The sequence below is a fragment of the Heptranchias perlo genome, chromosome 35, assembly GCF_035084215.1.
Source record: "Heptranchias perlo isolate sHepPer1 chromosome 35, sHepPer1.hap1, whole genome shotgun sequence".
Classification (NCBI taxonomy): Eukaryota; Metazoa; Chordata; class Chondrichthyes; order Hexanchiformes; family Hexanchidae; genus Heptranchias; species Heptranchias perlo.
The window spans coordinates 14,773,346-14,844,286 of record NC_090359.1 but is presented as its reverse complement, the minus strand read 5'-3'; the positions used below and the strand labels follow the sequence as shown (position 1 = coordinate 14,844,286).

Genomic DNA, 70,941 nt, shown 5'->3' with positions numbered 1-70,941 from the left:
GATGTCCTGGGGCTGAGATGATTGGCCTCCAACAGCCACCGGGAGAGAAACTAGAGAAAGATGTGAGTTCAGGGCTAGGACAGGGGGGAACCGTGGGGGAAGGGAGGGAGCGGCAGGTGGACGGATGGTCTCAATCTTAGTGATAAAATAGTCCATGAGCTCCGCACAATTTTTGTGGTGAGGGTGGAGGAGGCAGGGGGCTCAAGGAGTTTCTTGTAGGAATAATAATTTGTAGTGAAGAAGAGATACTGGGGGTATCATTACAGTCCAGGATGATCCTGGAATAGTGAGCAGTTTTCTGTCTCTCTCTGTTTCGGGCTGGTGAATTAGCCCGGGTCTGTTCACAGAGCGATTCTGCGTTTTATTTCTTCCTCATTATTGTGTTCTGACATCGAGGTGAAGAGTGAGGCAGAGAACAGATTTTAAAATTGCTGGAATATCAGTGAAATTAAATCATGGAAAGTGGAAAAGTCCGAGTCAGTTTTTCATTGTATTTTCCTCATCCGATGTTGCAGATAAATGAAAGTGAAGCTTCGAAAGGCAGACCTTCCCGTCGGGGAATTGACCCCAGTCTCCAAGGTGAGAGACACTGATACTCACCACGATACTAACGAGGAACTAGAGCCGGAAGGGGATGTACGTTCACCACAGATGCTTCAGGTTTCAGTGAATCCGTTTGAATTATTCATTTGATGACAGTATGTTTAACTTTCCACGGACCACTGTTGAAAGAAAGATTACCGACCACTTTTCCATCTCATGTTGGATCATGATGTGGGGAGTGCGGGAGAGAGTGAGACAGAGAAAGAGACAGAGATCTTCTCAGGAAAATATAGAAAATATGAGGCACATACACAGACAGACAGACACAGACACACAGAAACAGACACACATCCACATGGAGTGACTCAGAAATACTGAGAGTCAGAATATGGATAAATTGGCTGATTTTTGTTTTATTTCTGTCGTAGATTTCGTGAAATCTTACAGATCAATTAAAATGAGCATAAAACTCGAGGTACTCAATGCTGTGGAATTTTAATTCACTTAAGAATTATTAATTCTACAAGAAACTTGTTGAATTTTGAAACGCAGAGATGAAACAGGTTGATAAATGATGGGATCTGAAGTCTGTCAGATTTGAATCTGCGCGGGGGAAATGAATGAATTTCTAATCTGTCACCTAAACCACTAGTTCGTAAAAATTGCAATTGTTCTGCATCCAGTCCACAAATAGTCTCCGTACAATAATATTCTGAAAGTGACAATCACCTGTTTATTTTTCTATGTAGTTTTTTTTCAGGAAGAAGCTCGGCGAAGACATAGAATTAAAGTTGGCGTCTTATAAATGCTTCCTCCCCGTCGGGGAATTAAATCCCGGACAAAGGTGGGGCAACTCACCACGATAAGAGAGAAAGAAAGAACGAAAGAAAGACAGAGTCAGTTGTCGTTGTCTAACAAAGAGATGGAAATGTAAAAGGTTCTTTCAACAGTGGCACGTGGAAAATGAAACAAACTGTCATCAAATAAATAGTTAAAAGAAATGCACTGATACATGAAGCATGTCTAACACCATCTGGGCTGAGTGCACACTCACTGCAGCAGTTCCTCGTTAGTATAGTGGTGAGTATCCCCGCCTGTCACGTGGGAGACTGGGGTTCAATTCCCCGACGGGAAGGTTGAACTTTTGCAGCTTTCAAAACCTTTTCTCTCATTTATCGACAATATTGGATGCGGAATGTACAGTGTAAAACTGACTCGGAGTTTCCCACTTTCCTCAATTTAATTTCACTGATATTCCAGCGATTTTAAAATCTGCTCCCAGCTTCACTCTTCACCTCGATGTTCGACTGGCTTCTGTGATGGTGGGGATTTCGGGAGGAGGCCGAGATGGATCATCCACTCGGCACTTCTGGCTGAAGACGGTTGCTAACACTTTGCACTCACGTGCTGGGCTTTACCATCTTTGAGGATGGGGATGTTCACAGAGCCTCTTCCCATTAGTTGTTCAATTATCCACCATCATTCACAAATGGGTGTGGCAGGACTGCAGAGCTTTGATCTGATCCGTTGTTTGTGGGATCGCTTAGTTCTGTCTACAGCATGCTGCTTCCACCGTTTGTCAAGTCGTCCTGTGTTCCTTTCAGGTTATTGGTGTGTGTATGTTTGTGTGTATATGTCTGTGTGTGAGTGTTTTTGTCGCTAGGAATGTGTGTGTTTGTGTATGTGTGAATATGACTATGTCTGTCTCACTTGTTATGTGCGTTTCTGAGTGTCCCTCTCTTTCTTTCTATCTGTCACTTTTTCCCTGCTCCCCAAATAATTTTTCTCTGGACCTTGACTAACAAAGAGATAGAAAGTAAGTCTTCTTTCAACAGTGGCATGTGGAAAGTTAAAAAAATTGTCATCAAAGAAGTAGTTAAAATAGATTCACTGAAACATGCATCATTTTCATTGCTGTATGTGAGATCTTTCATGTCTGCGCCTGTTCCGAGACCTGTCTCTCTCCCTGTATCGCCATCTTTTTCTTTCCGTATGTCTCTCTCTATTTAGCGCTAGTGACAGCGCGATTCTGCGTTTTGTTTCTTGCCGATCATTGTGGTTCTGACATCGAGCCGAAGAGTGAGGCAGAGAGCAGATTTTTAAAATCACTGTGAAATCAAATTGTGGAAGTGGGAAAGGCCGAGTCAGTTTTTCATTGTATTTTCAACATCCAATGTTGCAGATAAATGAAAGTGAAGCTTTTAAAACAGTAACAACCTCCTAAATTGGGGATTGGAACCCCAGTCTACCACAGGACAGACAAGGATAGTCCCCAGTACACTAACAAGGAATTGATGCAGGCTAGAAGGTACATTCACCACAGATGCTTCATGTTTTAGTGACTCTTTTTGAACTATTATTTGATGGCAGTTTGTTTAATTTTCCACGGGCCACTGTTGAAAAAAGACTTCCCGACCACTTTTTCATCTCTTTGTTCGATTATGTCCAGAGTAAAATTATGCGGGGAGCGCGGGAGAGAGTGAGAGAGAGAAAGAAGGAGAAACAAATCCATTCAGGAAAACATCGAAAATGTGAGACACACACAGACACACGCATGCATCGACAGACACAAAAATACACAGAAAGACACACCTACACAAAGAAACAGACACACACGCATACATATAAACATAGAGTGACTCAAACATAGGGAGAGACAGACCAGAGGGAATTTGGACGATTTTTTTTCATTCTTTCATGGGATGTGGGCATCGTTGGCAAGGCCAGCAGGTATTGCTCATCCCTAATTGCCCTTGAGAAGGTGGTGGTGAGCCTCCTTCTTGAACCACTGCATTCTGTGTGGTGAAGGTTCTCCCACAGTGCTGGTAGATGGGGAGTTCCAGGATTTTGACCCAGCAACGATGAAGGAACAGCGATGTACTTCCAAGTCAGGATGGTGGGTGAATTGAAGGGGAATGTGCAGGTGGTGTTGTTCCCATGCTCCTGCTATCCTTTTCCTTCTGGTGGTAGAGGTCGTGGTTTTGGGCGGTCCTTTCAAAGAAGCTTTGGCGAGTTGCTGCAGTGCATCCTGTAGATGGTACACACTGCAGCCACGGTACGCCGGTGGTGGAGAGAGTTAATGTTTAAGGTGGATGAGGTGCCAATCAAGCGGGCTGTTTTGTCCTGGATGGTGTCGAGCTTCTTGAGTGTTGTTAGAGCTGCACTCATCCAGGCAAGTGGAGAGTATTCCATTACACTCCTGACATGTGCGTTGTAGATGGTGGAAAGGCTTTGGGGAGTCAGGAGGTGAGTCACTCGCCGCAGAATACCCTACTTCTGACCTGCTCCTATAGCCACAATATTAAAGTGGCTTGACCATTTAAGTGTCTGGTGAATGGTGACGCCCAGGATGTTGATGGTGGGCGATTCGGCAACCGTAATGCCATTAAATGTCAAGGGGAGGTGGTTGGACTCTCTCTTCTTGGAGATGATCATTGCCTGGCACTTGTCTGGCGCGAATGTTAGTTGGATGTTGTCCAGGTCTTGCTGCATGCGGGTACGGACTACTTCATTATTTGAGGGGTTGTGAATGAAACTGAACACTGTGCAATCAATGGTGAAAATCCCCACTTCTGACCTTATGATGGAGTGAAGGTCATTGATGAAGCAGCTGAAGATGGTTGGGCCTCGGACACTGCCCTGAGGAACTCCTGCAGCGATGTCCTGGGGCTGACATGATTGGCCTCCAACAATCACTATCATCTTCCTCTGTGCTAGCTATGACGCCAGCCACTGGAGAGTTTTGTCTCTGATTCATATTAACTTCAATTTTATAAGGGCTCCTTGATGCCACACTGGGTCAAATGCTGCCTTGATGTCAAGGGCAATCACTCTCACCTCAACTCTGGCATTCAGCTCTTTTGTCCATGTTTGGACCAAGTCCATAATGAAGTCTGGAACCGAGTGGTCCTGGAGGAACCAAAAGTGAGCATCGGTGAGAAGGTTATTGGTGAGTAAATGCCGCTTGATAACACTGTCGACGACACCTTCCATCACTCTGCTGATGATTGAGAGTGGACTGATGTGGCGGTTATTGGATGAATTGGATTTGTCCTGCTTTTTGTGAACAGGACATACCTGGGCAATTTTCCACTTTGTTGGGTAGATCTCACTGTTGTAGCTTGGCTAGAGGCGCGGCTAGTTCTGGAACACAAGTCTTCAGCACTACAGCCAGGATTTTGTCGGGGCCCTTTGCCTTTGCTGTATCCAATGCACTCAGCCTTTCCTTGATATCAAGTGGAGTGAATCGAATTGGCTGAAGACTGGCTTCTGTGATGGTAGGGATCTCAGGCGGAGGCCGAGAAGGAGCATCCACTTGGCACTTCCAGCTGAAGATGGTTGCAAACACTTCATCCTTGTCTTTTGTACTTACGTGCTGGGCTCTGCCATCATTGAGGATGGTTGTCCATCACCAATCAGGACTGGATGTGGCAGGACTGCAGAGCTTTGATTTGATCCGTTGTTTGTGGGATTGCTTAGCTCTGCTCTATAGCATGCCACTTCCGCTGTTTGGCTTGTATGTGGTCCTGTGTTGTATCTTCATCAGGTTGGCACCTCATTTTAGGTACGCCTGGTGCTGCTCCTGACACGCTATTCTACACCCCTCATTGAACCAGGGTTGATCCATTGGCTTGTTGGTAATGGTAGAGTGAGGGATATTTCGGGCCATGAGGTTACAGATTGTGGAGGAATACAATTCAACTGCTGCTGATGGCCCACAGCACCATATGGATGCCCAGTTTAGAGCTGCATAGATCTGTTCTGAATCTATCCCATTGAGCACGGCCACCACACAATATGCTGGACAGTGTGAAGACGGGACTTTGTCTCCACAAGGACTATGCGATGATCACTCCGACCAATGCTGTCATGGGCAGATGCATCAGCAACAGGTAGATTGGTGTGGAAGAAGTCAAATAGGTTTTTCCCTCGTGTTTGTTCTCTCACCACCTGCCACAAGCCCAGTATGGCAGTTATGTCCTTCAGGACTCGGCCAGCAGTGGTGTTACTGAGAATCCCTACGTGGTCAGTTTTCGGTAAAATATTAAGATGCCTACGTGGCAAAGAAGCAGAATGCAAAATGGTTAGAAAGGGTTAATTAGTTAGTAACTGAGATTGATACAAGTGGCCTGGCCCTCCTGCTGGGCCATATGTTTGCTTCGTCAGCAGGGTTGCATGGTCTTAGCAATGTAGAGTCTTTGATGTGAGTCAAGGAATGGTCTGAATGTCTCCATGTTTATGGCAGATCAATATAGGTAACGAGCTTAGCCAAAGTTGAAGGACATTCCAGGTTGGGAGATAAGGAACAGAAGGAACAGGGAAGAACATTCTAAGTTGGAAAGTGAGGAAGTTATCCCCTTTGATGTCTAACAGCAGCATGATCAGCACATGGACGATTTATGATTGGTCGGAAATAATGTAACCTCGCATGGCAACCTATGCCCGGCTTATGATTGGTGTTGACCCTCGTTAAGTATGTTCCAACCCTATTCATCTGTATAAAAACGTGTGGATTTCTGTATGTTTTTGTTCTTGCTCTGCCAGCATAGAGGGACTCCATCAGGAGTCCAAATCAATGCTGCAGACTAAGAACCCTGCTATTAAAGATGTGTTGAACTTTAAAATGTATTCGACTTCAGTTATTACTGAACCAGACTGAGGGGAAAGAATCCGGATCGTCATTACCAAACCACTCTTGACGATGGACAGGGAAGTACCCCACCCAGAGTACATCCGGTGCACTTGCTACCCTCACTGCTTCCTCCAAGTGGTGATCAACAGGGAGGAGTAATGATTCATCAGCTGAGGGAGGGCGGTCAGTGGGAATCAGCAGGAGGTTTCCTTCCCTTTTTTGACCTGATACCATGAGATTTCATAGGGTCCGGAGTCAATGTTGAGGACTCTCACAGCCACTCCCTCCTGACTGTATACCACAGTGCCGCCACCTCTGGTGGGTCTGCCCTGCAGGTGGGACAGGACCTACCCAGGAACAATGATGGAGAAGTCTCGGGCTTTGGCTGAAAGATATGATTCTGTGAGTGTGGCGATGTCAGGCTGTTGCTTGATCAGTCTGGGACAGCTCTCCCAATTTTGGCACAAGTCCCCAGATGTTCGTGAGGTGAACTTCGTCGGGTCGACTGTGCTGGGATTGCCTGACCCTTGTCCAGTGTCGTGTGGCCCACACTGTTTTATTCTTATTACGACTTTTATGTAGCGGGATTGTGCAACTGAGTCGCTTGTTAGGCCATTTCAGAGAACCGTTAAGAATCAACCACATTGCTAGTGGTCTGAGGACGGCATGTTTCCTTCCCTCAGGCGGGCATCAGTGAACCAGAGGGATTTTTATGACAATCCAGTACATTCACAGTTACCATTTCTGATAGTAGCTTTTCAGTCCCGATTTTATTTAATTAACTGAGTTTAAATTCCCCAGCTCCTGTGGTGGAGATTTGAACTCATGACTCCTGATTATTAGTCCGGGCCTACTGGATTACTAGTCCAGTAACATCATCACTATGCGACCGTACCCTTTCCCTTGGGCTTAAGGGAGAGGAGATGAGAGCTGTATCAGGGTGGCCGAACAGTGTGAGAGAGAGTAATGGTTTTAATGGGGACAACTGCATCAAAAGTGGAGGTGAGAGTGTGATTGAGCAGATCGGTAGCTGCAGAAATGTCGTGGTGAATGGAGGGCCAAAGGCTGGACAGTTGGGACTTTGAAATTGTGATTGTAAGTGACTTGGGGGGAGGGTTTTTTTGATGGGCGAACACAGAAGGAAGTAGGTTTTGGAGGGGGAAGGGGGATGTGGGTACAGAGGGATACAAGGAAGTGATCAGGGATGGCCTTCTCCGTGAGTATAGTGATGAGTGTCTTCGCCTGTCACGTGGAAAGACAGGGGTTCAATTCCTCCGACGGGGCGATTAAACTTTCTGCCTTCAAAAGCTTCACTTTCATTTATCTGCAATATTGGATGCAGGAAATACAGAGCAAAACTGACTCGCAGTTTCTCACTTGCCACAATTTAATTTCACTGATATTCCAACGGTTTTAAAATCTGCTCTCTGTCACTCTTCACCTCGATGTCAGAACCACAATAATGAGGAAGAAATTAAAAGAACAATCTCACCGTGAATAACATCAACTACAACTTGTATTTATATCGAGCCTTTAAGGTAGTGAAACATTCCAAGGCGCTTCAAAGGAGCGATTTTCAAACAAAGTTTGACACCGAGCCGTGTCAGGAGATATTAGGACAGGTGACCGAAAGCTCGGTCAAACAGGCAGGTTTTACGGAGTGTCTTAAAGGAGGATGTGAAAGGTGCTATATGAATGCAAGTTCTTTGTTTCTCACAGGGGGCCGTGTCTTGTTCCTCGTCTCATTGAGATCTCAGTTAATTGGTCTGTTCTCTCCACAGATGGGGCCCGACTCGCTGAGTGTTTCTAGAATGTTGTGTGTGACTCGGGTTTTAGAGTAAATGATAAAAGGACTGTCGTCAAACACTAGGCCATGAGCTGCTGCCCAGCTGCTGAGTGACCTGTCGGGACATTGTTGCTTGCTTCCGTTCAGCTTGTGGTTCTGGATTTTTGGTGCACTGTCCCTTTAAGAGCTGTGGTCTGCCTGCAGCGGTCAGACAAGTCGCAAAGGCTCCCAGAACTATGCTTGGCTCTGTCTTTCACTGAGGTACAGAGATCAGCCAGACTTTAACGTAAATTCCACCAGCTGGCAGAAAAGAATGAGTAACAACTCGTTTGAACCCAGAGTGTGAGCTGCGGCCAATAATAAAGAAGTGAAAAATTATCTTATAAGAACAGAAGTGGGTCATTCAGTCCCTCAATCCTGTGCCGCCATTCAGTCAGATCATGGCTGATCTGTACCTCAACTCAAATTACCCGCCTTTGATCCATATCCCTTGATATCTTCATCAAACAAAAATCTATCAATCTCAGTCTCAAAAATCATTTTGAGTTAACTAACGTTAGCCAGAAAGAGAGGAAATCAGGAAGAAAATGGAGTTCCAGAGAAAGAGGGAATAAAAGAGGTAGATTAACAGAGAGAGACATTTGGGAGTCAAGTGAAAGGAGTGTGTGTGAGGGAGAGAGGCCTGGGCATTGGGAGAGACAGAAAGAGGGGGAATGAGTGAAACAAGGTGACAAGGACTGTGCTAAATTACATAGTAGGGTGACAGGGAATAGCAGGACCGGCCTGGGAATGGGAGTACAGAAGATTCAAGGAAAAATGTCACATTGGTGAACTGGGTTTCGATTTTTCTTACACTGTGTGCTGTTGGTTTCAATCTTCATGTAATTTATTAAACTTAGAAATTGTGACTCTGTCATTGTACAATTCATTGTTCCAAAAGGTTACTCAGCTGGTCGATGTGTAATGTTCTGTCACCTTAATGAGTGTGATAGTCAAAGGTCAGATGGGACCAAAACTTATTTGTTCAGGAGTCTGTAAGTAATATGTGATGTCAGTCGGGATGCGATCTAATTGTCCCATTCGGGGTTTATTTACACTATAAGTATCTCGCTGTTTTAACTTCGTTACCTGAATATCGCAGTTCACATACCTCTTTATAGCACCGAAAGACATCGTCTCCACACAGAAATGCGTTTGTCGCGATTTACGGAGATAGAATTCATTTATTATCCTGTTCTGGCAGCAATTGGAGTACCTGGTAAGTCATTATCAACACGTACGGTGTAAGTAACAGAATGTTTAACTATATTGCTGTTTGTGCTCTGAGCCTGGTAAATGTGGAATGTTATTCTTCACCGTTTTGTGATACAGTTAAAACTTCCATCCTTGTCCCATTGGTCAATGCACCGAGTAACTCACCCTCGCACTGTGCTGAACTGTCGAGTCTGGGGTCTAAATGTGTCCTTGGTGCTCCCTGGCCAGGCAGGGGTAAAACAGGCAGGGCGCACAGTCCTGAGTGTAATCCACTGCCTCCTGGTGGAAAGCGCGCCTGTTGTGGAGATCGGGTGAGGAAGGACCGGGTGAGATTGTCGTGTTTCCCGAGGACCGATCGCCTGGGGTTCCGGAGAGCAGATTGTGGCTGTGTATCCCGGCATGAGTCAGTGTCTTCAGGATAGAAGGACAGGGAACAAACGGAATACGCATCAGATAAATAAAACATGTGACAGAAACCGTCCTCCTCACTCGAAGGTACAATCTTGTGTTCCTGTCAAATGTTCCTCTGAGATCATAATTATATTTCAGCAAAATGGCTTCACAGGACTTTTGATATATTTGATATTTAAAGTATTGTTTGGACTAGTTGAATGACGATGACTGTATACTTCAGTCCATGTGTGTTATTGTGGAGAGTGGGGAAACCAGTCTTGACACTGGTTCGGGAGGGGGATGAGCTGGAGACCATGAGTGAGAGTTGGCGGTGATTTGTTCTTATACCGCGCGGCTCCTGGGATCGATCTCTTATTCCGAGGATCCGACTGTCCTTTGTTTTTCTCACGCCTTGTGCTGAGATATAAAGACTGGACCTGGTTATAACTGGAGCACGTTACAGAATTAAATTCCTTGACATATTGTGTCATGATGCATTCACAATACTCCACTGGAAACCTCATCTAATTAATTACTGAAAGATGACGGGCAGCAACTCAATACCAGGCTCGTGTTTTCAATGTATTTTCTAAAATCAAAGTCTCTGGTATTGTGTGGGTCAAGTCATTAGGTTTTTCCCCCGTATTACGATTTAAGCCAAATCCAGAGTCACCTTGTCTGTATTTCCTGATTTAACTCGTCTTGTCGCCTTTCACTTTCATAGTTGGTGACGTCCTGCCCCGTGGACCTCCCAGTGTCGGAATCGACTGAATAAACTTAATCTCAAGGATCACAAGTGAGGACTCAGCTGTCGGGTGAGGGATCCCGGGGCCACCGTCACCCGAAAGGAACCTCCCAGAATGAGCTGCTCCTTCGGAACAGGAGGCAGAAGCCAAGGGGCAAAACCAATAAATAAACACAATCATAGCCCATGTACATCGGTTAAACTGAGAGCTCATTGATCAGCCCGGTTGGTGATTTCACTGTTTCTGTCTCTCTCTTTCTCTCAGTGAACTTGCTGGCGATTGTGATCCTGTCCCGTGGAAAGTGCGGTCTCTCCAAATGTATCACTCGCTACCTGGTGGCCATGGCGACGGCGGATCTCCTGGTGATTGCCTGTAATGTGATCTTATATCGGATTGCTCATCTTTATTGGGGGGACACTTTCCTGCTCTACACTTGTGTTTGCAGATTCATTCTCTTCCTGGCTCCTACTGCCACAGACAGTTCTGTTTGGTTAACGGTCGCTTTTACCTTTGATCGTTTTGTAGCCATTAGTTGTCAGAAGCTGAAAACAAAATATTGCACCGAGAAAACTTCACTTGTGATTATCGTGACTTTGAGCGCGCTGTTCGGTTTAAAGAATATTCCCCGGCCCTTCGTGTATAATCCTTACCATACTGTTAACAATATACCGTGGGGTTGTCGTGTATCATCACAGTTTTACATTCTACCCGCATGGATCGCATTTTCTTGGATTGAACAGCTGTTAACCCCGTTGCTTCCATTCTGTTTGATTTTATTGTTTAATGCTCTCACCGTCAGACGCATTTTAGTGGCCAGTCGGGCCTGAAGGTGCCTCCGGGACCTCAGCAATGGTGAGAATGACAAGGACCCTGAGATGAAGAACCGCAGAAGGTCCATCGTTTTACTTTTTGCCATATCCGGCAGTTTTATCCTGCTCTGGATGACAACGGTCGTATATTTTTTATATTATCGAATTTCAGGTGTCTTTAACCACCGATCTTTGTTTCACCCTTTTGCAACCTTCGAACAAGCGGGAATTCTGCTTCAGCTTCTGAGTTCCTGCACGAACACGGCCATTTACACAGTGACCCAGAGTAAGTTCAGAGAGGAGCTGCTCAATGTGATTAAATATCCGTTTACTCTAATTGGTAAATTGGTCAAATGAGGAAAACGGCTGAAGTGAAGCTGGAACTGACTTCCCAACATCACAACTCAATTCCAGATCACAATTATCACCTCAATTTACCAAAGGGACTCAGCATCAGGGCCATCGATATCTCCTTTAAACACATTTCTTCTCAAAAGTTAGATCAAAATTTAATTTTACAGCAGCCGACAAAAAATGAGCAAAAGCAACAGACAGTAACATTATCAAAACATGTTCCTGTATTCAGATCATTTTTTAAACACGTCCTCAGGGAGTCTGACCTGAAATGTAATTGTCCGGAGGAAGGGCTGTGAATTAGCGACTGGATATTAGTTTCCACCGGACCGGACTGATAATCGAGCCCCGCCGACAGCATCTGTGGGGTTAATTCTCTTTTTTAATTATTTCTGGGCCCCCTTAAAACATTCCTGTAACTCTGTCTGTGATATTTTAACAGCCGTTGGTCCTCAATAGTCTGGGAATCACTGATGGTTTTATTTTCCGCCTTCTCCCGGATTCAGGAGGCAGGCAAGGGCTGTCGTTTTGCTCTGCTCAGACCTCCACTCAGCTCGGTTCTGAAGTGTCGACTGGAAGTGCAGTCAGAATGACGCTTGATTTTTTTTGAGTTTATTTGTGTTTTTAGGCCCCCCTTTTACAAGAAGCGGGGTTTAGGGTGTGTTCATGTGCAGAAAAACCAAAAAACCCAAAATAAGCGTCAAATTAAAATTTTATTATATCGGTCCAGGATGCACTCCAGTCCCTGCGGTGCCCCCCGGTCGCGGAAAGCCCCAAGCGTACCGGCAGACACCGCGTGCTCCATCTCCAGGGCCACCCAGGCACGGAGAATTCCGCGGAAGAGAGGCCGACAGTTGGAGCGACCGCCCCCACGGGCCCCGTCCAACCTGGACCTGTGGATGGCCACCTTGGACAGGCCCACGAGGAGATCCTCTGACTGACCTGCCCTCCTCCTCAGTCGGTGGCCAAAGATGAGGAGCGTGGGACTGAAACGCAGCCAGAAGTTGTGGAGCAGCCCCTTTAAATAGTGGAACAGGGGCTGCAACCTCTCACACTCCTTGTTGACATGAAACACGGAATCATTCAGGCGCAGAAGGTCTGTTGATGTTTCAAAACAGGCGTTAAGTCTTTTTTAAAAATCAGGCGAATGACTCAGTTACAATAGTCGATGGAGGAATTTCACAGGAGTAGATGAAGTTTCCGTCACTCAGAAGGGATTAACAGAGAGTAAAGCCGGGTTAGCTGGAGGCACTGCCGCAGAAGGGGAACCGAGGAATGAGTGAATGCACAGAAGGCCAGTGTTGGAGGATCAAAGAGTGTGGGACATGGAGATGGAGGCATTTGCAGAGGTCGGACAGGCAAACCTTGGAGGGACTTATAGGGAACGTGTTGAGGGTCAGGAAACCAATGGAAGTCAATGAGATCTGATCAGTGGAGCAATGGGAGGGCGGGGTATGGGGATCGGCAGGGAGGTGATCGAAGAGGAGGAGTCCAGAGATAATGCTCAAAGGAAGAGATGTTGACAAAGCAGGAAGGGGTGAGGCCAATGTGTGTTTGGAAGAGATCCACGGCAACACCACAGAGGTTAGGGGGAGAAGGTGAATTGTACAGACAGGCAGTGAGGATTCAGAAAGTACCTTGTATGACAGTGTTACCACTCATCAGACAAGTTTCAGTCAGAGAAAGAGAAGGAGACAGGGAAAGGGAGAAAACGCCAAATACAGGGTCGGGGAGACAGGGTCGGGGACACACGGGGAGACAGGGTCGGGGACACACGGGGAGACGGGGTCAGGGACATAGATTTTTAAAAAAAATAAACATGGCACAAGTTCGCTCAGTTCCTGCAGACAGCAAGTTGTACAAAGGGCGTTATCACTGATATATGAATAACCCTCTTTGTAACTAAGTGACAAATTTCAGGAGTTTGTTGGATCCCTTTTGTACAATGTGTGACTTTGCCAGTAAGGGGTTGGACTGTGTAAGAAATCTCCATGTGCTGTGTTAATAAAACTCTGGTCCTGGTGTCACTGGGGATCTGCTCTCTCGTTACTGTAAGAAATTTCCATTAAATGAATAATCTGTGAATCGAAATAGCTGAGATCATCTTAAAGAATGGCTGACCTGCAGCATGAACACAGCTGTCCGTGGGCCTGTCTCTCTGTCTCCCACCTTCCCGTTCGAGTCTCTATCTCTCTCTGACACGGTCTGTATCTGTCTTCATCCCTCTCTATCTCCCATTGCCTATCTCACTATTCCTGCTGCCCTGCTTATTTGCCTCCAACTCCTTGCACACTAGTGTATCTCCCTCCCTCCCTGTCCCTTTCACTCGATCCGCATCCCTCTCTACCTTGCTCCCCATCTCCCATTCTCTCCCAACCGAGTTCTCACCTCTGAGTCCACCTCACTGTTTCCCTACCCCTCACTCTCTCACTTCCTTTTCGTCCCTCTCGATCATCCCCATCAATCGCTCTTTACCCTCTCTCTTCCCTCCCACTCTGTCCCGATCCACTTTCTCTCTGTGCCTGGCCCTGTTGTCTGCAATTTTGCTGACCCGTTTTCTACACAATCCCCGCATTTTGCCCCGTTCCTGGATCTCTCTGTCTGCCGTCCACCCCTCTCTGTTTAAGTTGCTCCCTTTCTTTATCCACCCTCCCTCTCTCTGTATATTCCATTGCTCTGTCTCTCCACATCCCTCCCTCTCCCTACCCATCTCTCTCTATATATTCCATTTCTCTGCCTTTAACTGCAGCTGCCACCTATTTGTTCACTCCACTCCATGGTTGATGTTCAGAGATTATGAGGGTGATTTTAAAACGGAGCCGGGAAAGGGGCGGGTCAATTTGAGGTCAGGAAACCCATGAGTACGGGTTTCCGGGACGTCCTTAAGATTTTGACGAAAGGACATCTTTTATTTTTTTTGTTTCCCGTCTGACTGACCGGTTGATTGACAGGCTGGTCTCAGTGGGACGGGAAACCAGCCAGGGAGAGGACGTCTTCAGGTAAGTCTTTGTTTGCATGGATGGGGGGTACGGGTGAGCACGGGGCATGGATGGGCATAGGTGGGCACGGGGGTCGCAAGTCATGTGGGATGGGATCGGGGGTCATTGCAGGGGTCAGCAATCATTGAGGGGAATGTCGGGGGTCGGAGGGGGACGATCGGGGTCGGGGGTCCGGGATCGGGGGAGGGGTGTCGGTGCAGGTCGGCTTGTTGGGCCTGGGGGAAGCACTCCTGCTCCTCAGGGCCCACAAGCTGTGCCTTTCTAGGCACCTACCTGTTACTCTCGGGCCTTCTCACCTCCTTTCACGAGGAGTAAAACAGAAGGCCCAGGAATCCGGCCCCCCCGGGGTTGAAATCGGGAATTAGTAAAAAATGGATGCGTGAAGCCTCCTTGAAAGGTTATGAGGCCCGACCCGCCCCCTGGGAGTGGGTTGGTCGCCCACCCCCGTGAAAACGGGAAATGGGCGGGTTGGAGACAGGTCTGAAATGGTGGCAATTTTCAATGCACCCCCGCCCCCAACCCACCCGTTCTTTACTTTTAAAATCGAGCCCTATATTTTCAGGCTGGTGATACATCAACACAAGTTGCTCAGTTTCCGTTAAACTTTGTGGACAGTCAGTTGCAATTTTACTCACAGGGCCTCGGTTCATTATTCACGAACTAAGCAAAGATATGCTCTGCATATTAGAAGATTAAATGAGTGAAGTTTTGTTACTATTATTATTAATCCTAAGGAAGGTGATGTGGCCCCAACACCCCAATAGCACCGACATTTTCACCAGTTTGACACTGATTCACTTTTAACACCAGCCATGCTGCAGCCTATCTTACATAGAATGTCCGGCACAGAAATAGGCCATTCCCCACAACAGGTCTATGCCGGTGTTTATGCTCCACACAAGCCCCCTCCCTCCCTGCTTCATCTAACCCTATCAGCATATTCTTCTATTCTTCTCTCCCTCATCTGCTGATCGAGCTTCTCCTTAAATGCATCTCTGCTATTCGCCTCAACTACTCCTTGTGGCAGCAAGTTCCACATTCGAATCACTCTCTGGGTAAATAGGTTTCTCCTGAATTCCCTATTGGATTTATTAGTGACTATCTTATATTTATGGCCCCTAGTTCTGGTCTCCCCCGCAAGTGGAAATATCTTCTCTACGACTCCTCTATCAAACCCTCTCATAATCTTAAAGATCTCCATCAGGTCACCTCTCAGTCTTCTCTTTTCGAGAGAAAAGAGCCCCAGCCTGTTCAATCTTTCCTGTTAAGCATAACCTCTCGGTTTTGGTATCATCCTCGTAAATCTTTTTTTCACCTACTCTATAAAGTGCCTCTATATTATTTTTATAATATGGAGACCAGAACTGTTCACAGTACACCAAGTGTGGTCTAACCAAGGTTCTATATAAGTTTAACATAACTTCTCTGCTTTTCAATTCTATCCCTCTGGAAATGAACCCCAGTGTTGGTTTGCTTTTTTTAATGGCCTTATTAACCTGTGTCATTACTTTTAGTGATTTGTGTATCTGTACCCCGAGACGCCTCTGCTCCTTTACCCCATTATTGAAGCAGTGGCCCACTTATTCTTCCCATCATAATTTAAAACCTCACACTTATCTATATTGAGATTCATTTGCCAGTTACACGCCCATTGTGCAAATTTATTGATATCTTCCTGTATTATGTCACACTCCTCCTCAGTATTAACTATACCCCCCAGTTTGGTGTTGTCCGCAAATTTTGAAATTATACTTCCAATTCCCAAGTCCAAATCGTTTATATAAATGGTGAAGACAGTGGTCCCAGCACCAATCCCTGTGATTCACCACTCAGAACTTTTGCCAGTCTGAGTAACTACCTTTAACACTTACTCTCTGTTTTCTGTTTTGTACCCAGCTTGCTAATAATTCTGCTCTTCGTCCTGACTCCACATGCTCTGATCTTATCTGAGTGAGATCATTAATTAAATACAATATTTGCAGTGGGCCCATTCCCAGTAAGTAATGGATTGATGCTGCCCAGACTGATTTAATGTGGGATCCTTACAAGCAGCAGGTGAAACAGATTTACCTCCTGTCAGTGTGGGCTGTATTCAAACACAGGCATTGGAGGCTGAAATTACAAACATCAAGCCCACAGGAACCCACAGACACCTCCATAAGTACAGAAACGTGCACGGTAATCGTATAAAATACAAGAGAAATGGATTGTGTGGGATTGTGTGTCACAACAAACTATTGGGGCACAGAAGTACGTGATGTGGACACAACATTAACAATCCTTCGTGTTCGATTGGAAGGATTCCCCCATTGTGCAGCGATGAGGCTTTCTGCCAAAGTCATTTGACAGAACACCTCATCGCCAGAGCTTTCAAACAAGCACCAAGACGTAGATTGGCTGGTGGTGAGAAGGGCCCTTCCCGCCAGATCCTTCATGCACTCCCGACCTCTCAGTGCCACCGTGCGCTGTCCCCAAGGAAGTTGCGATGGGGACGAGACCGTCACCCATCTCCTCCTGGAATGTCCCTTTGCAAAGAAGATCTGGAGAGAGATGCAGTGGTATCTGTCCAGGTTCATACATACAAATTAAGAGCAGGAGTAGGCCATTCAGCCCCTCGAGCCTGCTCTGCCATTTGATAAGATGATGGCTGATCTGATTGTGACCACAACCCTACTTTCCCGTGTACCTACGATAACCTTTGACTCCCTTGTTAATCAGGAATCTATATAACTTAGCCATAAAAATATTCAATGACCCTGCCTCCGCTGCTCTCTGGAGAAGGGAGTTCCACAGACTCACGACCCTCAGAGAGAAAAATTTCTCCTCATCTCCATCTTAAATGGGAGACCCCTTATTTTTAAACTGGTTCCAGTTTCTCCCACAAGGGAGCAGTTCTGTGACACATGATTCTGTGCTTTATGGGCTGTTACCAGGGCAGCACTCCGAGACAGATATCAACTGCTACTGGAAGACCATCAACTCGGTGAAATACGCCTTTTGGTCTGCCCGAAATTTGCTGGTCTTCCAGCGCAAGGAGCTGTCCTCGACCGAGTGTTGCAGACTGGCACATTCCAAGGTCCAGGTCCACGTGCTCAGGGATGCACTGAAGCTGGGTGCGGCCGCCGCAAAGGCTCTGTGGGGAAAGGCTATCGTTTCGAGCTCTCCCGCAATTGTAAACCGAGGGGCTGCAATCAGGGAAAACCCACCTCGGGCAGAATGTAAAATACAAATTTATGTAATAAAATGTAATGTACCTGTAATGAATCTGTAATCAATAAGCTTATTGATTGTAATGCAATAAGGCACCCTCGAGTGTCATGAACTGTAATTATGAACAATGTGTAACTGTATTGTTGGAATCATAATTGAACTGTACTTTATGTATCTTGCAAAAAGTATATTCTGTATTGTGTATGTTTGAAATGTGATGACAACTGTATTGTTTGTATTGTTACAAATTTTATGAATAAGTATATTTTTTGAAAAAAAAATCTGTTATCAGTTTAATATCTGATACGTCCCCTATCTGGGGACCGTATATTAATTTGATTTTTGGAACAGGGAGATGGAATAGGGGCTTGCTCCGTCCACAAGCTGATCTGAACCCTAAACTGATCCATTATCCTAAACGGACTCAGAATATTAAAATACGGCAAATCCTAAACAGACCCGAAACACCAAGCAGACCTGGAAACCCGACCTGGCCCAGAACCCGAGCTGACTCCACTGGTTCACTTGTTCGTTCTGTAGTTTATTTAAGGCTCTTCTGCTGTTTTTAGGTATGATGTAATGTTAGGGGTCATTGAGATCAGTCTGTGAGGATCAGTCTTTGCCGGGGTCCTGTGGAATATTTTGCAGTGCTGGGTGTTTTTGGATGTGTGGAGAATGTTAGTCTTGAGGGTTCTGAGTTAATTGGAGCTCTTGTGGTCAGTTTGAGTGCAGTATGTTACAACCAGATACTGAGCCAGAAACTCAAAACAACACAGAATCTCAAATTGACCAAACTAACCCAGAATATAAAACTGAACTGGGACCCTGAACCAATCCCAATTCTAAAGTGACCAACTCATGTAAAATGAATTATAAACATAAAGAAAAGCCAAGAACCCAAATTTGTGTTGAAACTGAAAACAAGCCCAGAATCCAAGATTGAACCAAAGTCTTACACTGATTCATCAGCCTAAAAATATTCAATGCACGAAACATATCTCGAACCCAGAATGAACCCACATGACGAGGCTGACACCGAAGGCTGAGCGTCAGGGATTTCTACAATCCCTCAGTGTTGGCATCAGTCTGGGCGTGTTGAATCATCAGAGATCGTTGTCTATGTTTGTTGTTCTGTGTCAGTTTGTGGGTGTTGTGGTTTGGGGTTTCTCTGCTCAGTATTGGGGTAATGTGCACTGTTTAAGGTCCATTTACAGATGCTGTGGTTTGCTGTGACAGTGCAGTTATCATTTTACAGGAGGCAGAAGCCCAACGTGTGATGCCATCGTTAGCTTTGGGTGTTTGATCAATGTGTGGATGGTGAGGTAAGTGTGTGGGGACTGGGTCAGTTTCTGGGTATTGTGTTTTTTTGCGGATGATGTGATCGGTTTGGGGCGTATTGTGGACAGCTTTAGGATGCTGACTCATTTGGGGAGATGGGATAGTCAGTCATTGAACACTGCCTCAGTTATGGTCCCTGAACACAGTTTGCAGTACCAGAGTCAGTTTCAGGGTGCTGTGGTCAGTTTCAGAGATACATGGTATTAGCTTGAGGTGCTGTATTAGCTTGAGGTGCTGGGCCAGTTAGAGGTACTGTACTACTTGAAGAGCTAGGTTAGGTTAAGGTGCTGGACTAACTTGAGGTGCTAGGTTAGCTTGAGGTGTTGGATTAGTTTGGAGGCTGTATTATTTTGAAGTATTAGGTTATTTTGAGGTTCTGGGCTGGTCTGAGGTGCTGTTTTTGCTTGAGGTATTAGATTATGTTGAGGTGCTGGATTACTTAGGGCGGCAGCTTTAGTTTGAGGTAATCAATTTACTGCAAGTGCAGTTTTGGCTTAAGTTACTGGGTTAGTTGGAGGTGCTGTATTAGATTGAGCTGCTGGGATAGTTTAAGCTTTTGTAAATGTCTGAGGTTCTTGATCAGTATGTTTCCAGCCCAACGAGGAAGGAAGCAGTGCTGGATCTAGTTCTGGGGAATGAAGTGGGGCAAGTTTCAATGGGAGAGTGTTTTGGAAACAGTGAACACAATATGATTAGGTTTAGAGTAATTATGGAAAAGTACAAAGACAATGAAAGTTGAAGATACTTAACCGGAAGAGGGTTAATTTCAGTGAGCTGAAAAGGGATTTGGCCCTTGTGGAATGGGAACAAAGATTATCAGGTAAAACAGTTAAAGAGCAAAGGGAGGCCTTCAAGGAGGAGATAGTTCAGGTACTTCATCTAACCCTATCAGCATATCCTTCTATTCTTTTCTCCCTTATGTATTTATCTAGCTTCCTTTTAAATGCATCTATGTTATTCGCCTCAACTACTGCATATGATAGTAAGTTCTATATTCTAACCACTCTCTGGGTAAAGAAGTTTCTCCTGATTTCTTTTTTGATTTTATTAGTGACTAACTTATATTTATGTCACCTAGTTTTGGACTCTTCAAAAGTGGTCACATCTTCTCTACGTCTACCCTATCAAACCCCTTCATAACTTCAAAGATCTCTATTAGATCACCCTCTGCCTTCTCTTTTCTGGACAAAATACAGCGATCCTGTTCAGTCTTTCCCCATAGTTAAAATCTCAGTTCTCATATTATTCTTGGAAATCTTGTTTGCACCTTCCCCAGTGCCTCTATATCCTTCTGGTAATATGTCGACCAGAAATGTGCACGGTACTCTAAGTGTGCTCTATCCAAGGTTCTGTACAAGTTTAATATAACTGCTCGGCTTTTCAATTCTATTCCTCAAGAAATGAACCCACTGCTTTGTTTACATTTGTCCGATCTTGTTAACCTGCGTTATTAGTTTGAATGATTTGTGAATCTGTATGCCGAGATCCCTTTGCTCCTCCACCCATTTCGACTCTTATTTCCCGAGGATTATGTGGCCTCCTTATTCCTCCTACCAAAATGCACCACCTCACACTTTTATTTTATTCGTTGATAGAACGTGGGCATCACTGGCAAGCGTTTATTGCCCATTCTAATTGCCCTTGAGAAGGTGGTGGTGAGCTGCCTTCTTGAACAACTGAGTGGCTTGCGAGGCCATTTCAGAGGGCGATTAAGAATCAACCACGTTGCTGTGGGTCTGGAGTCACATATAGACCAGGCCAGGTAAGGACGGCAGGTTTCCTTCCCTAAAGGACATTAATGAACCAGATGGGTTTTTACGACATTCCAGTAGTTTCATGGTAACCATTACTGATGCTAGTTTTTTTAATTCCAGATTTTATTTAATTAATTGAATTTAAATTCCCCAGCTGCCGTGGCAGGATTTGAACTCATGACTGGAATATTAGTCCAGGCCTTCAGGATTACTAGTCCAATGACAACCACTATGCTACTGGACCCAACATTGAAATTCATTAACCATTTACACGCCTATTCTGCATGTTTATTTACGTCTTCTTGAATGTTATCAGTTTTCTTCAGTATTAATGAAGCCCCCAAATTTAGTGTCAATCACAAATTTTGAAATTGTACTTCTGATTCCCGAGTCCAAATCGTTTATGTAAATGATAAACAACAGTGGTCCCAGCACCGATCCGTGTGGAACACCGTTTCCCACCTTCTGTCAGTCTGAGTAAACACCTTTAACCACTACTCTCTGTTTTCTGTTTTTTGCCAGCTTGCTATCCATTCTGCAACTTGTTCCCTGACTCCACCTGCTCTGACCATAATCACAAGTCTACTATGTGGTACCTTATCAAAGGCCTTTTGAAAATCCCTTATCTACTCTTTCTGTTCCTTCTTCAAAGAATTCAATAAGGTTGGTCAAGCATGACCTTCCCTTTTGAAATCTGTGCTGACTATTCTTGATTATATTTTCGGTTGCCAGATGTATTTCTATTACATCTGTGAGGAAAGATTCCATTATCTTTCCCACCACCGAATTTAAGCTCACTGGTCTATAGTTCTTTATCGCCGTTCTATCGTCTATTTTAAACATAGGAATAACATCAGCTGTTCGCCAATCCTCTGGCAGCATTCCCTTCTCTAATGAATTGATATACATGTATGTAATAGTGCCTCTGCTATTTCTCCCCTAACTTCTATTAATATGCATGGACGCAATCTACCTGGACAGAGGTTTTATCTTTTCTACGTTTGACTCGTTTATCAATTATCTCCCCTTTTCTATCATAAATGTCTTTATAACTTTTTTGATTTCTGCTTCTAATGTCTTATCCATCTTGTTAGTGTCAATATTGAGGCAAAGTAATGATTCAACATTTCTGCCGTTACCTGTGAGTTCACCTTATGCATCCCTTAGTGGCCCGACCCCTATCATGATTTTCCTTTTGTTATTTATGTGTCTGTAGAATACTTCACTTTTTAAAAAGTATTTTTTGATAATTTAATTTTGTAATTCCTCTTTGCCTTCCGAATAGGTTTTTTTTACTTATTTCCTAACCTCTTCGTATTCCCTTTTGTCATCCTCTTTATTGTCCAGGTGCTGAGTGTATGCCTTTTTCTTTAGTTTCAATTCTGATCTTATCTCTTTATTCATCCATGGTATTTCATTATTAGTGTCAGCGTCCGTGGAACAGTATCCCAGTGAGAGACCGTGTCCGTGGAACAGTATCCCAGTGAGTGACAGCGTCCGTGGAACAGTATCCCAGTGAGTGACAGTGCCCGTGGAACTGTATCCCAGTGAGTGACAGCGTCCGTGGAACTGTATCCCAGTGAGTGTCAGTGTCCGTGGAACTGTATCCCAGTGAGTGTCAGCGTCCGTGGAACAGTATCCCAGTGAGTGACAGCGTCCGTGGAACTGTATCCCAGTGAGTGTCAGTGTCCGTGGAACTGTATCCCAGTGAGTGTCAGCGTCCGTGGAACAGTATCCCAGTGAGTGACAGCGTCCGTGGAACTGTATCCCAGTGAGTGTCAGCGTCCGTGGAACTGTATCCCAGTGAGTGTCAGCGTCCGTGGAACTGTATCCCAGTGAGTGTCAGCGTCCGTGGAACTGTATCCCAGTGAGTGTCAGTGTCCGTGGAACTGTATCCCAGTGAGTGTCAGTGTCCGTGGAACTGTATCCCAGTGAGTGTCAGTGTCCGTGGAACTGTATCCCAGTGAGTGTCAGTGTCCGTGGAACTGTATCCCAGTGAGTGTCAGTGTCCGTGGAACTGTATCCCAGTGAGTGTCAGTGTCCGTGGAACTGTATCCCAGTGAGTGTCAGTGTCCGTGGAACTGTATCCCAGTGAGTGTCAGCGCCCGTGGAACTGTATCCCAGTGAGTGTCAGCGTCCGTGGAACTGTATCCCAGTGAGTGTCAGCGTCCGTGGAACTGTATCCCAGTGAGTGACAGCGTCCGTGGAACTGTATCCCAGTGAGTGACAGTGTCCGTGGAACTGTATCCCAGTGAGTGACAGTGTCCGTGGAACTGTACCCCAGTGAGTGACAGTGTCCGTGGAACTGTACCCCAGTGAGTGACAGTGTCCGTGGAACTGTACCCCAGTGAGTGACAGTGTCCGTGGAACTGTACCCCAGTGAGTGACAGTGTCCGTGGAACTGTACCCCAGTGAGTGACAGTGTCCGTGGAACTGTACCCCAGTGAGTGACAGTGTCCGTGGAACTGTACCCCAGTGAGTGACAGTGTCCGTGGAACTGTACCCCAGTGAGTGACAGTGTCCGTGGAACTGTACCCCAGTGAGTGACAGTGTCCGTGGAACTGTACCCCAGTGAGTGACAGTGTCCGTGGAACTGTACCCCAGTGAGTGACAGTGTCCGTGGAACTGTAGCCCAGTGTCAGTGTCCACGGAACTGTTCGCAGAGTGTGTCAGGATCAACGGAATAGTATTCGAGTGACAGACAATGTCCATGGAACTGTGAGAGTAGGTCCTCGTGGAACTGTTCCCCAGTGAGAGTCAGGGTATACAGAACTGTAGCCCAGTGAGAGTCAGGGTGCATAGAACTGTAGCCCAGTGAGAGTCAGGGTCCATGGAACTATACCCCAGTAACTGTCAGGGTCCATGGAACTGTACCCCTGTGAATGTAGGCGCCCATAGAACTGAATCAAGTGAGAGTAAAGGCCCATTGAACTGCACTCTCACACCCTCAGGAGTAGATCATTCATTCCCTCGATTCTGTTCTGCCGTTCATTTAGATCATGGCTAATCTGTATCTTAACTCTTTTTACCCATCTTGTATATAATGTATTTGGATTAGATGGCAATTATCTTCAATCTATTTTTTTCTGGTTATCAACCCTCCTGTCAGTGGAAACAGTTTCTCCTTATTTACTCAAAGGTCAGTTTATTTTTTAAACTTACCTCAGTGTGCCTTGCAGGCTTCTCGACAGGTTCCCCCTGTGGGGTGGCCTCCCTGCTCAGAAGTGGGTTAAATTTCAGGGGTTATGATGTGATCGAGGAGTCCAGCGGGAGACTCGTTAAAAGCCAAGATGAGTGGCGTTAAAACGGCCGATCGACGGGAATGGAGCAGGAAATGGAGCTGCTCCATTTTAACTGCTCCTGCGATCAGGGAGAGTTAAAATCACCCTGTTTCATATTGCATGATAGTCCACATGTGTCACTGGAGGGAAAGCTATAACTGCAAGTTATTCTTGCAGGTGTTATGAATGAGTTCGGGGTCTATTAGTAACTATTCACCACATTACTAGTCAATGAAACAATGCATTACTTTGCTTTTAAGTCATACTCCATCTAAAACAAGGGTACGTTTTAATATCTGCGTCTGTCTCTCCCATGTCTGTCTGTCTGTCTCTCTCTCCCCGTCTGTCTCTCCCGTGTCGCCGTCTGTGTCTCCTGTCACTCACACATATATTGTGGGGAAAGGCCTGTCGCAATTAAGCCTCAGGCCCTCTCCATCCAAAATAATGCCACGGTATTTGCCACCTTTTCTGAGGGTGCCTCTGTGTATAAATGTGCCAAGGATCACATGCCAGGCACTGTACTTATGTGGCACATTATCCGTTCTCATTATAATGGACACATTTCAGCTGGCAGAAAGGTACAGAGAGAAATATGTGTTGCTTAATCACCCCTCTGCACCAACAATGTTTCAGTGAGTGATGGGGAGATGGGCTGAGATTTATAAATAGACTTGCAGTACATTCTCTCTCTCTCTCTCTGGTGTATAATAGAAATGAGTCACAGTGACAGGAGCAGAAAACTGCTTGGATAGAGGATCTGACACAACACATTAAAGCTGGCGATGACTGGTGTGGCAGGATTGTAAATTTAAAGGGACTTTACCATTTGGCTGGAGAGTTTTTAAGGGAAACGCGACTCCTCGAAGAGTTCACTTCTACCCGCCTGATACGTTGGCTGCGGTGGACAATTTTCTCCGTGTGGACAATATATTTGCTGAATTGTAAACTATTCCACAGTGATTAACACTGAGCCTCGGTCATTTCTATATCTGAGGCCGTTTCTCCCCTTCTCTGGGTCTTAGACCTCCACCATTTCTGGTCTGAATCCAGCCACTAGAAGAGGGTGTAAGAGCAACCTGGGCAATTCTCCCTTGATCTCCCCCCACCACCTGTGGAGAGTCCCTGCCTCCCTGGCCCAGCCTTTGCTTGGTATCTTCCCCAGTGGTAAGGTCGGGTTTAGAAACATGGCAGGTGGGTGAAAACCCGTATCTTACTGCTGGACCGGTCTTTTAAATTCAATTATAATTTTTATCCCTCAACCAACATCACTAAAACAGATGATCTGGTCATTATCACATTGCTGTTTGTGGGACCTTATTGTGTGCAATGTACTGCCGTGTTTCCTACAGTAAAGCAGCAACTACACTTCAAAAGTACTTAATTGGTAGAGGAACCACCGAGGGAACAGGTTATTTTAGATCTCGTATTGTGTAATGAGACAGGGTTAATTCGTAAACTTATAGTAAAGGATCCTCTGGAGGAGAGTGAACATAATATGATAGAATTTCATATTCAGTTTGAGAGTGATGTGGTTAAGTCCGAAACTAGGGTCTTAAATATAAATAAAGCTAATTATGTAGGTATGAGGGGCGAGTTGGCTGAGGTAGATTGGGAAATTAGATTAAAAGATATAACGGTAGACAAACAATGGCAAATATTTAAAGAAATAATTCATAATTCTCAACTAATATACATTCCCTTGAGGAATAAAACTCCACGGGAAAAGTGGTACAATTGTGGCTAATTAGAGAATTTAAGGATTAAATTAGATTAAAAGAAGAGGCTTACAATGTAGTCAAAAAGCGTAGTTCGCCTGAGGATTGGGAGGGTTTTAGAAATCAGCAAAGGATGATCAAAAATTCAGAAAGAGGGAGAAAGTTGAATCTGACAGTAAACCAACAGGAAATATAAAAACAGATTGTAAGAGCTTCCACAAGTTTGTTGAAAAGGAAGAGATGAGTGAAAGTAATCATGGGTCCCTTAGAGGCAGAGACAGAAGAAATTATAATGGGGAGTAAGGAAATGGCAGAGATATTAAACAAATATTTGATATCTGTCTTCACAGCAGATGACACAAAAAACATACCGGAAACAGTGGGGAACCAAGGGCCTAATGAGAGTGAGGAACTTAAAGTAATTAATATTAGTAAAGAAAAAGTGCTGGAGAAATTAATGGGACGAAAAGCCGAGAAACCCCCTGGACCTGATGGCCGACATCCTCGGGTTTTAAAAGAGGTGACTGCAGAGATAGTGGATGCATTGGTTGTGATCTTACAGAATTCCCCAGATTCTGGAATGGTCCCCGTGGATTGCAAGGCAGCAAATGTAACCCCGCCATTTAAGAAAGGAGTGAGAGAGAAAAGAGGGAACTGTAGGCTAGTTAGCTTGATATCAATAGTAGGGAAAATGCTAGAATGTATTATTAAGGACGTAGTAAAAGGGCACCTTGAAAATCATAATATGATTAGGCAGAGTCATACTTTTTAATCTTCGAATCGTAGAATCAAAGAAAGATTACAGCACGGAAGGAGGCCATTCGGCCCATCGAGTCCACGCCAGCTCCATCCAAGAGCAATCCAACTAGTCCCATTCCCCCGCCCTATCCCCATCGCCCTGAAAATTTTTTACTTTCAAGTACTTATCCAGTCTCCTTTTAAAGGCCATGATTGAATCTGCCTCCACCACCCCCTCAGGCAGCACATTCCAGATCATAACCACTCGCTGTGTAAAAAAGTTTTACATCATATCACCTTCGGTTCTTTTGCCAATCACCTTAAGTCGATGCCCTCTGGTTCTTGACCCTTCCGCCAATGGGAACAGTTTCTCTCCATCTACTCTGTCTAGACCCTTCATGATTTTGAACACCTCTATCAAATATGCTCTCAACCTTTTCTGTTCCAAAGAGAACAACCCGAGCTTCTCCAGTCTATCCATGTAAGAAAAGTCCATTATCCCTGGAATCATTCTGGTAAATCTCTTCTGCACCCTCTCTATGGCCTTCACATCTTTCCGAAAGTGCGGTGCCCAGAACTGCACACAATATTCCAGTTGTGGCCAAACCAGTGTTTTATAAAGGTTTATTATGATTTCCTTACTTTTGTACTCTATGCCTCTATTTATAAAGCCCAGGATCCCGACCACTTTTTTAACCGCTTTCTCAACCTGCCCTGCCACCTTCAACGATTTGTGCACATATACCCCCAGATCTCACTGTTCCTGCACCCCTTTTAGAATTGTGCCCTCGATAGTTTATATTGCCTCTCCACTTTCTTCCTACCGAAATGTATCACTTCACATTTATCTGGGTTAAATTTCACCTGCCACGTGTCCGCCCATGCCATCAGCCTGTCTATATCCTCTTGAAGTCTGTCACTATCCTCCTCACTGCACACTCCCCTTCCAAGTCTCGTGTCATCTGCAAATTTGAAATTGTGCCCTGTGCACCCAAGTCCAAGTCCTTAATATATATCAAGAAAAGCAGTGGTCCCAGCACCGACCCCTGGGGAACACCACTGTGCATCTCCCTCCAGTCCGAAAAACAACCGATCACCACTACTCTCTGTTTCCTGTCATTTCGCCAATTCTGTATCCATGTTGTTATTGCCCCCTTTATTCCATGGGCCGCAACCTCGATGACAAGCCTACCACGTGGCACTTTATTAAACGACTTTGGAACGTCCGTATACACAAAGTCAACCGCATTGCCCTCATCTACACTCTCTGTTACCTCATCAAAAAACTCCATCAGGTTAGTTAAACACGATTTGCCTGTAACAAATCCATGCTGGCTTTCCCTCATCAATCCACATTCGTCCAAGTGACTGTTAATTCTGTCCAGTATTATCGTTTCCAGAAGTTTCCCCACCACCGAGGTTAAACTGACTGGCCTATTGTTGCTGGGTTTATCCTTACACCCTTTTTTGAACAAGGGTGTAACATTTGCAAATCTCCAATCCTCTGGCACCACTCCCGTATCCAAGGTTGTTTGGAAGATTATGGCCAGTACCTCTGCAATTTCCCCCCTTACTTCCTTCAGCATCCTCGGGTGTATCCCATCCAGACCAGGTGACTTATCTACTTTAAGTACAGCTAGCCTTTCTAGTACCTCTTCTTTATCAATTTTTAGCCCATCAGTATCTTAACTATATCTTCCTATACCGAGACTCTGGCAGCATCTTCTTCCTTGGTAAAGACAGATGCAAAGTGCTCATTTAATACCTCAGCCATGCCCACTGCCTCCAGGAGTAGATCTCCTTTCTGGTCCCTAATCGGCTCCACCCCTCCTCTTACTACCTGTTTACTGTTAACATGTCTGTCGAAGACTTTTGGATTCCCTTTTATGTTGGTCGCTAGTCTATTCTCATACTCTCTCTTTGCCCCTCTTATTTCCTTTTTCACTTCCCCTCTGAACTTTCTATATTCTGCCTGGTTCTCACTTGTGTTATCGACCTGACACCTGTCATACACCGCTTTTTTCCGCTTCATCTTATTCTCTATCTCCTTTGTCATCCAGGGAGCTCTGGCTTTAGTTGCCCTACCTTTCTCCCTCGTTGGAATGTACCTTGTCTGTACCTGAATCATCTCCTCTTTAAAGGCTGCCCACTGTTCAATTACAGTTTTGCCTGCCAATCTGTGATTCCAATTTACCTGAGCCAGATCTGTTCTCATCCCACTGAAATAGGCCCTCCTCCAGAAAGGGATGGACTGCAGACAGAGTGATTTAGGGACAGGGCAAAACGTGGGGATTGCGTCGAGAATGTGTCCGAGAAATTAAAAAGAGAGCAGGGTCAGGCACAGAGAAAAAGCGATTGATGGGAACGAGAGGGACGAAAAGAAATGGAGAGAGGGAGGGGTAAGGAAACAGAATGAGGTGGACACAGAGATGAGAACTCGGTTGGGAGAGAATAGGAGATGAAATGGGACAGGGAGGAAGTGAGAGAAACCAGCATGCAGGTAATGGGAGGCAAAAGAAGCAGGGGAAACAGGAATAGTGAGAGAGTCAGGGAGAGACAGAGACAGGTACAGTCCATGAGAGAGAGAGAGAGCGAGAGAGAGCGAGAGAGAACGAGCGAGAACGAGCGAGAAAGAGCGAGAGAGAGCGAGAGAGAGAGAGAGAGAGCGAGAGAGAGAGAGAGAGAGAGAGCGCAAGAGAGAGAGAGAGCGCAAGAGAGAGCGAGAGCGGCATACAGACAGAGAGGCATACAGACAGCATGTTGCAGGTCAGCCATTCTTTAAGATTATCTCAGCTATTTTGATTCACAGATTATTCATTTTATTGAGCGACAGGTCATTTATTATTGAATGGCAGGGGATCTCATTTGCTAAATCAGTTGATCCATTTTCTGCAGCAGATCATGTGCAGTGTCCAGAGTAACACTTGGCTCAATCGGTAGGGTGACAGGATCTGGGATTGAGTTGGGAGGATCTACAATTTTGCTTCTAGTACATGGAATGTAGTTTACAGGGTCTGGGGTGGAGTTTCATTCTGTGTACACTTTTGTAAAACATTTTGAAAACAATAGTGAGCGAGCCCCAGTTGGAGCGAGATGGAGAGTTTCATTAACCCAGTACGGGGTGTGTCAGCATCTAGAGATTTATTACAGTAAAGAGAGAGCAGGTCCCCAGTGACAGCAGGAGCAGAGTTTTATTAACACAGTACATGGAGATTTCTGACACATTCCAACCCCTTACTGGTAAAGTCACCTTCAACGATTTGTGCACATATACCCCCAGATCTCTCAGTTCCTGTACCCCTTTTAGAGTTGTGCCCTCCAGATTATATTGCCTCTCCTTGTTCTTCCTACCGAAATATATCACTTCGCATTTTTCTGCGAAAAATTTCATCTGCCACTTGTTCACCATGCTACCAGCCTGACTGTATCCTCTTGAAGTTTATCACTATCCGTCTCACTGTTTACTTCCTTTCCAAGTGTTGCGTCTTCTGCAAATTTGGAAATTGTGCTCTGTACATCCAAGTCCAAGTCATTAATATATATGAAGAAAAGCAATGGTCCCAGCACTGATTCCTGGGGAACACCACTGTACACCTCCCTCCAGTCCAAAAAACAACTGTTCACCACTACTCTGTTTCCTGTTCCTTAGCCAGTTCTGTATCCATGTTGCTACTGCCCCCTTTTTTCCATGGGCCGCAATCTTGATAAACCTACCATGCAGCACTTTATCAAACGCCTACTGAAAGTCCATATACACAACATCAACTGCATTGCCCCCAACTACCCTCTCCCATACGTCATCAAAAAACTCTATCAGGTTAGTTAAACACGATTTGCCTTGAACAAATCCGTGCTGGCTTTCCCAAATCAATCCACACTCATCCAAATGTCTGCTAATTCTGTCCCAGATTATCATTTCTAAAAGTTACCCCACCACTGAGGTTAAACTAACTGGCCTATAGTTGCTGGGTTTATCCTGACACCCTTTCTTGAACAAGGGAGTAAAATTTGCAATTCTCCAGCATCACCCCCGTATCTAAGGATGTTTGGAAGATTATGGCCAGTACCGCCACAATTTCCACTCTTACTTCCCTCAGCAACCGAGGATGCATCCCGTCTGGACCGGGTGACTTATCTATTTTAAGTACAGCTAGCCTTTCTAGTACCTCTTCTTTATCAATTTTTAGCCCATCCAGTATCTCAACTATATCTTCCGTTGCTGAGACGCCAACTCCTCTCGTCCGTCGTCCAGCTGGGTGGGACTGCGCTCGCCTGGTTCAAATCTTATCTATCCAGTCGTAGCCAGAGAATCTCCTGCAATGGCTTCTTTTCCAACTCCCAGACCGTCAATTCTGGAGCACCCAAGGATTTATCCTTGGCCCCCTATGTCTCATCTACATGCTGCCCCTTGGCGACATCGTCCGAAAACACAATGTCAGGTTCCACATGTACGCTGACGATGCCCAGGTCTACCTCACCACTACCTGCCTCGACCCCTCCACTGTCTCTGATTTTTCACATTGCTTGTCCAACATTCAGTACTGGATGAGCAGCAATTTCCTCCAACTAAATATTGCAAAGATCGAAGCCATTGTCTTCGTTCCCCACCACAAACACCGTTCCCGAGCCACCGACTCCATCCCTCTCCCCGGTCACTGTCTGAGGCTGAACCAGACCATTCATAACCTTGGTGTCCTATTTGACCCTGGGATGAGTTTCCGACCACATATCTGCTCTATCACGAAGTCCATCTACTTCCTCCTCCATAACATCACCCGTCTCCGTCCCTGCCTCAGCTCATCTGCTGCTGAAACTCTTATCCATGCCTTTGTTATCTCTAGACTTGACTATTCCAATACTCTCCTGGCCGGCCTCCCATCTTCCATCCTCCATAGACTTGAGCTTGTCCAAAACTCCCGTATTTTATCTCGCAGCAAGTCCCGTTCACCCATCACTCCTGTGCTCGCTGACCGACATTCGTTCCCGGTCCAGCAACACCTCGATTTTAAAATTCTCATCCTTCATTTCAAAACTCTCCATGGCCCTCGCCCCTGCCTATCTCTGTAACCTCCTCCAGCCCTACAACCCTCCGAGAACTCTGCGCTCTCCAATTCTGGCCTCTTGTGCATCCCCGATTTTAATCGTTCCACCATTGGCGGCCGTGCCTTCGGCTGCCTAGATCCTAAGCTCTGGAATTCCTTCCCTAAACTTCTTCACCTCTCCACCTCTCTTCCTTTAAGACGCTCCTTCAGCCTAACTCTTTGGCCAAGCTTTTGGTCACCCGTACTAATATCTCCTTCTGTGGCTCGGTGAAAAATTCTGTTTGATAATCACTCCTGTGAAGCACCTTAGGATGTTTTACTACATTAAAGGTGATATTGGCCAAGGTGCTTACCCCGAGGAAGGGAGGAACCATCACAGGCCGAGTCTCACTGGGCAGCTGTCCGACAACTCCGAGCGGCTGATTAGATTCGAGAATCTGTCACTGGAATACAATAGGACTATTTTTGAGCCGATGATTATATTTAATTTGAATATATTTGTCATTAATGGCATTTGATTGATTTACTTTAACATTAAATTGTTCTTTTCTTTCCACTCTTTACATGGATTAAATTCACTCACAATATCAGCTGCCAACTCCAGTTTGTGAGGGATATCAAGGACAACACTAAAGGTTTTTCCAAGTATATTAAGAAAAAGAAGGTGACTCAGAGTAATGTGGCCCCTTAAAGACAGACGCAGGGGATTATAGTAATTGAAAGGGAGAGAGGGTGAAGAATTTGAAAAATTTGTACAGGAGAACTTTCTTAATTAGTATATTTCTAGCCCAACAAGGGAGGAAGCAGTGCTGGATCTAGTTTTAGGGAATGATGTAAGGCAAGTGGAGTGTATTTCAGTGGAGGAACATCTGGGTAATAGTGATCATAATATAATTTGGTTTGAAGTAGTTACGGAAAGGGACAAAGAAAAATCCAAGGTGAAAATATCCAACTGAAAGGGAGCCAATTTCAGTGATTTGAGAAGGGATCGAGCACAGGTAGACTGGAAAGAAAGATTGGACAAAAAAAAACAGTAAATGAGCAATGACAGGTCTTCAAGGTGGAGATAGTTCGGGTATAAACCAAGGATTTTCCCATAAGGAGGAAAGATACGGCATCCAAAGCTCGAGCTCCCTGGATGACAAAGGAAATAGAGCTTAAAATAAAACAGAAAAAGGTTTATGACCACTGTCAAGTACAGAATACAGCACAAAACCAGGAGAGTGTGCAGGGGGAAATTGAAAAGGATATAAGAAGGGCAAAGAGAGAATATGAGAAAAGATTAGCGGGCAACATAAATGGGAACCCAAAAATCTTTTATAAAAATATAAAAAGTAAAAGGATAAAAGGAATGGTGGGGCCGGTTAGGGACAAAATAGGAAATCTGCTTGTGGAGGCAGAGGACATGACTGAGGTACTGAATGAGGACTTTGCACCTGTCTTCACAAAAGAAGAGGATGAAGTTAATGTCACAGTAGAGGAGGAGGGAGTAGAGATATTGGATAGGATCAAAATAGATAGAAAGGAGGTGCTAAATAGGTTGGCATCACTCAAAGTGAACAAGTCCCCCGGTCCAGGTGGGATGCATCCTAGGTTGCTGAGGGAAGCAAGGGTGGTGATAGCAGAAGCTCTGTCCACAATCTTTCAATCCTCCTTGGATATGGGAGTGGTGCCAGAGGACTGGAGGATTGCAAATGTTACAACCCTGTTCAAAAAAGGAGAGAGGGATAAAACTGGTAACTACAGTCAGTCTAATATCAGTGGTGGGAAAACTACTAGAGACCATTGTCAAGGACAAAATTAATTCTCACTTGGAGAGGCATGGGTTAATAAGGAACAGCCAGCACGGATTTCTTAAAGGCAAATCACGTCTGACTAACCTGATTGAATTCTTTGATGAAGTAACAGAGAGGGTTGATGAAGGTAGTGCAGTAGATGTTGTATATATGGACTTTCAAAAGGCATTTGATAAAGTGCCACATAATAGACTTATTTGGAAAACAGAAGCACATGGGATTAAAGGGACGGCGGTAACTTGGGTACATAATTGGCTAGGGGATAGGAGGCAGAGAGTCGTGGTGAACGGATGTTTTTCTGACTGGAGAGAAGTATGCAGTGGGGTCCCCCAGGGGTCAGTATTAGGACCATTATTTTTCTTGTTATATCAAAATGACCTGGATTTGGGTTTCGGGAGCACAATTTCAAAGTTTGCGACCGATGCAGGACTTAGCAACGTAGTAAATAGTGAGGAGGATAGTAGCAGATTTCAGGAGGACATAGACAGACTGGTAAAATGGGCAGACACAGGGCAGATGCAATTTAAGACGGAGAAGTGTGAAGTGATGCACTTTGGGAGGAACAACACGGAGAGGCAGTATAATCTAAATGGGACTATTTTGAGGGGAGTGCAAGAGCAGAGGGACCTGGGGTACATAGTCACAAATCTTTGAAGGTGGCAGGGCAAGTTGATAAGATGGTTAAGAAAGGGTATGGGATACCTGGGTTTGTAAATAGGGACATTGAATATAAAAACAAGGAAGTCATGCTGAACCTTTACAAATCACTGGTTAGGCCTCAGCTGGAGTATTGTGTATAATTCTGGGCACCTCAATTCAGGAAGGATGTCAAGATCATGGAGAGGGTACAGAGGAGGTTTACCAGGATGGTACAAGGGATGAGGGACATCAGTTATGTGGAGAGGTTGGAGAAGCTGGGATTGTTCTCCTTGGAGCAGGGGTTAAGGGGAGATTTAATGGAGGTGTTAAAATCAAGAGGGGTTTTGATAGCGAGTAGGGAGAAACTGTTTCCTCTGGCAAGTGGGTCGGTAACCAGAGGTCATAGATTTAAAATAATTGGCAAAAGATCGAGAGGGGAAATGAGGAGAAGTTTTTTTTTCATACAGAGAGTTGTTAAGATGTGAAACGCACTCCCTGAAAGGGTGGTGGAATCAGATTCCATGGGAATTTTGAAGGGCAATTAGACATGTACTTGAAGAGGACGAATATGCAGGGTTATGGGGAAAGAGCTGGAGTGTGGGACTAAATTGGATAGCTCTTTCAAAGAGCTGACACAGGCACGATGGGCCGAATGGCCTCCTTCTGTGCTGTAAGTTTCTATGAAAAGTGAGTAAAATACTGTGAGGGAGTCTCGGAGAGCCCGCGTGGGAGAGAGGGAGGGAGTCTCGGAGAGCCCGCGTGGGAGAGTTTGAGCGGTCGGGTGGGAGGGAGAGAGAGGGAGAGAGGGTTTGTAAGAAGGGGAAAGAGAATATGGGAGAGAGGGTTTGTCAGAAGGGGAAAGAGAATATGGGAGACAGGGAAGAGAAACAGTCTGTGTGTAAGACAGAGAGGAAAGGGGAAGAGAGTCTGTTTGTGCATGAGAAGTAAGGGATAGAAATGAGAAGTTGGAGAGAAATGAGAGAGAAAGGGTAAAGGACAGAAAACTGGGAGTTGTGATTAACAGATGTTTCTTGCATTGGAAGGATTTAAACAGTGGTGATCCCCGGGGTCAGTGTTGGCACCATTGCTTTTCTCAATATCTGTGGATAGAAATGATCTGGACCTGGGTGTAGGAGGCACAATGTCAAAATTTGCAGCTGCCACAAAGATAAGGAGTGAGATTAACCATGAAGATGATTGTCAGCAACTTCAGGAGGAGGCAGACAGGTGAGCAGTTTGGGCAGGTAGATGTCAGATGGAATTTAATGGGGAGAGATGTGAGGTGAGGAGAACAAGGAGAGGAAATAGACACTATACTGTAAAACTATAAAAGGAGTAGAGGAGCAGAGAGATTTAGGGATTCAGATACACAAATCTTTAAAAGTGGGAGGACAAGTTGATAAAGCTGTTTTACAAAAACCCCCATGGGATCCTAGGATTTATAAATAGGAGCATAGAGTATAAAAGGAAAGAGTTAATGCTACACCTGGACAAATCATTGGTTCGGTCACAGTCAGAATATTGTGTCCAGTTTTTGGTGCATTACTTCAGTAAGAATGTTGCGGCCATGGAGAGGGGCAGAAGAGATTCACTAAGATGATCCCAAGGATGAGAGTCTTCACATAACTTTTCATGACAGCAGAGAAGTTTAAATAAGATCAGAGAGAGGGGATCAAAATTATGAGGGGGTTTTGATAAAGTAAATGAGGGCAATCTATTTCCACTAGTACGGGTACGAGAGCACAGTGGTTATGTTACTGGACTAGTAATCCTGGAGGCTTGGACTAATATTCCGGAGTCATGAGATCAAATCCATAGCAGCTGGGAAATTTAAATTCAATTAATTAAATAAAATTTGGAATAGAAAAAAAACTAGTATCAGTAATGGTGGCCATGAAACTACCGGATTGTCGTAAAAACCCATCTGGTTCACTGATGTCCTTTAGGGAAGGAAACCTGCCGTCCTTACCCGGTCTGGCCTATATGTGACTCCAGACCCACAGCAATGTGGCTGATTCTTAATCGCCCTCTGAAATGGCCCAGCAAGTCACTCAATTGTTCAAGATAGGTGGCACACCACCACCTTCTCAAGGGCAACTGGGAAGGGTAATAGATGCTGGCCTTGCCAGCGACGCCCACATCCCAGTTCGTGAGTCGGTAACTGGAGGGCATCAAATTAAGAGAGGTTGGTTTTCTTTTTGATGCAGAGGGTTGTTAGGACAATGGAATGTCTGACCAGAAACAATGAGGGAAGCAGAATTTAAAAGGGAAGTGAATCAATATCTGAAGAAGAAAATCTTGAAAGATCTTGAAAGACCTTCGATAAGGTACCGCATTGCAGACTCATGACCAAGGTCAGAGCTTGTGGAGTCAGGGGACAGGTAGCAGAATGGATAGCAAGCTGATAACAAAACAGAAAACAGAGAGCAGGGGTTAATGAGAGTCACTCAGACTGACAAAAGGTGGGAAGTGGTGTTCCACAGGGATCGGTGCTGGGAACACTGTTGTTCACCATTTGCATCAACGGTTTGGACTTGGGAATCGGAAGAATTCGTCTTTTGCACGAGCCGTTAAACCAGTCCGGCCCCTCAGGTGGATGTAAAAGATCCCACGACACTATTCGAAGAAGAGCAGGGGAGTTCTCCCCGGTGTCCTGGCCAATATTTAATCCTCCACCAACACCTATAAACAGATTATCTGGTCATTTATCACATTGCTGTTTGTGGGATCTTGCTGTGCACAAAATGGCTGCCCACATTACAACAGTGACCTCATTTCCAAAGCCCCCCATTGGCTGCGAGGCTTTGGGTCGTCCTGAGGATGTGACAGGCGCTGGAGAAATGCAAGTTCCCCCTCCCCGGGGCCGCCCTCCGCTCTAATCCCATTGCCCGTCTCTCGGTCCTGTCCCCGGGCTCGGGGACTCTCGGCCGGTCCAGGGCCCTTTAAGAGGGACGCGCCACACTGCGCATGTGCGCCGTTTATTTAAATCAAACCGCGCGATTCAAAGGAAAAGTGACGTCAGTTTCCGTCACAATAAAAACCGCTCGTTCTCAACCGAAAAAACGGAAAGTTTGTCTCGCGACACAACAGGAAGCGGTCACTGATCCGGCGGGTGATGTGCGCATGTGCGAACATTCTCCCAGAGTGCAGCGCGGCCTGTCTCACAGATGGGGCCTTTTCTCCGCCGCTCCGCATTGTGGGAGATTCGACCGCCATGACGGGCCCGGGTCACCGAGTTCATCCAATCACAGGTGAAGCTTCCCGGATTGGTGGAACCGACAGAGTGCAGGTGGTCTGTGGAGCGAGAGAATCTCTGAGAAGAGGGGCAGCCAATTGGGGAAATCACAGGAGGTGGTGACCGGTCATAAACCCAATCGGTGAATGACGGATTGAACCAAGGAAAGGAATGAAGAAACTCGACTGGGACCTGTGGGAACAGGCGGACTAATAAATTTAACCCGTGTCCAGTTCAGGTCACCACATTACAGGAAAGATGGGATTGGACCAGAGAGGGTCCAGAGGAGATTTACAAGGATGGTCCAGGAGTGGAGAATTTTAGCTGTGAGGAAGGATTGGATCGGCTGGAGTTGTTTTCATTGGAACAGAGGAGGCTGAGGGGGATTTAATTGAGGTGTTTAAAATTATTGGGGATCACACAGACTGCATCACTTCAAGAAGGCAGCTCACCACCACCTTCTCAAGGGCAATAAATGCTGCCCTGGCCAGCAACGCCCACATCCCATAAACAATTTTTTTTGAAAGGTATTAAGGTCCTATTTCCCTCAGCAGAGAGGCCAATAACCAGGGGGCATATATTTCAAGTAATTGGTAGAAGGATTAGAGGGGAACTGGGGATAAATTTTTTCACCCAGAGGGTGGTGTGGGTTTGGACCTTACTGGCTGAAAGGGTGGTAGAGGCAGAAACCCACATCGCTTTTTAAAAGTACTTGGATGTGCACTTGAAGTGCCGTCACCGACAAGGCTGCGGACCAAGACCAAGAGTGCGATTAGGCTGGAGAGCTCTTTTTCAGCTGGCACAGACACAATGGGCCGAATAGCCTCCTTCTGTGCTGTAAATTTCTATGATTCTATAACTTCTAGGGTCAAATGTGACATGGCAAAAGATACATGTTTATGGTTCCAAAAAAATCTTTACAGAGAGGGAAGAAACAATGTAGAGTTCTGCCTGAAAGTGTTGTTCAGACAGACTCCATGAATTATTTTAAATGAGAGTCGTATAGGGACCTTGGAACAGAGGAACATTAAATTGGATGAGGGGAGAGGAAAGTCACCTGTTTCTGTCCTGTAAGATCCAAAGCTTCATTGAAAATGAATTCTTGAAGCATTTCTACATGGTATTTTTTTGCAACATTATAAAAATATCCCAAAGTAGTTCTCCTGGTGACCTGGCCAGTGTATGCACTTTGTAAAGTCTCCCTGAAATGTTTACATGTAAATCAGACAACAGTCAGAAGAGGGTAGGATGGACCGACACTACACTTGAATGTATTGTCATCTATTGGGTTTAAAGTTTCCGAACACTATTTATCAATAGTGTGAGGAAGATCAGAGTGAAAGTGAGGAGGGGCCGTCTGACTGCAGTTTCCACTGGAAGAAAAATCACCTTCAGTGTGTACAGTGAGCAGAAATGAATTGCTATTGTTAAAAGTTCCCACTAACTTATTGTTATTCTACTTTAACAGAACGAGCCTGGATCTCCTGCTATGTTTAAACACTAAACTTCAGTGATTATAGCTCAAGTAAAATATTACTATGATTTGATTTAAATGGAGAAGTGGTTTCCACCTGCCAAAGAATGTTGTCTGAAGCGAGGGTGTTTACTGCTAACAGCTCCCATCCTGTTTAATAGACCCCCTGAATGTCTGATTTACCAAAAAGAAAAACCCAGCTCAGTAAAGTTCAACAGTCTCTTATTAATCTGAATATTTTATGAACAAATTTCAGTATTTCACACGGCAAGGGTGTCCCAGACATGGATTGGATCCAATTCACTGTAAAGTTATAAAAACACAGCCAGTTTAGCGACCAGGGAACATAAACTAAAAATTAGAATCAGGACTTTCAGGAGTGAAGTTAAGAGACACTTCTCCACGCAAAGAGTGGGAGAAGTTAAGAACACTCTTCCACAAAGGGCAGTTGATGCTAGCTCAATTGTTAAATCTATTATCTCAGCTTAAAAATTTGTTGTTATGCAAAGAAGGTAAGGGATATGACGAAGGCAGGTATATGGAGTTATGTCACAGATCAACCATGATCTCATTGAATGGTGGACCAGGCTCGAGGGGCTAAATGACCTACTCCTGTTCCTATGACCACCCCTCAAATACAGTGAATGAACAATAATGTAATCTGAAAATAGGACTAACGACTTACAGTACAATCCCGAGGGCCTGTCGTGAGGAGAAGCTGAACATAAAGAAACTTCAGTCTTCTCAAAAGACAGGTGAAATTCAAATCCAACAGAGTTAAATCACAACCGCTGGGCTCGCTGTCCCTCGCACTCTGTGCCTGTACCCACTGGGCACATCATTGGCCCGTGTACATTAACCTTTACACTGGGCGTTTGAAATCTACCTGGAGTCCCATCCCCACTAAAGAAGAATCTTTGCACCAGCGGCAGAGATCTTCAATCTTGGAAGAGAGTTCCAAGTCCACTGACTTTCAATCCTATTGGTGTTTGGACAATTAGCTCCAAACAGGAAAGTTTAACTGGAGTTTGGAGCCTGTGTGGTGATTCAACTGATCAATAGCCACAGAGCACCAAGGGAATGATTGGGCCATCAACCAGCTGGCACCAGTACCTCAGGCCAGTCCCACTGTCCCTTCAAAGTTCATTGACTTGTACAATGAGGGCCTGGCAAGCCTTCACCCATTGCTGCAGCCATCTCTGGACTGGATACACTATTACCAGCCATTCCGCCACTACTTATATGGACCCATTAAAACCCATTTCACGAACAGGAGGAAATGTGGAGGAGTGCAGTGTTACTAACAGTATTAAGCACCCATTGCATGCTGATTGGAGCCAGATAATGAAAAATGAGCAACCAGCCATTAGAAGATACAAGTAGTCACTGCTTTATTAGTCATTTGATAACTAGTTGAACTGGGTTTGCTTGTGTTTCCTGTGCAGGAACAAGGCAATCAAAGAAGCAGAGATCAGAGAGACAGCGGTCACTGTCAGGGCCAAAATCAGGACCACCTCAGACGCCACACCTTAAAAAAAAGGAACACAAAAAACCAATGGTCAGTGAGTGAAGGAAATACGGAGGGAAAATGGAAACTAGCAGTCGGCCAACTCACCACCCAGAGACCTCTCCTGCATCCTTTGCTCAACCTCATTAAGGGGCTCAGTTGCCAGGTCTGTCACATCAGGATCCAGAATGACCAGGGGTCCAAGTGAGGCCTCACCCTCCCACTTCAATTCAGCATCACTCCCTGCAATATCAAACATTCCAGTTAGAGAGGGTAAAGGGTGACCTCCAACAATCAAGAGGATCAATGTCCTACCAGGTCCAAATACAAGATCCCTCCTTCCTCTGGAATCAACGAGGAATTCCCTCGTGGCACTGCACTTGCCCAGATGACAACAGGCACAAACGTCATTGGTCGATTCTTCCAATGGGGTCCAGCTAAACCAGAGAATCCATTTATCAACCAGGTTGTCCATCACCCTTTAATACAACACATCCCTGAGAGAGAGAGAGGGAACTTACATATTCTGGAAAGTACAAGCTTTGTTCATGGAATCTCTCCGATCCACTGCAGCAACTTTCAGGTGACAGGTGATGAAAATCTGAGGGACACATTCAATACAAGTTGTTATTTAGTGACCTCCTCCCAACATGGGGAACCCAATGTTTCGCTTCCTCTTACCAAGGAACGGTCATCTCCAAAGAAGCGGAACGCATCCAGGTCAAACTGGAGTTTGTCCAGCTCACGTTCACCTCTTGGCAACACAAAGGTCGAAAAGGAGTCCTCAGCTTTGCTGTCCAGGAGGCAACTGAAGAAAGATTAAAAAAAGGGAAAAAAGTGAATTAAGTGAACCGATTGAGACATAACCAGCTGGAGAACACAGAGCTCCTTACCCATGGTAGTCAATGATGTTGTATCTTGGGGTGGAATCCTTGCCTGGGCTCAATGCAGCTGCACAGCTGTCAATGTAGAGCTTCAAGGGCATGTGGTTGGTCATTGAAACAGAGGCCTCAATGTGAATGAGGTCACCCAGGTAGTAGACAGTCGAGGTGCGCTCTGAAAGCCAGTCATCTGAAGTACAAGAGGACAAGGGTTGGAGACAGTGGGTGTAACTCCCAGTGGGAGACAACAGAAAAGCACTCCCCATCCACCCATCACATACCGTTCATAAGACGCAGTGAGAATGACAGAAGCCCTTCTCCAGACTTGGTCGAGCTGAATGGGATCCAGGTGGGCTTGATAGGGTCACTGCTCACATTGCCCTTCCTGGAAGGACAGGAGTGTAATTTCAGGACAACGTCAAAGAACTGCACCTGCTGAAGACCTTATTTGCCACAGAGTAAAGATTCTTACCTAAAATAGTGGCACTCAATGGGAATGACTGCTCCATTAGTTCTCACAATGACAGATCCACGAGCATTTGGGGTGTGGTTCAGGTGGGTAGTGTAGACCAGGAAATCTCCAGCCATCTGAAAGACATCAGGTTAAGGAATGAAGAGCTGGTTTCATTGGACAAAATCTTTTTCTGGTCATTTTCCTGCCCTGTTAAGCAGCAGTTTGAGGGGTTTCAGCTGCTTCTCAATGACACATGATTGAAGCAGCTCCACCATTGGTGGAAGTTGCCTGGAGCAGCCTCTGTTACTCTGCTCGGTCCACCTTCTATTACAGGGGACTTCAGGCATGCAGTCTGAAACCCTGAAATGATTGGCACTGCCAGATTTGATGAGCATTCTTTCCCAAATAGAATAGAGCTTTCACCTTAAGGGGCTTCAAGTTACCCCTGATATGGAGCACAAAACACAACATCACTTTTAAACCTCATCTGTGTCCATGGAATCAAGGGGATTGGCAGGTATAATAACCAAAAGTGGAGTTCCCCTTTAATACATTGTATCCCAATTATTATTCCACTTGTTTCATCTTTCAAGAGAAGTCTCAACAGGAACTTCCACACTGAACATTCATTGACCACAAGTTGAGGCAGCAGGCCTGAATATCCACAGGAAGGAACGGAAAAGATAAATCAATTGAGGCACAAAAGAACAGAGTGGTTTGGAGAAATGTCGGTGAAGGTTCAAGGTCAATAGAATTGAATCTGAGTTAGAGAGTAGTAATGACCCATTTAAGAAAGATGCAGTCCCTCAGTGACAAGTTGAAGTTCTTTAAAAGTAAAGCTAAGATAGACATGGCAACATAAAGAAGTAGTTTCACACAGGGTGATATTTAACAGTGGGCAAGAATTTATACACAGATTCCATTCAGGGATCTCCTCAGTGGCTGGAGTTTCACCCGATGTTAATGAGTTCAGAGTGGGCAGTAATCCACACAGTGAAATTGGAGCAAGAGTTGAGGAATCACATTACCTGCAATCTGCTGCCACATTCATGGAGCCCATAATCAAAGAGGACAGTGTGGTTCTGAGAGTAGATCCCAGTTGGCTGACAACCTGCTGTCCCCAGGGTCAGGTCAGCAGCTTTAATCAGGTGCCTGGTTCTAAATAAATCCATGTCTACCCTCACCAGCAGGTTCCGCTCTCCACACTGCACTATCACAGTCTGCAGTGAAGACAGACTTCTCCCCTCAGACACACTGAAATGGGAACCAAAGGGAGGGACATGAGGAGGGACTCTCTGGGGCACAGGGGTGGGTTTTACTCTTCTCCATTGAAATCTGTGGCCTCGAAACTGTTGCCAAATATCAGAGCAACAAACGGCTCCAACTAACACCAGCACTGGGAACAAACCTCTCATTACAAAATCCCCCATGATACCAAACAACTCAACTATCACTTCACCCACCAACCAGCACCTTTTATACAAAACCTGCAGTCACCTGACTCCAATTGTCCCAGGATAAACGAGAAAACTCGACGAAACTGGAGTGCATCCTGGATATCCACAGGTCCAGGATGCTTGCGGTCCACGGGGGCGGTCGCTCGGCCTGTCTGCCTCTCTTCCGCGGAATGCTCCGCGCCCGGGTGGCCCTGGAGATGGAGCACGCGGTGTCTGCCGGTACGCTCGAGGCTTTCCGCGACCGGTGGGCACCGCAGGGGCTGGAGTGCATCCTGGACGAGGCGAATAAAGTTTTAATTTGAAAAATTGGTTTTGGTTTCTTTGGGTTTTTAGTTTGTAAGCACACCCCACACCCCCTTCTTATAAAAGGGGGGCCTAATTTGGAAGAAAACAAAAAAAAAAGGATGGACTCTCAACAAAAAAAGAAAAAAAAAGAAAAAAAAACCTTTTTCTCTTATCTTTTCCGTGCCTTCTCGTGGATATTCACCTGTTGCCTTAACTTGCGGTTAAAAAAAAGGAAAAAAAGAAAAAAAAAGAAAAAAAAACAAGAAAAAAAAGAAAAAAAAAACAGAGCGGATTGAGTGTTAGAGAGAGACACCAGCAGAGGGAGGTAGAGAGCGGTGTAACTGAGTTCAGAGATACAGAGAGACACCAGCAGAGGGAGGTAGAGAGCGGTGTAACTGAGTTCAGAGATACAGAGAGACACCAGCAGAGGGAGGTAGAGAGCGGTGTAACTGAGCACAGAGATACAGAGAGACACCAGCAGAGGGAGGTAGAGAGCGGTGTAACTGAGTACAGAGATACAGAGAGACACCAGCAGAGGGAGGTAGAGAGCGGTGTAACTGAGTACAGAGATACAGAGAGACACCAGCAGAGGGAGGTAGAGAGCGGTGTAACTGAGTACAGAGATACACAGAGACACCAGCAGAGGGAGGTAGAGAGCGGTGTAACTGAGTACAGAGATACAGAGAGACACCAGCAGAGGGAGGTAGAGAGCGGTGTAACTGAGTGCAGAGATGCAGAGAGACACCAGCAGAGTGTCCAGGAAACAAACCTTTTATCTGAAGTCTGAGGCGAGATCTAAACTGCACAGATGTAAGGAATCTTACAACACCAGGTTATAGTCCAACATTTTAATTTGAAAATCACAAGCTTTCGGAGATTACCTCCTTCGTCAGGTGAGTGAAGGTTTCTTAGTGTTTTTAGAACCCTTCACTCACCTGACAAAGGAGGTAAGCTCCGAAAGCTTGTGATTTTCAAATAAAACTGTTGGACTATAACCTGGTGTTGCAAGATTCCTTACATTTGTCCACCCCAGTCCATCACCGGCATCTCCACATCATGGCTACGATAAACTGCACAGAGTACAGGAAGCATTACTGTTTTACCTGCCCTGTGAGTGTTTCATTTGACAGTGTAGAGGGAGCTTCATTCTGCAGATAACCCGTGCTGTCCCTTCCCTGGAAGTGTTTGATATCAATGTAGAGGAAGTTTTGCTCTCTATCTAACCCGTGTTGTAACTGCCCTTCTGCAACTGGAAAGTTTCTCCCTTGCTCCATCAAAACACTTCATGATTTTAAACACCTCTATCAAATCTCCCCTTTACGTTCTCTGCTCCAAGGAGAACAGCCCCAGTTTCTCCAGTTTCTCCACATAACTGAAGTCCCTCATTTCTGATACAATTTTAGTAATTCTCTTCTGCACCCTCTCTAAGGCCTTGACATCCTTTCTAAAGTTTCGTGCCCAGAATTGAACACAATACTCCAGCTGAGGCCTAACCACTGTTTTATTAAGGTTTAGTATCAATTCTTTGCTTTTGTATTCAATGCCTCCATTAATAAAGGAAGGGCCCCATTTGCTTTCTTAACAGCCTTCTCAACTTGTCCTGCCACCTTCAAAGATTTGTGTAACTACACCCCCAGGTCTCTCTATTCCTCCACTCCATTTAAAATTGTTCCATTTAGTTTATATTGCCTCTCCTCATTCTTTCTACCAAAATGTATCACTTCACAATTCTCTGCATTAAATTTCATCTGCCCTGTTTCTGCCCATTTCACCAGTCTGTCTATGTCCTCCTGAAGTCTGTTACTATCCTCAACATTGTTAATTACATTTCTGAGTTTCGTGTCATCTCCAAATTTTGAAATTATACCCTGTGCACCCAAGTCGCAGTCATTAATATATATCAAAAAGAGCAGTGGTCCTAATACCGAGCCCTGGGGGACACCACTGTATACTTGCCTCCAGTCTGAAAAACAACCGCTCACCACTACTCTCTGCTTTCTGCTCCTTTGCCAATTTTCTATCCAATCTGCCATTGTCCGTTTAATCCCATGGGCTTCAATTTTGCCAACAAGTCTATTATGTGATACTTTATCCTCCCTTAATCTCTCCCTGCATAGAAACTCCCCGACCCATATTCATGGCCACCCCCTCGACCTTGCCATCTCACGTGGCCTCTCTACTCCCGATCGTGTCAATCATGGATAAGGCCATCTCTGATCACTTCCTTGTATCCCTCTCCACCCACATGGAATCATAGAATCATAGAAAGGTTACAGCACGGAAGGAGGCCATTCGGCCCATCGAGTCCATACCAGCTCTATGCAAGAGCAATCCATGAAGTCCCACTCCCCCAATGCACATCACAGAATGAACTCAGGAATCCCACGCCACTTTCTATGAGCGGTAACAGGCTGCGGTTATGGTGCAGACCGGGACCCAGGGCTGAGGCTGTGGTCATCAGTTACTCTGGGAGTGGCACTGTCTGGTTCATGACTAGCCGGGGGTGAGAGTAACACCTGGGAGTCAGGCAGGTGTTCAGAAGGGTGTGGGTTCCAGCTCCCGTACCAGGACTGGGACACATGATCCAGACTGACTGTGTCGTTCTGAGAGGGAGCTGCATCGTGAGAGGTGCTGTCCTTTGAATGAGGTGTTTAATCGGGATCCCTTCTTTCTGCTCCGAGGTATAAAAGATCCCGTGACAATTTGTGAAGAGCCGTGTCTCGTTCCTTGTCTCACTGAGACTCTCAGTTAATTGGTCTGTTCTCTCCACAGATTCGGCCTGACTCGCTGAGTGTTTCCAGAATATTCTGTGAGTGTTTCACTGAGCCTCGGGTTTTACAGTAAATGATAAAAGGATTGTAGTCAAACACTTGGCCATGAGCTGCTGTGTGACCTGTCGGGACATTGTTGCTTTTAGTGCACTGTCCCTTTAAGAGCTGTGGTCTGCCTCATTTCTCAGTGTGATTGTGGGTCTGACACAGAAGCGAGGGAGGAAGCAGCAGCCACAGCCCGGACTGCAGGCAAATTGCGAGGCTGGGACTAAAAATCTATTGCGCCCACACCGGGAGTCGAACCCGGGCCGCCTGGGTAAAAGCCAGGAATCCTCACCGCTGGACCACATGAGAACTGAAGGGATGATCAGCAGGAAGGGCACTGAGACGACACCCAGAAGGTTTAATGGAGGTTCACGATTCTGACAGGTTTTGATACAGCAAATAAGGAGAAACTGTTTCCAGTGATGGAAGGGTTAATAACCAGAGGACACAGATTTAAGATCAATGGGCAAAAAAGCCACGGGCGGGGGAATGAGGAGAGATTTTTTTACGCAGCGAGTTTTTATGATCGGGAATGCACTGCCTGAAAGGGCGGTGGAAGTGGGTTCAATCGTAACTTTCAAAAGGGAATTGAGTGAATAGTTGACATGAAAATATTTGGAGAGATATGGGGAAAGAGCAGGGGAGTGGGACTAACCCACTTCCTTCTGTGTTCATCCCTGGAAAAAACTCTCCCCCAGGTCACTTACAACAGCACTTTCAAATTCCTAACTGTCCAGCCTTTGGCCCTCCATTCACCACGACATTTCTGCAGCTACCCATCTGCTCGATCAGACCCTCACCTCCATCTTTGATGCCCTTCTCCCCATTAAAACCATTACTCTTCTCTCACCCTGGTCGATCCCCCTGGTACTGCCCTCATTTCCACTCCTGTGAGCCCAAGGGACGCAGACTTGAATATTTATGGTGGACAACTGGTTAACCATTCATCACCAGATCTGGCTGGACCACATAAAGCACTATCGGGTCCTGCTCTCCTCTGACAAAACTGCTCACTATTCCAGGATCATCCTGGAATGTAAAGATAACCCCTGGCTTCTCTTCTCCACTACAAACCATCTTCTTACACTCCCCTCCCCCCATCTTCTTAAACATCTCAATTAGATCACCCCTTAACCTCCAAAACTCAAGGGAATAAAAGTCTCGTCTGGAAGACCTGTCCTCATAATTTAACCCTTTTAGCCCTGATATCATTCTGGTGAATCTGTTCTGCACCCAGTCAAGGCCAATATGTCCCTCCTGGGGTACGGTGTCCAGAACTGAACGCAGTACTCCAGATGTGGTTTAACCAGGGCTTTATGCATCTGCATCATAACTTCCACCCTTTGTATTCCAGCCCCTTGAGATGAAGGCTCACATTCCATTAATTATTTTTTGTACCTGTCCACTAGTTTTTAGTGATTTCTGGAGATGGACCCCTGAACCTCTCTGCCCCTCCATAGTTCCTAGTTTCTCGTCATTTAGAAAATACTCTGATTTATCTTTTTAAGGTTCTAAGTGGATTATATCACACTTCCCCACATTGAACTCCATCTGCCACAGTTTTACCCTCTCATTTAATCATCAATGTCCCTTCACGACTTCCTGCTCCCATCTGCACTATTTACTGCGCCACCTAACTTGCTGGTTTAAGGGTGAAAACTGCCCTCCGCTTCACTGTAAGTGCAAGAGACAACTTTGTAGATGCCGTGTGGTGTTACAGACCGGCTCGTTGGACCTGCTCGTTTCATCTCATCTCATTTTCAGCAAACCGGAATATTCCTGAAATAGAGGATGGTGAATCACAGCTCGAGAAACCGATCCCCTCGACCAATGGGGACTGCGCCTTCCAACAAATAGGCATTGATGGGGCAAGGTGAGTCTGCTGCTCAGAAATAATACAGCACAGATCATCACTCGTGCAAGCTTCACACCCTTCAGTTTGGAAAAGTAAACTGATGGGAGACAGCTGCTGTCGTGAATGGGTTTCCAAAACTCAAATCAAATGGATTTGTCCTGTGTTGTGAATTACTATTTGTCTGATTCAGGTCATCAGAGCAGTGGGGACTGCATTTTGTACATTCCGAATACCAATGCCCTGTCACGTGAGCCTGTCGTTCTATTCCCGTTCCAAGTCCTCTTTTAAATTTCGATGACTTCCCCGAAATTTGCTTGGAGGACTGTTCGAATCGCAGTCCAGCCCTTCCCACTGTCGCATCCTCTAAATCTCCACCCAGGATTTTCACTGGTGCAACTTTCATCAACTTGGGCTACTTTCTAATTTCAAAAGCAAAGTGCTGCGGATTCTGGAAATCTGAACTATAAACAGAAAATGCTGGATACACTCAGCCGGTCAGGCAGCATCTGTGGAGCGAGTTCTGATGAAAGGTCATCGACCTGAAACATTCCCTCTGTTTCTCTCTCCACAGACGCTGTCTGACCTGCTGAGAGTTCGCAACATTTTCTGTTTCTACTTTTAATTTGTTCTTTGTCTCAACTCTGCCGATCCGTTACTCGACCCACTGCGCGGCATCTGGTGGTTCGGATTCAGGGCTCTCACCGCCGCGGTGTGGGTTCGATTCCCGGTCAGGGAAATAATTTTCACAAAACAATTATGAAGTTTATTAACTGAACACATGAAACTGAAGAAACTCTGTGAAAAATGAATAATTGTTGTAATCGCCATTAATGAAGCGATAACGTTCTGCAGACTGACTGACGGAAATACTAACATGGTTACCGAGTGACACGTGGGGAAGTTATTGTGTTTTGCATGTGATGAACTTTTATCCGTTCGCATTTTAAAGACTGTATTTTAAGAGAGTGGTTAAAATGTTCAGTGTTTATGACATCAGGAATGTGGGACAGCCGTTGCGAAATTCAAAAGGAAAAGTCAATTATCGCCCCCTTTTCAGAGGAGCAAATTCCCAAATAATGTTTCCACCCAGGATTGAACTGGGAACTGTTCGTGCATGAGGTGAACATGATAACCACTGCACGACGGAAACCGCTTTTCCGTTTGTAGCATCGTGTGGCTTCTCCGTTAAACAACATCACTTCTGTCCCACACTAAAAGCTCTCAATCCTTCTCTTTCACAAACATTTCACGAATCAAAACTTCACAAGTCACACAGGAAAAACTCTTCATTTCAAAATCATTAAACTCCCGAAGGAGCTGCGGGGACAGACTGAGCAAACCTGCGTTCAGTCGTCAAAGGCGGTGTGTGAAGGGTGTGGGTGTGTTGTCATCCTGAGAGACAGCGACAGGCCCGTGACACAGAGCGAAGGCAGGGACTGAGAAATGTGGCCATTCAGGTCCATAAATAGGCAGACACTTCGTCCCAGTCATTCATTCCGACACACGGTCCGGTAGTTAGTCAGTCAGTCGGGTCGGGAGGCCTGCAGACAGCAAACAAAGAGCCAGAGAATGAAGCAGAGACTCAATCAGACGGATAGACCGGGAGACAGACAGACAGACAGTGAAGCGGGCAGGGACTCAGCCCTGTAGATAAGCAGACTGTATCCTTTGCCTTTGACCCTGATTTGTCAGTAATAATTTAAAACCGCTTCTGGTTCGGTCCCTTCCTTTAATCCTGTACAGCAGCAGTGACAAAAACTTTGTGGATTTGAGGGTTGAGCCGAATCCGAGTCAGTTCCCGGTCCCCGGGAGAAATCCCCCAATTCCTGGGCACTTTGTATCAATCAGCAGTTAGCAGCAAAAAGTGTTATGAATGGGAGTAGTGGGACTGAGAAATATTTAAACAGCCGACACCCTGTAAAACAGAGCTCCAAGTATCGGTTTAAATAAAGTTCTGAACTGACAGAGCGGAGGGCAGATGAGGATTGAATTAAATCCCAATTCACTGAATCTAAACAAGGTTTAAAGAAGTGAATCTGTCCGGAGTGGGATTCCTGGGCCTGTGTGTGAGCTGGACCTGGATCGGTCCCGTTCAGTAAAGAGAGACCGGCAGGCGGCTCCCAGACACGGCTCAGGCCGGGACCGGCAGCTCTCGGCCGGCAGCGGCTGGATTAGAGAGCGGGGATCCTGAGCTGTTGTTGAGGCGGTCTGGCTGCTGCTGCTTCCGCCTCTCGCCCTCCGAGAGTCCCGGCGGCGGTCGGTACCGATCTCCCTCCTCTGGATCCGGATCCACCTCCTGTCGCAACTGACAGCGTCTGATTCCCGATCAGAAAGCTGCGAGTTCGAATCAGGTCGGGATCACAGCATTTTCACAGTGGCTCAGGGTCCTGGAACTGGTTTTATATCAGTGTTTGAGGGATGGGCTGTTCAGGTTTTATGCTATAATAATGATCAGAATTAAGTTTGATGCTTAAAATACTTTTTTTTCTGTTACTTACTATTTACACACTCATCAGTTTCAGACAGAAACGGGTAAGAATGTTTCAGGGATGTGATGTGCAGCCTCATCTCCCATCCTTTAAGTCCAAGGTCGCAGACTTGAAAATTTATGGCGGACAACTGGTTCAGCCATTCATCGCCAGATCTGGCGGGAACACTTAAAACACCATCAGGTCCTGCTCTCTGCCAAAACTGCTCAATATTCCAGGATCATCCTGGAATGTAAAGATAACCCCGGCTTCTCTTCACTGCAAACCGGTTTCTTAAACCCCTCTCCCCTGCCCCTCCACCCTCACCTCCAACAACAAGTGGGAGGAGCTCATGGATTTCTTTGTCACTAATACTGAGACCATCCGTTCAGCTGCCTCTGCCGTTTCCCTCCCTTCCCCCACCCACAAGCTAAACTTCCCCTAAGGTTCCCCCTGCCCCAGCGCTGAACTTACATCTTTCTCTAGTTTCTCTCCTATCTCCCCTCTTGCCCTCTCTGAGCTCATCTTGACCATGAGACCCACCCCCTACTCCTTCGACCCTATTCACACCAAACTGCTGACCACCCAACTTCCCTTCCTGGCCACCATGTTAGCCCAATATTGTTAACGATTCCCTCTCCTCAGGTACTGTCCCCCTTCCCTTCAAATCTGGCGTCATCACACCCTCCTCAAAAAACTCACCCTTGACCTCTCGGTCCTTGCAAACTACTGCCCCCATCTCCAACCGAGTTGAAAAGTGGGATCATTATATCAAATCGAGAGACTTTTCACCTCCCCCTCCAAATATTCAAACCACCGTTCAGGAGGAGAACCCCTCTGCTCACTGACCTACATTGGTTCCCAGTCCACCAACATCTCAAATTTTAAATTCTCATCCTCGTGTTCAAATCCCTCCATGACCTCGCCCCTCCCTATCTCTGTAACCTCCTCCACCCCTACAACCCTCCGAGATCTCTGAGCTCCTCCAATTCAGGCCTCTTGCGCATCCACGATTTTCATCGCTCCACCATTGGCGGCCGTGCCTTCAACCGATAGGGCCCAAAGCTCTGGATTTCCCTCCCGAAACCTCCCCGCCTCTCTACCTCTCTCTCCTCCCTTAAGATGCTCCTTAAACGCTCTCTACTTGCTTAAAAACTGTTTAATCTTCAACCTTTTCCAGTTCTGACGAAGGGTCATCGACCTGAAACGTTAACTCTGTTTCTCTCTCCACAGACGCTGCCTGACTTGCTGATTATTTACAGCATTTTCTGTTTTTATTTCAGCTTTCCAGCATCCGCAGTATTTTACTTCTAATATCTCCTTCTGTGGCTCGGGGTCAAATATTGTTTAAAAAAGCTCCTGTGAAGCGCCTTGGGACGTTTTGCTACCTTAAAGGCGCTATTGATATAGTTCGGGCAGATCGCTTACCACTGACATGTGGCGCCGTGATCGTATAGTGGTTGGTACTCTGCGTTGTGGCCGCAGCAACCTCGGTTCGAATCCGAGTCACGGCATAGTGTGCGCTGCTTCTTTTATTCTCTCCCGCGCTTGCAAATATAATGCAACAATCGATCAATCCTTAATACGTGAAAAAAAAAAATTTGGTGGCGACAACCTATTTATTCCATCAAATCCCAGCACTCTCACATGCCTGTACTTGATGTTCCACAGTTCAAACCCGCCTCTTTTCCCAGCTTTTTCTTCCTTCCACAATCAATAGGCCGCCTTTACTTTCCTCCTTCCATTTCATGGACACTTTCCTGCTCCATTGCCGACTCTAACATTCACTTTCATGATCTCACGCCTTTAAGTTTGTTCTGCTCCGACCGCTGTTTCTATTGGGCACATGTCCCATTCACACCAATGTTCATTTGTGCCTTGAAACCAGTCGATACATTTCGATCTGCGTGACCGCTCGACAGACAAACACGACGAAAGCAGGGCTGGTCTCTGGAAAGACAGCCGCCCGATTGTTCACGAAATTTACTTGGGGAATCTTGTGATCCAGGGGATGGTAACTGAAGAACTGGTTTTTGTTTTGATGCTTGTTGGCTCTTTTCTCTCAGCAGTTGATGTGCGTGAGCGACGGGCAGCGCCACAGAGCTGCGAATGGCGGTTCAAAGGTTCACATTTGGCAAGTTGGGGCGGTGCAGTAAGATCGGAAGTGTTCCGCCTTGATCTTAATAGTTCTGTTGAAACATGCGATTGAATCGAGTAGAGGATTAATGTAAAGAGCGCCTGTGGGGAAAAAGGAACGATTACAGGCCATGAGTGAAAGGTCTTTCAAATTCTCGTGGCGCAGGACGCTGTGTGTGGAAACGGCAGATTTTAAAACGCGTGTGTTGGAAAGTAAAGTGCGATCTTGTGTGTGAGAAGAGCACAAGAAAGTTGTGCTTGAAGCTGCGCCCTTGAGGCAAGTTGCAGGTTGTCAGGAAAACTGCTATAGTGAAAGCTCAAAAATAAACCCAGAAACTGCTGGTAACACTCAGCAGGTCAGGTAGTATCTGTGGGGAGATACTCAAGTATTTATCCAATTCTCCTTTTAAAGTTACGATTGAATCGAGCTCCACCATCCTTTAAGGCAGTGCGTTCCAGATCATAATAATTCGCTGTGTAAAAAAAATCTCCTTATTTCTCTTCTCGTTCTTTTTCCAATTATCTTAAATCTGCGTCCGTTGGTTGACGACCCTCCAGCCAATGGGTGAAGTTTCTCCTTATTTACTCGATCAAAACCCCTCTTAATTTTGAACACGTGGGTTACTTCTACCCTTAACCTTCATTGCTCGAAGCAGAACAATCCCAGGTTCTCGAGTCTCTCCACACAACTAAACCCCATCCCTGGTATAATTCTGGTAAATCTCCTCTCCATCCTCTCCAAGACCTTGACCTCCTTAATAAATTATAGTGCCCAGAATTGGACACAATACTTCAGATGAGGCCTGAACAATGATTTATAAACGTTTAACATAACTTCCTTGCTTTTGTGCTCTATTTCTCTATTATTAAGCCAAGGAACTGGATGCTGTTTTAACGGCTTCACCAACTTGTGCTGCCACATTCAATGATGTTGCTGAAAACTGTCGAAACTTAACACTATACAAATGCATTAACACCCAAACAAGAAGTAGAATGAGAAACTTTATTGAACCCCAACTTGTATACAAGTGGAAGTGCACCTCATACAATGGTTGAGGGTGCAACTTCGCCGAGTCAATGAAGCAGCTCATGTTTATACAATTCATTCGGCAACGCCCACCTGTTGCAGAATATGGGCGTACACGTACATTCTTTATTGGCTCAGGTAGTTGGTCAATCAAGTAGTGAGCCAGCCCCCGAACATCCAGAGCCATCACGGAGGCCTGAGCAGATGTCAGCTCTTTTCTTTCTCTCTGCATTCCTGTTCCTTGTTATCAGTAAGGCTGGAGCCAGTCTCAAGGCTTCATGGCCATTCATCAGCTCTATTATTATTATATTCTGTCCTTATCTCAAGGAAGGCCAGGCTGTGCTAGGCTTAATTATCAACACACCAAGGCTCAAACGCAATTACACAATTGTGCTTACTTTGTGTTTGTGGCTAATCCTATCATGTGAGTTAATAAAGAGTTAATATGGTCAAGTATCCCGTCATGCACTTCCACAAAATTCCCAGTAACACATTGGGTGAGAACGGATAACACAGCACGGGCCAGGATGGCGGAGAGAGACAGAGACGCCTGTTGTGATCTGTAACTTTTTATAAACACTTCAGCTTATTTCACTCCGTGTCCAACACCGTGCGATCTCACCTGGTGTGTCAGCTTTCTGTGTTTATACAGAGTGTAATATATTGAATTGTCTCTTGGATCACACGGGGTGGTAGACGGGGTCTGTGTGCGGAGGGTTTGGGGGGTGAGCTCTGATTCCCGTCCTCTTCTGGATTGAAAGGAGAAAAGAATGAATGAGAGAGAGAAGCGATGTGGGAGAAGGGATGATGGAAGAATTTGTCCATGAACCGGATTAAAGTGGCCAAAAATAACATAATATTAAGATATCATCAGCAGAACATTAATACAAGCTGTAAAACAAAAGCAAAGCAAAATACTGCAGATGCTGGGAATCTGAAGTAAAAACAGAAAATGCTGGAAATACTCAGCAGGTCAGGCAGCATCTGTGGAGAGAGTTCTGATGAAAGGTCATCGACCTGAAAGGATGTTTCTCTCCACAGATGCTGCCTGACCTGCTGAGTGTTTCCCGCATTTTCTGTTTTTATTATTAATATAACCTGAGCTCTGTCGAGCGTTTGTTGGTCGATTCACTGATAAAGCTGGGAATTGAGGGGAAGCTGGTTCATGGCGAACCCCAGCTCTGAATCCACCCGGCAGAGAGTTCAAGGAATGTTTAATATCAATGAGATTCAACGACAGTATCAGAACATCTCTCCATGATGGTCGGTCTCATTCTCCCGAAGGGAGGAATGAGCGGGAGGGGCAATTCCACCCGGGGTTATATTTTATTCCAAGAGGATGACCCAAAAACTAGCTTGATGTGGGGCTGAAATAGCTCAGTTGGGAGAGCGTTAGACTGAAGATCTAAAGGTCCGTGGTTCGATCCCGGTATTCGGCCGTTTTCGGGTTATTTTGTTTCTTCTTCTTTGGGTCGATTCTCAAACATTTATTTACACTGACATTTTTACCCGACACTGAACGGTTGGGGATGGAATAGAGAGACATCAAGGATGTCTGTATTTAGCTTTTATTTCTCTATTTCCTTCTGCCTTTCTCTCTGGTTTTTGTCTCTCTCGGTGCTCGATGAACATTTGATTTGATGCATTTGTCCTAAACTGATGCCTTTTCCACATCTCAGGGCGGTCAGACACGCTCTGTCTGTCTGTTACTGCTTGTGACCATTAACGGGAACAGGCCGCGAGTTAAACATTTATCAGCAAACCGCCAGAGAGATAACACAGCGGGAATAAAACACATTGCCTCACATTGTGAGACACCGAGTGGCACAGATTGTAATGTGTGTCAGTAAACAGACCCGGAAAACAAAGTCCGAGAAAGGAAAGAAATATAGAAATAGAAAAGAGTCATAAAAAGAAAGAAAACCCTTTCTCCACCACAACAACAACAACTTGCATTTATATCGCGCCTTTAACGGAGTAAAACGTCCCAAGGCGCTTCACAGGAGCGATTATCAAACAAAATGTGACACGGAGCCACATAAGGAGATATTGGGACAGGTGAGGTAGGTTTTAAGTGTCTTAAGGGAGGAGAAAGAGGTTGAGAGGAGGGGAGGTTTAGGGAGGGAAATCCAGAGCTTTGGGCCCAGTCGATTGAAGGCACGGCCGCCAATGGTGGAGCGATGAAAATCGTGGATGCGCAAGAGGCCTGAATTGGAGGAGCTCAGAGATCTCGGAGGGTTGTCGGGGTGGAGGAGGTTACAGAGATAGGGAGGGGCGAGGTCATGGAGAGATTTGAACACGAGGAGGAGAATTTTAAATTTGAGATGTTGGTGGACTGGGAGCCAATGTAGGTCAGCGAGCAGAGGGGTTCTCCTCCTGAACGGTGGTTTGAATGTTTGGGGGGCGGGGCTGTGATAAATATCTCGATTTAATATAATGATCCCACTTTTCAACTACCCCGAATTATTACAATGCTGACCTGGAACAATCTAGGACATACCGCAAAACAAGACATAAAGATCAATGGTCACTTTAGCAAGGAGTTTAAAAGATTCTTCTAAGAAGGAGAAGGCTCAAGAAACGGACTGTGACCATTTCATGATGGCCGATTTATTTGTGTCCAGGGACAGGGATGAGACACATTAAATGTTTCACACATTTCAAATCTCCTCGGTCAGACTGCCGATTGTTTATTGATCAGTAAGATGGCTGGTAATAATCTGAGACCCCGTGAAGAGGTGAGAACAGAGAAGCAGGGAATGATCCCAGAACAATAGGAGCCAGCAGCTCACCGTCTGGTCCCTGTGTCAGGGACAATACACAACACCTCAGCTCCAGACCAGGAACAGAGAGCTGCTGTTAACGTGGCCCAGCCCTCGCTAACTGCTGGAACTGTGGGATGGAAATCAGACTTTGGGTCTTGGAGGCTGCTTTAGCGGCTCAGTGGCTCGTCGAAAGAATGATTTCTATTAAAGAGCAGGGCTCTGCTCCATCACAGACTGATACTGTATAGTACATGGCAGAGTAAAGCTCCCTCCACAATGTGCCATCAAACACTCCGGGGACAGGTGCATCAAGGGTTAGATCAAGATTAAATCTCCCTCTACACAGTCACAGAGGATGTCATTTGTGACTTTGACAAGGGCCGTTTCAGTACTGTGGCAGGAGTGGAAACCTGATTGGAGGGATTCAAACATGGTGTTGTGGGAAAGATGGACATGGATTTGGGAGGCGACAACACTTTGAAGAGGAAAGGGAGGTGGGAGATGGGGTGGTAGTTTGCAAGGACACAGGGGTCAAGGGTGGGTCTTTTATGAAGGAGGGTGATGATGGAAGATTTGATCGGGAGGGGGACCGTACCTGAGGAGAGGAGAACATTAACAATGTCAGCTAACATGGGGCCAGGAAGGGAGGTTGGGTGGTCAGCAGTTTGGTGGGAATAGGGTCGAGGGAGCAGGAGGTGGGTCTCATGGTCAAGAGAGCTCAGACAGGGCATGAGGGGAGATCGGAGATTAACTTGGTGGGCTCGGGGAAGGGAGGGGAGCTGCAGAGGCAGCTGAATGAATGGTCTCAATCTTAGTCACACCCCCCATGACTGTCTTTCAATTTACCTTAAATCTTTCTCTTCTGGTTATTAACCCTTCCATCACTGGAAACAATTTCTCCTTAAATACTCTGTCAATACCTTTCATAATTGTGAATACCTCCTTTGAATCGTCCGTTAACTTTCCGGTTGTAGTCTCAGTGCCCTTCTTGCTAGTTGGTTTTTCAGTTCCCATATGGTCTAGCGGTGAGGATTCCTGGTTTTCACCCAGGCGGCCCGGGTTCGACTCCCGGTGTGGGAATAGTGAACTTTTAGTCCCAACCTCCCAATTTGCCTGCAGTCCGGACTGTGGCTGCTTCTGAATTCGCACCACAATCACACTGAGAAATGAGGCAAACCACAGCACTTGAAGGGACAGTGCACCAAAAACCCAGTCCCACAAGCTGAAGGGAAGCAAGCAACAATATCCCGACAGGTCACTCAGCAGCTCATGGCCAAGTGTCTGACTGCAGTCCTTTTATTATTTACTGTAAAACCCGAGTCTGAGTGAAACACGCACAGAACAATCTGGAAACACTCAGCGGGTCGGGCCCCATCTGCGGAGAGAACGGACCAATTAACTGAGAGTCTCAATGAGACAAGGAAAGAGACACGGCCCACTGTGAGAAACAAGGAACTTGCATTTGTATAGCACCTTTCACATCCTCAGGACATCCCAACGCACTTCACTAGAAGTTCAGTCACTATCGTTTTATAAGAGAACGTAGCAGCCAAGTTGTGTACAGCAAGATCCCACAAACAGTGATGATATATTGAGCAGACCTCCTGTTTGTTGGGTGCTGATGGTTGGGGAAAGAATATTGGCCAGGACACCGGGAGAACTCCCTGCTCTTCACAAATTACCACTTAACACCTCATTCAAAGGACAGCACCTCTCACGATGCAGCTCCCTCTCAGAACGACACAGTCAGTCTGGATCATGTGTCCCAGTCCTGGAACGGGAGCTGGAACCCACACACTTCGAAACACCAGCCTGACTCTCTGGTGTTACTCTCACCCCCGGCTTGTCATGAAACAGACTGTGCCACTCCCAGAGTAACTGATGACCACAGCCTCAGCCCTGGGTCCCGGTCTTCACCATAACCGCAGCCTGTCACCGCTCATAGAAAGTGGCGTGGGATTCCTGAGTTCATTCTGTGATCTGCATTGGGGGAGTGGGACAACATGGATTGCTCTTGCATAGAGCTGGTAAGGACTCGATGGGCCAAATGGCCTCCTTCCGTGCTGTAACCTTTCTATGATTCTTTGATTCGATGTGGATGGAGAGGGATACAAGGATGTGATCAGAGATGGCCTTATCCATGATTGACACGATCGTGAGTAGAGAGGCCACGTGATTGCAAGGTCGAGGGACTGGCCATGAATATGGTTCGGGGAGTTTCTATGCGGGGAGAGATTAAGGCAAGATAAAGAATCACATAATAGACTTGTTGGCAAAATTGAAGCCCATGGGATTAAACGGACAATGGCAGCGTGGATACAAAACTGGCTAAGGGGCAGAAAACAGAAAGTAGTGGTGAACGGTTGTTTTTCAGACTGGATGCAAGTATACAGTGGTGTCCCCCAGGGCTCGGTATTAGGACCACTGCTCGTTTTGATATATACTAATGACCGGGACTTGTGTGTACAGGGTATAATTTCAAAGTTTGCAGATGGCACGAAACTCAGAAATGTAATAAACAATGTTGAGGATAGTAACAGACTTCAGGAGGACATAGACAGACTGGTGAAATGGGCAGAAACATGGCAGATGAAATTTAATGCAGAGAATTGTGAAGTGATACATTTTGGTAGGAAGAATGAGGAGAGGTAATATAAACTAAATGGGACAATTTTAAATGGAGTGGGGGAATAGAGAGACCTGGGGGTGTAGTTACACAAATCTTTGAAGGTGGCAGGACAAGTTGAGAAGGCTGTTAAGAAAGCAAATGGGGCCCTTGGCTTTATTAATTGAGGCATAGAATACAAAAGCAAGGAATTGATACTAAACCTTGATAAAATACTGGTTAGACCTCAGCTGGAGTATTGTGTTCAATTCAGGACACCAAACTTTAGGAAGGATGTCAAGGCCTTAGAGAGGGTGCAGAAGAGATTTACGAGAATGGTGCCAGGAATGAGGGACTTCAGTTATGTGGAGAGACTGGAGAAACTGGGGCTGTTCTCCTGAGAGCACAGAACGTAAAGGGGAGATTTGATAGAGGTGTTCAAAATTGTGAAGGGTTTTCATAGAGTAAAGAAGGAGAAACTTTCCAGTTGTAGAAGGGCAGTTCCAACACGGGTTAGATAGAGAGCAAAGCTCCCTCGACACTGTCAAATCAAACACTCCCAGGGAGGGTACAACACGGGTTAGATATACAGTAATGCTTCCTCTACTGTGCAGTTTAGATCCCGCCTCAGATTTCAGATAAAAGGTTGGTTTCCTGGACACTCTGCTGGTGTCTCTCTGCATCTCTGCACCTCGTTACACCGCTCTCTACCTCCCTCTGCTGGTGTCTCTCTGCATCACTGTGCTCAGTTACACCGCTATCTACCTCCCTCTGCTGGTGTCTCTCTGTCTCTCTGTGCTCAGTTACACCGCTCACTACCTCCCTCTGCTGGTGTCTCTCTGTCTCTCTGTACTCAGTTACACCGCTCTCTACCTCCCTCTGCTGGTGTCTCTCTGTATCTCTGTACTCAGTTACACCGCTCTCTACCTCCCTCTGCTGGTGTCTCTCTGTATCTCTGTACTCAGTTACACCGCTCTCTACCTCCCTCTGCTGGTGTCTCTCTGTATCTCTGAACTCAGTTACACCGCTCACGATCTCCATCTTTTTTTCTTTTCTTTTTTTCCCTTTCTTTCGAATGAAACTTATGAAATAGGACAATGGAAGTGATTGAATGAAAGGAGGATTCTAAAGACATTGAGTTTTTTTTCTGAAAGACATCCAATCGTATCACAACAGCGACTCATTGAATTGGAGTCAGGTGACTGCAGGTTGCGTGTAAAAGGTGCTGGTTGGTGGGTAAAGTGATCGTTGAGTTGTTTGGTATCATGGGGGATTTTGTAGTGGGAGGTTAATCACTGTGGTACTGACAACGAGCAGAGCAGAGCAGAGCAGAGCCAGCCAGCCTGAGGAGAGGAGAAGGAGACGAGAGGAACCATCAACAGGAAAGGAGGGAGAAGGAGAACACCATCACCATCAACATCAGCCGTGAGGGGTGTGCTGCTGCGGGTTCGGCCGTCAACACAGAGGGAGGAAGAGGAGGTCGGCGCCGTGAGGTGTGGACGGCTGGAGGTAGGGGGAGGAAGAAGACCATAAAAGGACAGGGGGTTTCCCCCCAAGTGTCTGGCCCGGGACAGCTGGAGCTGCCTGGGTGAAGTTACTTTTCTTTTGTTTCCATCCTTGGAGGACTGAGCCGAGGCAGCTTCGGCTGTCTAGGGGAAGACATCTCCTCCCCACTGCCCACCAGAAGGAAGAAGGTGCAGCCCCGCCCCTCTTCGACCCACTTCAGCGGCAGCCCACCCCTGCGGACTCTCTCCTTTCTTTGGGCGCCATCCCTCCCTCACTTGCTCTCCTGCTCTTGTGAGCTATACCTCTTAAGGCATAAACATCGGACAAAGGAGCCCCTCTCCCAAATTAATATTGGCAGACGTGGGAGAGGCGGTTATCCATTAAGGCCGTCTCCATCCATCGGCCTGAGACTATGGCGTCACCATCTTCGCCGGTGCCGGGACCCAGCAGGACGTATGCGGGAGTTGCCGCGGCGGCCGCTCCTGCTGTTTCTGCCGCTCCTGCTGGGCCGGCGCCGTTTCGCCTCTTGACGAGGAAGAATGGGGTCAAGGCCTACGCCCACCCCAACATGACCATTGAGGCCTGCGTGAAGGCCATGGCCGAGGTTGTCGGCCCCTCGGCCATCGTCGCGGCCTCGAATGTGTACGGGAAGGCTGCAGTCTTCCTGAGGTCCGAGCGGGCGGTGTCCCTGGCCCTGAGCAAGGGGCTCACGGTGGGCGGGACTTTCCTGCCGGTGGACCCGCTGGAGGCCACCGCGCAGCGGGTTGTCATCTCCAACGTCCCGCCCTTCCTTCCGGATGAGCTCCTCCTCCCCGACCTGCGTCAACTGGGGGAGGTGAGGTCGGGGATAACGCCGCTGACGCTCGGCCTCAAGGATAACAGCCTCCGGCATGTTTACTCCTTCCGTCGCCAAGCCTTTATTACACTGGCACGGGAGGAGGTGACGGAGGGGGGCTTTAACGCCCTCCATGACGGGACAGCCTACCGTGTCTTCTGGACGGCGGAGGGTGGGCGGTGCCATGCCTGTAAGGAGGTGGGGCACCTAAAGAAGAACTGCCCCGCCTCCCAGGCCGCCAAACAAGCTACGGCGGCCAAGGCTGGCGCCGCCACCGCTCCTCCCCTTAACCCCGCCCCCGCGTCGGGAGAGTCAACTGCGCGGGCGGAGGTTGCCGACGAGGCCTCCGCCGGGGGGGAAGGAGGGCACCCTCGGCCGCGAAAAGCGCTGAAGAAGACGAGGCACCAGGAGGCTGGTCCCCGGGACGTTAACGGGTCTAGCCAGCCCAAGGCCGTGGTCGTGACCGCGGCTGATCAACATCTCGCGGTCGCGACAGAGCCCGGGCTGGCGGGTAGTCAGGAGGGAGCGGAGGTGGGGGCCCCAGCAGACATGGGGCTCCCCCTCCCTCCGCGACCCTCCGGCAAGAAGAAAAGGCGCCACTCCCTGGAAGCGGGGGGGAAACCTGCTAAGGGACGGCCCCCCGTGGATGGGGAGTTGGCGCCACTCGCGGATCCTGCGGCCCCACCCGTTACATCTAAACAGCGGCGGGGGTCTTCTGCCTCTCGGGGGGAGGAGATCGTGCCCGTGCCGCCCGGGGGGGATGGAGAGACCCTGCTGATAGGGGGGGTCGCGGATCCGCCCATAGACATACGTACCCCGTTCACCGGGTCGGGCGTCCTGGTTGCCGGGGCGGGCGAGGCCGAAGAGGCCGGATTCGTCTGCCCTCGGCTCGACATCTCACGGGCCGGGTCGGTCGGTGGCGACGTGGGTGGGGGGACCCCCTCCTCCCAGTATCTGGGCACGGAGCCGGGGGAGGTGGGAGAACTGGAGTACACGTTCTCCCCGGTTTCCCCGGTTTGCCCCTATATCCGGGTGCCTGTTTTTCACCGCCCGGAGGATGGGGAGGTTCCCCGCCCGGCGCCGCCCTCTGACCCGGACCCCCCGGTGGAGCCCGGGGGGGACTCCTCTGCCGACGATCCGGGGGGTGGGATCGTGACAGGGGCGGGGCCGGCCGGCGCGGCCGTCTCGTTCTCCGCGCTATGTGCGGGGAGCGGGTCGGCCGCGGGCGACGATGACCCGGAGGAGGACGGGGACTCGGTGGTGGGCACTGGGGAGGATTTGGAGTTCGCCACCAGTGAGGTGGTGGACGCCCTCGTGCCCGACACCGAGTCTCCCCTCATCCCCGTTGAGGAGCTCCGGGATTTTGTGTCCGTTTGGAGCCATCGTCGCGATGGCGTCCGGCTGGCCCTCGACCGTTGGTCGGAGCCGGCGCAGTTAATCCGCTCGGTCCTGGCCGCCGTCGCGTCCGTGGCCGCGGAAGGGGACGACGGCGGGGTCGGGCTGCGTCGGCTCAGATCCCTCCTCACCGGGCTCTTGAGGGAGTGGCGGTCGACTAGCGGCCCCGCTCCCTCCGCGCATTAGGTTTAAGTAGGTTGCGCTGTGCTCTCGTCATGGAGATAACCATAGCCAGCCTCAACATCAACGGCGGCAGAGACGCCCGCCGTAGATTTGACAAGTTCTCGGTCCTGCGGGACGGGAAGTATGCGGTGTGCTTTCTGCAGGAAACCCACACCGTTCCGGGAGACGAGGCCACGTGGATCCTGGAATGGGGAGGGGGGGTCTACTTGAGTCACCTCGCCAGCGTTTCGAGCGGGGTGGCCATCTTGTTGGCCCCGACTTTTCAGCCGGAGATCTTGGGGGTCAAGGAGCCGGTGCCGGGCCGCTTGCTCCACGTAGCCCTTCGCCACGGGGACGTGCCGCTTCACCTGGTGAACGTGTACGCCCCATGGTTCGAGGGCGAGCAAGTGAGCTTCTTTGAGGAAGTGTCCACTTACCTAAACTCCGTCGACGCCGGCGAGTGCATTATCCTCGGGGGGGATTTTAACCGTACCCTCGAGGCGAGGGACCGCTCCGGTCCTGCGGATCGCCGGTCGGCGACGGGGAAGTTGAAGGACCTGGTCGGGTCCTTCGACTTGGTGGACGTCTGGCGGAATCTCCATCCCGACTCCGGCCAGTTCACCTTTGTGAGGGCCGGAGGGGGGAGCACCAGAATCGACCGCCTGTACGTTTCGCGGGCGTACGCCTCCTGCGTCCCGTCGGCCTCCATCCGGCCGGTGTCGTGCTCGGACCACCACCTGGTGTGGATGGAGCTCGCTCTGCTCCGCGCCCGGTCGGGGTCCGCGTACTGGCACTTTAACAACCGGCTGCTGGAGGACGCGCGGTTCCGGGACTCGTTCCGTCTGTTCTGGAGCGACTGGAGAGGGAAGCGGGGAGGCTTCTCCTCCTTGAGGCTATGGTGGGACGTGGGCAAGGCTCACGTCCGCCTCTTCTGTCAAGAGTACGCGAGGGGGTCGACGAAGAGGCGGGAGTCCGAGGTCAGGCGGTTGGAGCAGGAGGTGCTTGGCCTGGAGTCCCGTCTCGGTCAGGCCGCCGAGGATCCGGCCCTGCGGCAGGTGTACGAGGAGAGGAAGGACGCTCTGAGGGACCTGCAACTGGTCGGGTCCCGAGGAGCGTACGTGAGGTCGCGGCTCCAGCTCCTGCGGGACCTGGACCGCGGCTCTCCCTTCTTCTACTCGCTGGAAAAGCGGCGGGGGGCTCGTAAGCAGCTCCTTACGCTGTTGGCCGACGACGGGTCCCTCGTCTCGGACCCGGAGGGAGTCAGGGCCCGTGCTCGATCTTACTACGAGGCTCTGTTCTCTCCGGATCCGTCCAGCGAGGAGGCGCGCAGAGTTTTGTGGGAGGACCTGCCGAAGGTCGGCCCGGAGGACGCCGACAGTCTGGACGCTCCGCTCAGTTTGGCGGAGCTGACGGGCGCCCTCCACCAGCTCTCCAGGGGCAAGTCCCCGGGGCTGGACGGGCTGACCGTGGAGTTCCTCAGGGCCTTCTGGGACGTCCTGGGGGGCGACTACGCGCGGGTCCTGGGGGAATGTCTGGCGACCGGGGAGATGCCCCTTTCGTGGCGCAGGGCGGTCGTGGTCCTGCTGCCTAAGAAGGGGGATCTCCGCAACCTTAAAAACTGGCGCCCGGTCTCCCTCCTCAGCACGGATTATAAGGTCTTTGCCAAGGCGATGTCTGCTCGCCTCGGCGCCGTGCTGGACCACATGATCCACCCCGACCAGTCCTACACGGTCCCGGGCCGAAAGATCCAGGATAACATCCACCTGGTCCGGGACCTGATCCACCATTCCCAGAGGGCTGGTCTGTCGGTCGCCTTCCTTTCCTTAGATCAGGAGAAGGTGTTCGACAGGGTGGATCACGAGTATCTATTCGGGACTCTGCGCGCTTTCGGGTTCGGGTCTCATTTCGTCGCCCGGATCCGACTTCTGTACGCCGCCGCGGAGTGTCTGATTTAGGTTAACGGATCCTTGACGGCGCCCCTTCGCTTCGGGAGAGGAGTGCGTCAGGGGTGCCCCATGTCCGGCCAATTATACACCGTCTGCGTGGAGCCTTTCCTGCGCCTCTTGCGCAAGAGGTTGTCGGGACTGGCTCTGCGCGAGCCGGGCGTGGAGGTCGTCCTTTCGGCTTACGCCGACGACGTGCTCCTCGTGGTCACGGATCCCCTTGACTTGCGGAGGATGCGCGAGTGCCAAGAGGTCTACTCTGCGGCGTCTTCCGCAAGGATCAACTGGGAGAAATGTTCCGGACTCCTGGTGGGTCAGTGGCGGGTGGACTCCCTGCCGGAGGAGCTCAGGCCTTTCGCCTGGAGTACCACGCACCTCCGGTACCTGGGAGTCTACCTCGGCCCTGCCGAGGAAGCCTGGCCGGCGAACTGGGAAGAGCTGGAGGCCAAAGTCGCCGCTCGCCTGGCGCGCTGGACAGGACTGCTCCGAGTGTTATCCTACAGGGGTCGTGTGCTGGTCATAAACCAGCTGGTGGCCGCCATATTGTGGTACCGGTTGGTCACTTTGACCCCCCCCCCTGAGTTTGTCGCCAAGATTCAGAAGAAGTTTGTCGACTTCTTCTGGGCCAAAGGGATGCACTGGGTCGCTGCCGCGATCCTGACTCTCCCGCTTAGGGAGGGCGGTCAGGGGCTGGTGTGCGTCCGCACCCAGATGGCAACTTTCCGCCTTCGGACGCTGCGGCGATACCTGTACGTTGAGCGTCCTCTTAGATGGCGTGCGCTGGCGACGTATTTTTTCCGCCAGCTGCACGGCCTGAACTACGACACGCAGCTCCTGTTCGTCTCGCTGGTGGGCGGCCGCACGTCTTTGCAGGAGCTGCCGGTCTTTTACCAGGATCTGCTCAGTGTCTGGAACACGGTCGCCTCCGGTCGGTGCTCTCGCCCGTCAGGGGTAGCGGCCGTCCTGCAGGAGCCGCTGCTCGGGAATCCGTTCCTCCGCGATATCGGCTTCGGCCGCTCGCGGCTGTCGGTGCGGAGGGCCGTGGCCGGTCGGGTGACCAGAGTCAGGGACGTCCTGGATGGCGGTGGGTCGGGTTGGTTGGAGCCGTGGGCGCTCGCCGCCCGGATGTCCTCGTGGCGTGCCGGGGACGCGGCCGCCGCCATCCGGGCGTTGAAATCGGCGCTCGGCCCTGACTCCACTCGGGGTGTGGAGGCGGCTCAAGCGTGCGGAGCCATCCCGTCCGACCTGACCCCCGTTCGGACGGAATTCCTCATCGGCGCCAAACCCCGAAACCTCCCTCGGAGGGCTGCGCCTCACAACTTGAGCCGTCTCTCGGAAGTTCCCTCCGTGCCGTTTCACACCGCGCGGAGGGATTTCCTGTACGGGCTGCTCCTGCACACTCTCCACTTCCTCGCCCTCGTCTCTCGCCCGGACACGCCCTGGCGTACCATCCTGCCGTCCGACGGAGACGGGGGTCCCCAGTGGGGGGCTCTCTACTCAGGGATCCTCCCGTGTTCCATCGGGGATCTGGAGTGGAGAGTGTTGCACGGAGCAGTCCCGTGCAACAGGCGTTTACGCCATTTTACGGACTCCCAGGCCGCCTGCAATTTCTGCGGCCTGGAGGAGTCCGTGTTTCATTTGTTCACGGGGTGTGGGAGACTGCAGCCGCTGTTTGATTATTTGGAGGGGCTGCTCCTCAGGTTCTGGCTGCACTTCAGTCCCACGCTCCTGATCTTTGGCCGCCCGGTGAGGAGGGGAGCGGGCAGGTCGGTGGACGTCCTCGTGGGCCTGTTCCTGGGCCTGTCCAAGGTGGCCATCCACAGGTCCAGGTTGCGTGCGTCCGGTGGGGGCGGTCGCTCGGACTGTCTGCCTCTCTTCCGCGGGATGCTCCGCGCCCGGGTGGCCCTGGAGATGGAGCACGCGGTGTCTGCCGGTACGCTCGAGGCTTTCCGCGACCGGTGGGCACCGCAGGGGCTGGAGTGCATCCTGAACGGGGAAAATAAAATTTTAATTTGATACCTGGTTTAAAAAAAAAAGAAAAAAAGAAAAAAAAAGAAAAAAAAAAGAGGCAAAAGTGGTGACATCACCGAGACCAATCACCCAAACCTGCCTGTATTGCAAAGCTCTGATTGGCTCTGGATATCAATCTCTCCCCCAGAGCCCTGTCCTTTGTTAATTGGTGCCTGGATTCATGGAAGATTCCTGATTGGCTATCAGGGATTGTCAATCATCATTGGTGCTGTCCATTCCTGGTTTAAATGCAGGCTGTCCCAGTAGTATAAATACAAGAGCTTGGATCAGAAGAAAATAGTTCCACAACTTTCTAGGCAATAGAAATTAGTCCCAATATATAAATAGTCAAGATGGTTTCCCAAGTATGTCAGAACTACCACAAGGAGTGTGAGGCTGGTGTCAACAAGCAGATCAATATGGAGCTCTATTCCTCCTATGTTTACCTCTCCATGGTGAGTCTTGTACTGTCTCTTCATTCTGAGAACTTGGAATTTTTTCTTTGTTCAGAATTGGCTTCAAATTACATTTCTCTTGAGTTCCTTTTCCTCCCTGGGGTGGAATATCTTTGGGCAGTGAGTACTTTGTGTAATATGGGGTGATCTTGTTGAGTTAATGGACTGCTCCTTACAGCAGCTGCACTCTATTGAGGGGCTTAATATATGAACCTGGCTCAGTTGCTGCTTGAATTTGTAACAGAAGAGCAGAAACCTGGTCAAGTGCTTGTCAACATTTGACTGAAAAGGTTCAGTTTCAATGGGGTGACTGTAGCCAGTGAAATGTTGACAGGTCCTCACTAGTTTTCTTGCATTTTTACTTGCAGGTGAAGTACTATGAGAGTCCTAGGCTTTTGTCACTGCCTTGATCCTTAACACAGATTGTGGAGTTTGAAACTTCTGGAATATAAGAATTTTCTTGTTCCTTGCCCAATTTTAGATTTTTGTAAACAATTTTACAACACCAAGTTATAGTCCAACGATTTTATTTTTAATCCCACAAGCTTTCGGGGGCTTTCCCCTTCCTCAGGCGGTGTGGAAATGAAATGACAATTTCGAATCCTTTGCATTTTAAGATCACATAACAAAGCCTGGTGATTACTGCCTGTTGCCAAGGCAATCAGTGAGCAGACAGAAAGGTGTCATCTAAAAGGCCACTGAATATACAACCCGCCCCCCCCCCCCCAAAAAAAGAGAGAGACAGAACGAAGACAGTCAATGACCTGTTATATTAAAAACAGATAACATTTGTTCGCTGGTGGGGTTACGTGTAGTGTGACATGAACCCAAGATCCCGGTTGAGGCCGTCCTCGTGGGTGCGGAACTTGGCGATTAATTTCTGCTCGATGATTTTGCGTTGTCGTGTGTCTCGAAGGCCGCCTTCGAGTATGTTTACCCGAAGGTCGGTAGCTGAATGTCCATGACTGCTGAAGTGTTCCCCCCGACAGGGAGAGAACCCTCCTATTTGGCGATTGTTGCGCGGTGTCCGTTCATCGAGACACACGACAACGCAACATCGTCGAGCAGAAATTAATCGCCAAGTTCCGCACCCATGAGGACGGCCTCAACCGGGATCTTGGGTTCATGTCACACTGCACGTAACCCCACCAGCGAACAAATGTTATCTGTTTTTAATATAACGGGTCATTGACTGTCTTCGTTCTGTGTTTTTTTGGGGGGTTGTATATTCAGTGGCCTTTTAGATGACACCTTTCTGTCTGCTCACTGTGATTGCCTTGGCAACGGGAAGTAATCACCAGGCTTTGTTATGTGATCTTAAAATGCGAAGGATTCGAAATTGTCATTTCATTTCCACACCGCCTGAGGAAGGGGAAAGCCCCCGAAAGCTTGTGGGATTAAAAATAAAATCGTTGGACTATAACTTGGTGTTGTAAAATTGTTTACAATTGTGAACCCCAGTCCATCACTGGCATCTCCATCAATATTAGATTAGCAAGTAGATGGAGGGGCTACTTACTGTAAGTACAGTTTAGTTTGAGTTACTAGTTAACATAGTATTTTTTTTAAAGAAACTTTGAGCACTCATTAACTGGGGAGGGGAGAGAAAGATAATTGTATGTCGGTGAGATCTTGGTCTGACATGATTCTGTTTAAAATTCCAGTCCTATTACTTTGACCGGGATGATGTTGCCCTGCGTCACTTTGCTGAGTTCTTCAAGGAGCAGTCACATGAGGAACGGGAGCACGCTGAGAAACTGCTGAAATTCCAGAATCAGCGTGGAGGCCGAATCATCTTGGAGGATATCAAGGTGAGCTGTGAATTAGTGACTGGACCACAGTTGGAAACCAGAAATGGCAAGATGCTGAAAGGGTGTGAAGAAACAAACCAGGGGTGGAAATATAATTCCTTGATTGAGTGCAGTTTGCTAAAATGAATAGTGATGTGGGATATAAAAGCAAACCAGATTGCTGTGATGAGGGAATAGTTGAACCAAAGACTATGCTGCTTCAAGGGATGAGTCAATGAGGAGGAGGGTTTAGATTGATCTATCCAAGATCCAGAACACATGATGGGCTGAATGGCCTGCTTTGTGCTATAAATGTAACTAATATTGGCAGTGATTTGTCACATTATTAACTTGTTTTGGTCGTTAGTTCACAATTCTTTCTGCAGACTGACGATGGAGCATGAGGAATTGTTTCACAGCAGAAAATGTGTATTTGGCTGTAATCTCTAACTGAGGCATGTTTTTATTTGCATAGTCACAGTACTTTGTTCAGTTATCTGGGTTATCAACTGTGTTTCCAATTCTCACTTGAAGTTAGCCACGAGAGCATCAGATGTTGATGGAATTTTACATGTTCTACACTTTCAGAAGCCAGAGCAGGATGAGTGGTGCAATGGTCTGGAGGTGATGCAGAGAGCTCTGCAGATGGAGAAGAATGTGAACCAGAGTCTGCTGAATCTGCACAAACTGTCCACTGAGAGGACAGACCCTCATGTAAGTCCTTAGTGCCTTGTAGCATTTAATGCTTGTTGATTTTGGGTGAAAGGAATGTTAACTTCAAGTCATTGAAGTTGGTGCCATTCTTCAAATATCAGACCAGGTTCTGTCTGATGGCTTTTCACTTCGAAGCCTGGTGTACTGGGGAGATTCTGGTCAAGGTTTTCACCCATGAAATTCTCTAGTCCATCTGTTTCTTCAGATTAATGGACAACTTAATTAGTACCAGTTTTGGTGAGCAGTAGATCTCTGAAAACAAAGCAGGAGAGTTCACTCTTGTGTAACAGCCACTTTTATTAGGACAGATCTCCTGAAGTAGGAAGAAGTGAATAGATCAAGGCTACCTGAAAAGCAATATGCTCAAATAGCTGCCTTTAATGAAAATGTCTCCCTTTCCCAGTTGTGTGACTTCCTGGAGACCCACTACTTGGATGAACAAGTGAAGATGATCAAGAAGCTTGGAGATCACATCACCAACCTGAAGAGACTGGGAGCCCCTGAGAGTGGCATGGGAGTGTACCTGTTTGACAAGCACAGCCTGCATTGACTGGGATTCTATACATGGTGAATGCTTTGGTTGTGGTTATTTCCCAGTTTTCTCATCTGTTATACATGGAAATAAAAGTTATTCATCAAACTGGTTTGTCTTTGTTGTATAATTAAGTAGCTGATTGATTATCCTGATCACCAAGATCCCCACTGCACCACACCCAGCTGAGTAACTTATGATCCAAGTAAGAACATTTTCCAGGCCTAAACAATATAAAAGCCCTTCCTGGTATAGCTTCCTCACTTGACTCTGTGCCAACCCAGGATGGTTATGGTCAATCTCCCAATTGTTACTGGGCTGCCTGAAATACATAATTTCTGCAACTATAATCTCAGCAACAATTCCTGCAGAAAAAGGGTTTTCATAACCTTTGCAAACAAAGCATCATCAATATGTTGTGCTTTGCAACAAGAAAGGGGGAGGGATGCTGTATTAGTGACTCGAGAATGATGAGTTTCTGTCAGAGTAAGGGAGCGGGTCCCTGTAATTCACGTGCCTTTGCAGTCATTTGATGCCACAAGTCACTCACTGGGTTGCTCGAGTTGTGGTATATGTCGAGTATACAATAGACAGCCCTAGAGTCT

The 70,941-nt window shown here is 47.3% G+C and overlaps 2 protein-coding genes, 3 non-coding genes and 1 pseudogene across 5 annotated transcripts; 4 read left to right on the top strand and 2 right to left on the bottom strand.

The window, feature by feature from the left end:
- The first annotated feature begins 17,988 nt into the window (after positions 1–17,988).
- LOC137302610 (U2 spliceosomal RNA) lies at positions 17,989–18,163 on the top strand (annotated as a pseudogene).
- A 21,941-nt stretch (positions 18,164–40,104) lies between these two features.
- Positions 40,105–60,657, bottom strand: LOC137302265 (zona pellucida sperm-binding protein 3-like). The gene is made up of 11 exons (XM_067971912.1): positions 60,593–60,657; positions 57,310–57,548; positions 51,897–52,039; positions 41,599–41,714; positions 41,408–41,511; positions 41,139–41,316; positions 40,927–41,053; positions 40,767–40,846; positions 40,561–40,682; positions 40,354–40,488; positions 40,105–40,266 (listed from the first exon to the last, which is right to left on the bottom strand). The coding sequence occupies exons 1-11, from the start codon at positions 60,655–60,657 to the stop codon at positions 40,148–40,150; spliced, it is 1,428 nt and encodes a 475-aa protein (XP_067828013.1). The 3' UTR covers positions 40,105–40,147.
- Positions 46,376–46,447, bottom strand: trnak-uuu (transfer RNA lysine (anticodon UUU)). Its single transcript has one exon. It is a non-coding gene; the product is annotated as a tRNA-Lys (tRNA).
- Positions 54,990–55,064, top strand: trnaf-gaa (transfer RNA phenylalanine (anticodon GAA)). The gene has a single exon. It is a non-coding gene; the product is annotated as a tRNA-Phe (tRNA).
- Positions 57,398–57,469, top strand: trnae-uuc (transfer RNA glutamic acid (anticodon UUC)). The gene has a single exon. It is a non-coding gene; the product is annotated as a tRNA-Glu (tRNA).
- Positions 60,658–67,070: 6,413 nt separating the features above from the next.
- Positions 67,071–70,436, top strand: LOC137302103 (ferritin heavy chain, oocyte isoform-like). Its single transcript, XM_067971779.1, has 4 exons — positions 67,071–67,300; positions 68,965–69,111; positions 69,679–69,804; positions 70,208–70,436. Exons 1-4 carry the CDS (start codon positions 67,199–67,201, stop codon positions 70,352–70,354), a joined length of 522 nt encoding a protein of 173 aa, XP_067827880.1. The 5' UTR covers positions 67,071–67,198; the 3' UTR covers positions 70,355–70,436.
- Positions 70,437–70,941: the final 505 nt, after the last annotated feature.

Coding starts and splice junctions, on each gene's coding strand:
- LOC137302265 (XM_067971912.1), bottom strand. CDS start 60,657: ATGTCTTCCCCTAGACAGCCGAAGCTGCCTCGGCTCAGTCCTCCAAGG. Junction 41,512..41,598: donor ATTGAGTGCCACTATTTTAG/GTAAGAATCTTT, acceptor CTGTCCTTCCAG/GAAGGGCAATGTGAGCAGTG. Junction 40,267..40,353: donor GCAGGAGAGGTCTCTGGGTG/GTGAGTTGGCCG, acceptor CTTTTTTTTAAG/GTGTGGCGTCTGAGGTGGTC.
- LOC137302103 (XM_067971779.1), top strand. CDS start 67,199: ATGGTTTCCCAAGTATGTCAGAACTACCACAAGGAGTGTGAGGCTGGT. Junction 67,301..68,964: donor CCTATGTTTACCTCTCCATG/GTGAGTCTTGTA, acceptor TTAAAATTCCAG/TCCTATTACTTTGACCGGGA. Junction 69,112..69,678: donor TCATCTTGGAGGATATCAAG/GTGAGCTGTGAA, acceptor CTACACTTTCAG/AAGCCAGAGCAGGATGAGTG.